Source organism: Petromyzon marinus, chromosome 75 (assembly GCF_048934315.1).
Source record: "Petromyzon marinus isolate PM22_M1 ecotype Great Lakes invasive population chromosome 75, UKy_Petmar_22M1.pri1.0, whole genome shotgun sequence".
Classification (NCBI taxonomy): domain Eukaryota; kingdom Metazoa; phylum Chordata; class Hyperoartia; order Petromyzontiformes; family Petromyzontidae; genus Petromyzon; species Petromyzon marinus.
Genome location: NC_133741.1, coordinates 2544109 through 2615978, shown reverse-complemented (window position 1 = coordinate 2615978; position 71870 = coordinate 2544109). Strand labels below are relative to the sequence as shown.

General features: G+C 44.7%; 2 protein-coding genes and 1 long non-coding RNA gene across 6 annotated transcripts; 2 read left to right on the top strand and 1 right to left on the bottom strand.

Moving 5' to 3' along the window:
• Positions 1 to 16781: 16781 nt before the first annotated feature.
• Positions 16782 to 39574, top strand: LOC116957507 (odorant receptor 131-2-like). Its single transcript, XM_032979706.2, has 3 exons — positions 16782 to 17189; positions 35005 to 35459; positions 38473 to 39574. The coding sequence occupies exons 2-3, from the start codon at positions 35028 to 35030 to the stop codon at positions 39004 to 39006; spliced, it is 966 nt and encodes a 321-aa protein (XP_032835597.2). The 5' UTR covers positions 16782 to 17189; positions 35005 to 35027; the 3' UTR covers positions 39007 to 39574.
• Positions 39575 to 40360: 786 nt separating this feature from the next.
• On the bottom strand, positions 40361 to 48158 carry LOC116957506 (uncharacterized). Its single transcript, XR_012930821.1, has 4 exons — positions 48029 to 48158; positions 42210 to 42365; positions 41244 to 41336; positions 40361 to 41132 (listed from the first exon to the last, which is right to left on the bottom strand). It is a non-coding gene; the product is annotated as an uncharacterized LOC116957506 (long non-coding RNA).
• An 11482-nt stretch (positions 48159 to 59640) lies between these two features.
• On the top strand, positions 59641 to 68975 carry LOC116957504 (uncharacterized). Of its 4 annotated transcripts, XM_032979699.2 has the most exons (4): positions 59681 to 59775; positions 62444 to 62552; positions 62909 to 63076; positions 66883 to 68975. In XM_032979699.2, exons 3-4 carry the CDS (start codon positions 62919 to 62921, stop codon positions 68222 to 68224), a joined length of 1500 nt encoding a protein of 499 aa, XP_032835590.2. In that variant the 5' UTR covers positions 59681 to 59775; positions 62444 to 62552; positions 62909 to 62918; the 3' UTR covers positions 68225 to 68975. The 4 variants fall into 4 exon arrangements, with proteins under 4 accessions (XP_032835589.2, XP_032835590.2, XP_032835592.2 ...); XM_032979698.2 differs by lacking the exon at positions 62444 to 62552 and having other exon boundaries at positions 59641 to 59775; XM_032979701.2 differs by lacking the exons at positions 59681 to 59775; positions 62444 to 62552 and adding an exon at positions 59829 to 60047.
• Positions 68976 to 71870: the final 2895 nt, after the last annotated feature.

Below are 71870 nucleotides of genomic sequence, written 5' to 3'. Positions count from 1 at the left end.
GCTTCACATAATGTTTTTTTAGGTTTGTTGAATTCTCATCTCTCATCTTTTTGTTGTATTTATCTCCGTGATTTGTTCTTGACGCCTGATGAAGATCGCTTGCATTGTGATCGAAACGTCGTGATTGTTTTTTGTTTTAATATAATTGTATTGTATTTCTTCATACGTGACTTTACCGAAAAAAACAATGAGTAATTTTATGCAGGCACGAAAGCTTTAATACTGCATTATCACACTTCTACGGGGAAGTTCCCATTGTAATTATGTGTAAGATGTGCCCTTTTTGAGCTTCCTTTTTGTATTTACAAGAGGTGGTAATTTTTTGAGCTGCCGTTTTGTATTTACAAGAGGTGGTACTTTTTTGAGCTGCCGTTTTGTACGTGTAAGATGTGCGTGTTTGAGCTGCCGCTCTCGCTCTGGCCCCTCCCCCTTCTTCAACCGTATTTCCTATTTAAGCTTATGTTCATCCCCCCCCCCTCTCTCTCTGCCTCCCTGTCCGTCTTTCCTCCCTCCTTACCTTTTGGTGGACTTGTATATGAATTTCTACTGACCGTGTACCTCGTATTTTTCATTATATCTATGCTGGTATGTGCAATTCAATGGTTGAACACGAAATTTAACACTCTTCTGAAATTCGTGGTCCGCCAGTAAGTGTCTAACTGTGTTATTGGCCTGACTGGATGTGCTTCACATAATGTTTTTTCAGGTTTGTTGAATTCTCTTCTCTCATCTTTTTGTTGTATTTACCTCCGTGATTTGTTCTTGACACCTGATGAAGATCGCTTGCGTTGTGATCGAAACGTCGTGATTGTTTTTTTGTTTTAATATAATTTTATTGTTTTTCTACATACGTGACTTTACCGAAAAAACAATGAGTGGTCTGTTATCAATCGGGACAATTCAATTAATTGTATGCAGTTATGCTAGTGTCAAGAGTCAACTCGGCTTCGTTGTTTAACTTCGTATTATCGGTCAGGATAATACAATGATTCTCGCTTTAGCATTTACCAAGTATGGATTAGAGTTTATGTTAGATCCCCAAGTTTATATCATTCTCGCTGTAACATTTACTCAGTTTGGATTAGTGTGTTTATGTTAGGTCCCTAAGTTCAGGTCTCAATTAGAGTATTTTAATGTAAGGTCGCCAAGTTCATATCTCAGTTAGAGTGTTTGTGTAAGGTCACCAAGTTCATATCTCATCACAGAACCAGATCTTATGCATAGATTTCAGGAAGGAATCACAAGACCAGTTCTGCATTAATCAATTTATTTCTAATTAAACCTTAACTCTAAAAGATACAACTCTCGTCTTGGAATCACAACACAGTATCAACACAGTCTCATCAATGACTGGGTTGTTTCACTTTGACCACAGCACCTGTGGTTAACTCCGCCGCGTGATGCGAGCTGTTGGTGAGAGAGAGTCGTTAAAACATCTAAACACAGCGAAACTTGATTCTCTATTATGAAATATTATATTGGAATTCACTCTGTTATGAGAGATTATACGGGAATTCACTCTATTATGAAAGATTATACTGGAATTCACTCTATTATGAAAGGCTATGCTGGAATTCACTATATTATGAAAGGTTATATTGAAATTCACTCAATTATGAGAGATTATGCTGGAATTCACTATATTATGAAATATTATACTGGAATTTACTCTATTATGAGGTTATACTAGAATTTGGACACAGTACCGCGCTTATGCATAGACCTATAAGCAACCCTTATCACGTTGTTAGCACATTACGTCGAGGAACAGTTGATTATTCTGTAGAGTACGCGAGTACGTGCGCGATCAGTAATGAGAAGTACTTAAAGATTATATGACGATATTAATACGAAAAAGTCGATCAAAAACAGTTATTATTCCCAAAGGCACAAATATCTCAACAGATCCATCGGGTAGATTATATGATCACCGGAATGGCTTAGGGTGAGGGGGTGCGGTGAGGTGTGCTCTCTCCCCTGATATCCTTATCTTGGACTAACGTTTAATTAATTGTGGACCAGATCGCCTGATAAGGAAGCCGGTTGGATACGCCATTCCCCCCCACGTGAGCATAGCTTCGTGCTGAAGGTGTCAAGGATTCATTCGTATTGATGGATCGGTTGGTACTCATGCGATTAGAAGTACAGCCCAAAACAAAATATTAAGGAAGAAATATTACGAATAGACTTATAAACGACGGAGTGTTCACTCGATATGCCGCAATGCTTTCACAGCCACTGATGGCCTATGACCTTGAGTATTGGCTTCTGGTTAAGGACCCGTGTATGTCTGAGTGATATGAATTGATTTGAATAATCAGTGTTTGGAGTTGAGTCTTTAGGTCAAGAGAATGCCTGAATTGTCGTGTAGTGGAGCAGTGTGCGTCATACGGATCAGTTGATTAGGCTCGGCCCACACTGGTTGACGTAGGCTGACCAGCTGACACGTTGTTGTAGTTGCGGTGGCGTACACAGCACGCTCGTAGCGTGCGCGGGAGGGGAGCCGGCTTTGCAGCTGGCCCATGTTGTTGTAGTTGCGATGGTGTACACAGCACGCTCGTAGCATGCGCGGGAGGGGAGTCGGCTTGGCACGGTTGCGCAATCGGCGCTGGCGATGCACGTTCGTAACTTCGTCGCTAAACAGCGACCCTCGCCACCCCGGCGGGCGGCAGAGACCTCCGCGTCAGCAGAGGCCGACCCACGCAGGGGCGAGTTGAGCTGTCAAGTGGGTCTTGCCCGCCTGCAGATGAGATGGGGAGCCGCTCTGGGGAGTTGAGCCCCAATGATGATGAGTCGAGCCGACCAGTGGTCGCAGCTCACTCCTGAGCCGACCCGCAGGTCAAACTCTTGCTGATGAGATGGCGAACTCAGCTGATGGGCTCAGCTGAGCTGAGCTCAGCCGAGTCGAACCGGACTCCGATGAGCCGGCCAAACTAAACTTTCAATGCGGCAGCGTCCTCTTTTATGCCAAAATCCTTCCTCTTGACTCCTCCCCACAAGGTGGGGCTTTTTTTGGATTTATCAGTGTGTCGTGGTCTGGAGCGTGTGTGCGTCTGTGTATCCTTGTGCATGTGTATCCTTGTGTGCGTCATTTACGATCTTGTTCTATTGATTCCTCTTTCGATAGACCATCAAAAAAACAGCCGGTCTTACAAATCGTCTCAAGGCGTCTTTGTATGTGTGGCACAACCTTGAGGGAGACGGGATTCTCCCCTGTGTGACCGACTCTCACCGCTTCCCAGACCCAGGCCCCCTCTTTTCATACCATCAAAAACAACAGGTGTTTCAAATCATCTCACAGGCGTCTTTGTCTGTGTTGCACAACCTGGAGGGAGGGGCGACGTTCCCTTATATGACCATTACCGACGCACGGAGAAATGGTTAAGTTTTTTTAAGTTAACATTTTCATCACAGACTTACAGTTATGATTCTGCACGTGACTCGAGGTCTGCTTGTTTGCTCTGTCAGTCTTCCCTCGTGGCGCTTTACTTTAGCTCCATGGAAAGTGCTCTCTTAAGCATATGTATACTGTCATCATGTACGGCATGGAGACAAAGGTGGCCGGGAGACACTCTTTTTCCCTGGCCCCCGGTCTCAAGTATCTGCAAGGCCATGCCAGCGGGACATAGCTCATGGCACCTTTAAATGAAACTCCCTGTCCCACTCTCTTGCTGTCTGTCTCAGTCTCTGTCCCATTATCGTGCAACTGCTAGCTTTAGCACAAACACCCAATGGGGTCTCTCCCGCCCTTGCTTCAAGGCTGCGCCTTTATTCAGACTACACCGCCATGCGTCTCAAGGCTCCTCATTAATTTTGTCATTCCGTCTGGCTGCGGTGGAGAAGTGTTACCTCTCGGTTCTCAGCCTTGTGAGTACAGGTGGCAGCAATAATGAGTCGGCTCTGATTCTTCCACTTTTATCTCTAGCGTGCCGAGGTCAGTTTCACACGCTGCATTCAGTGTTGCCTTTCTCTCACGCTACGATTTAGACAAAGGCGCCTCTGCTCCTCTTCCATTGCCCTTGATTCAAAACTGCCCTATTATTCGCCTATGTGCTAAGGTTAGGGAATTCGTTTTGACTTTAGTAAAATTCTGTGTTTGTCATACGCTTCGGGAAGGTTGTACAGAAACTTATTAAAGATTAATTAACATTCAGTATTGGATTAGCAAATGGGCAATAATTCATTGATGTAGTTTGTAACCTGGTCTTTAATTACAGAGAGCACGAGGATCCATAACTTTAGCCTACTCCTGTTGTTGAATTTCGAACTTTAACGCTAGAAGATGCAGAATAAATGGTTGAGCTTTTTGACTCACCTATATCTAGGCTAACGCGAACTCTCCGCGACCCTAGGCACCGCTTGCTCTCAGCTGTGTTTTTTTTTTAAACGGCTCATGCTGAGGTTGGAAGGTTGTCCTTGGAGCCCATTATTTATTCAATTTATTTATTTAATTATAAGGTGGAGTGTTGGTGTCAATGTTCTGTCTGCCTTATTATTTAATTTCAAAACAACGGCCCTCTCATGGCCTCCACGTGCGGTTTGTTTAGGTTAGCCCTACCTTGCACACAGATAGCCTGTGATAATTGCCTCGCAATTTCCCAACCCAATTATTGCCAAGGTCTGCTGCTGAGTTCGTTAGCACGCTCTTATCTCCGCTTTCACCCGCTATGGGAGGACAAAGCGTCTTTTTGTCTTACGTGTTGTTTTTCAGTTACTATGCTCTTATGTTTTTATTCATTAATTATTTCGAGAGAAAAAAGTATATATGTATAAGCGAATTTCTTGTTAATATTAATTTTGGAAAAAGGCGCATATCCAACATTCCGCCCTTTTAAAAGTGAATCGTGTTCAAATGGCCACGGGTTATTTAAAAAAAAGATATGCCTTTTTCCATCTTGAACCATCGACAGTCCTCAAGCTCGGAATTATTTCCTTACAATGCGCGCATACATGTCACAACTTAGCATGATTACATTTGAAATAAGAAAAGAAGAAAAATATTAAGGCAATACGTTACATCGGTTCTTATCAATTATTGTTAGACAGCGATTTTGTTTTTAGCTCCTGGGAAACGCTGGAAAGCGGTATCGAACACGGTGGCACACCGTTTTCCTCATGTTGCTTCTGTAGTGGGTTCCAGGACACGGAGACGGCAGAATAGAAGCAGCACTATTTATTTAAACCTTAACAAGGGTTACACTAGAAGGGGTAGCGGCCCCTCCACCCGTATAACTCAGGAACACACCCCAGGCTCTCTAGCCTAAGCTCTAGGCTCCCAGTTCCTCCTGGTAGGGCTCTAAGTGAGGCTATCAGATCCGGCCCTGGTTAGGCACAGATCTTGGCACCCCGCCGACCAGACCGGCCCTTAGAAGGACTCTGACTCTGGGGCTCTGGGGCCACACCACTGGCTTGCTGTGTCGGCCCTGAAAAGGGCAGCAGACACAGGAGTCCCAGGGTCTCACCTAGCTGGCCTTCTTTCTTCACTGGTTGCTTCAGCCTCGGGCCCCACACTCTGCCCCGAGCTCCCTGGCTCCCCGCACTTTATACCCACTGGAGCCTTAGCGGACGTTGTTGTAGCCACCAAGGTGTGGGTGAACCACACCTTCCCGTGCCATGTGTTTATTCCCCATAGCACCCCTACATCACCCCCTCCCGTGTAACCCGCAGCCGTCCCGGCTGCAACAATACTCGAACAATAAACACAACAAACCCCCACCCGTGCGTGCCTCATAAGAACGAACACCCCAATAAATAACCCAACCCACCTATACAAAATTACACTATATACACATATACATTGTACCCCCCCCCCCCCCCCCCCCCATCAACGCAGCAAGAAAACTTAACAGTGAACAACAAGAGTAACAAGAACCATTTTTACAACAAGCGGCGCATTTTGGCGCGAGTCCGATTTGCGGGTCCATCGTAGGGGGAGGGTCCGGTCGGCCCGGCAGTGGGCACCGGCTGTGCAGGTGCACCGTCTTCCGTCACCCCGGAAGGGCAAACTCCGTCCCCACCGGGTGGCGCAGGCGTGCTGGAAGCCGTCATTCTTGAGGCGCCTGAAGGTGGAACAGTTAGCGAAGCATCAAGGGCAGGTGACGAAGACGCCGTCCGGGAGTCAGCGGAGACATCACATGCTCGGCCTGTGTAATGTGGTGGAGGGACGCGCGGCGCCACAAACGGCTTCAGACGCGAGGGGTGTACGTACCAGCGGCGTTTCCCCCACTGGATACGAACGCACTGCGGCCGCATAACCTTCACAATAACCACAGGGCCCCTCCAAGGCCGCAACAATTTCGCCGAGGTCGCCAACGGCACCTGAGGGCAGTGCAGCCAGGCTTGATCGCCTGGCTTCCACGCATGTGTGCGTGATTGGCGCGATCGCAACCTCTCGTTGGCCTTCTGCCGAGAGGAAGAGTTTTGGGCCGCTGCCTCCCGCGCCTCGGTCAATCTCAGGATATTAAATTTAACATGGTCGGCCAATTTCGATTTTCTGCTGGTTTCCGAGACGCGGAGCTGATTCGCAATTGGTGGGTCAACGTCGCGACCGTACATCAAAAAGAACGGCGAGAAGCCGGTTGCCGCGTGAGGAGCCATTCTATAGGCGGCCAAAACCCCCGGAATGTGAAGGTCCCAATCGGTCTGGGAGTCACACACCTGGTGACACAACATAGATGTGAGCGTCCTATGCAGCCGCTCCACGATGCCATCGGTTTGTGGGTGATAGGGGGAAGTGCGAATCTTTTTCGTACCAAGAAGCGCACACACCTCGTGCAGAAGGATGCCAGAGAAGTTCTTCCCTTGGTCAGTCAGCAGCCGTTCGGGAGCACCCTTGTCGAGGACATAGCCCTGGACAAAGGCCTCGGCAACGGCTGCTGCTGACTGGTTAGCAAGAGGCCATGCCATAGGCCATCGGGTGAAATATTCCACGCCAACCAGCAGGTACTTGTTACCCCTAGGGGTCGCAGGGAAGGGCCCCAATATATCGAGTGCGACGAGTTCGTTAACCCGAGAGACCGTGATAGATTGTAGCGGTGGGCAGGCGCCTTTCGCTGGTGGTTTTCGTTGGGCGCACTGAGTGCATGCACCCAGGAGGTCATCCACATCCCTTGCCATACCCGGCCAGAAGAAATCCAGCTGGAGCACGGCAAGGGTCTTGTGGGTCCCCAGGTGCAAAAGCCGCTCGTGTGCGGCCCAAACGGCCTTACCCCGCAAAGCGGATGGCACCACAAGCCTGTGACGGCAGGCCCTCCCATCCCAATGCATTAGGAGCCCCTGGAGCAGCCCGTACGAATCAATCCCCGCGACCCCCCGCACGGAACCCCCTGCGCGACGACGCAACGCGAGGAGGGATGCGTCCTCCATCTGGAGGCGCCCCCATTCCGCAACGGACAACCCCAGCAAGGAGTCCGCACCTCCCTCCCCGACAGGACCCTCAGGCAAGGGGTCCTCAGTGGCAGCAGCGAGAACCGGGATATCTAAGGGGGGCTATCCTCTGGCGGCTTACAACGCCCCGATCCCCTGAGACAAGCGTAATCTGAGGCGGGCGGCAGGCGAGACAGCGCATCCGCATTAGTGTGCCGAGCACCCTTCCGATATGTGGTCGTGAAATCATAATCCTGAAGGATTTCGAGCCATCGGGACAATTGCCCCGAAGGCTGTGTCACCCGCAAGGCATATTGTAATGCCGCATGGTCCGTACGGACAGTGAAATGCCGACCGTACAGGTATGGGCGATACTGTTGCATAAAAAATACAATAGCCAAGAGTTCCCGACGCGTGACGCAGTATCTCTGTTCCGCCGGAGACAAAACCCTACTGCCATAAGCCACGACGCGTTCCACACCACAGATCACCTGTGAGAGCACACCCCCAATGCCCGTATTGCTGGCGTCTGTATCGAGCAGGAAGGGTTCCGAAAAATCGGGGTAGCTCAATGGAGGGGCCCGCACGAGAGCGTCGCGAAGGGAACAAAAAGCGACCTCCTCCTCCTGGCCCCAGTGAAATTTCACTCCCTTCGCCGTCAGAGCGTGTAAGGGCTTAGCAATGGTCGCGAAATCCGCGACGAACCGCCGGTAATAAGACGAAAATCCAATGAAGCTCCTGACCTCAGCCACCGAGGTGGGGGTTGGCCAGGAGTTGACACACTGCGTCTTTGCGGGATCGGTGGATATGCCCGAGCGGCTGACGATGTGCCCCAAATAGCGTACGGATTCCCGTAGCAGGTGGCACTTTTGCGGCTTAAATTTCAAATTCGCAGCACGCATTTTGAGGAACACGGCGCGCAAGCGCAAAAGGTGTTCGTCAAATGTCTTGCTGAACACGATGACATCATCCAGATAGATCAAACAGACGTTCCACTGTAAGCCAGCCAAAACCAGTTCCATAAGGCGCTGAAATGTCGCCGGAGCGGAGTGTAATCCCATAGGTAACCGGTTAAATTGGAATAGGCCGTGTGGTGTGCGAAACGCAGTCTTTGGCTTGGACTCATCATCCAATGGGAGTTGCCAGAATCCGGATAACAAGTCCAACGTAGAAAAAAAACGTGCGCCAGCCAGAGCATCCAGAGATTCGTCCATCCGGGGAAGTGGATACGCGTCGGCCACGGAGATCTTATTAAGGCGGCGAAAATCCACACAGAATCGCAAGGACCCATCGTGCTTTTTGACAAGCACTATGGGTGCTCCCCATGGACTGGTGGAAGGGGCTATAATGTCTGCAGCCAGCATGTCATCCACTGCCAATTTGACATGATCTTTTTCGGCCGGACTTAACCGAAAAGGATTCTGGCGTACCGGGGCATTGTCACCCGTGTCAATGTGGTGACGCAACAATTTCGTGCACCCAATGTCATATTTGTGTTTACTAAAAACATCGGAAAATTCCGTCAGAAGGGTGCGTAGGCCGGCACGCTGGGAGTCGGACAGATCACTCGTGCCCGAACATAGTGTGTCCATCCAACTATCGTCCCCCTCAGAATGCGGTTGAGCCAGAGGATCGGTCCCCACATTACCCATAACCGTGTCTACCACGGGGACCGGTGTCGCGTGCGCGAGCACAGTTCCCTGAGGAACGACGGCCGTCTGTACGCCAACGTTAAGGACGAGGATAAACGGGTCATCGCTCCCCTTAACGAGCGTTTGAGCGGTCACCAGTTCCAGCCCATTTTCCCCAGCCCTCGAGGGCCCTAACAGAATTCCCTGGTCCAGAACACCGGGCACGAAAGGCCGACGCAAGCGAAGGGGCACGAGAATTTGCGCCCCGGGAGGTACACGCACCGTCCGAGTGACGAACGCTTGTATCGACGCGCACGCTGCCCTTGAGGTGACAGGGGAAGGCAGGAATGTTACCCGTCGGCCCGAGGGAAGCTCGATGCAACCCTGATCAATTAGAATTTTAATCGGCATTTTGCCCAAAAAGTCCGTCCCCAACAAGCACGGAACCGCCAGCGAGGACGAGACTAATATTGGCCCGGAGAGTTTGATATCGCCAATGCAAATTTGTGCTCGAATTTGGCCTATGATACCCAGCGAACCCCCGTTCGCTGCGTAACACGGAACGGTGACTGGGAGCAAGGGGCGGCTTTGAACGGGAAGAATATTATAAATCAAGTCTGACACAATGGTCGCCGAAGCTCCCGTATCGACGAGGATACGCACCTCGACCCCGTCAATGCGACCCGCGACCACGGACGAGCCTGCCGACGCAGCAACAATGCGGTGGGCCAATTCCGTCCACTGCCCCGGCCCGAGCACCCTCTCGACCCCGCCGCCACCCAACAAACCAATGGGCGTACCCCGAGGCCCGTACACCGAAACGCGCGAGGTGGGGACAGGTGTGTGCACAGGCCGAGCATGTGGGGTGCCGCGACTTGCCGGGTTGCGATGCGGAGGCCTGTAGGCTGGAGCGCTGTCCGACCGTCCCGGCTGTCGTTGACGAGGCGCCCGGCATTCCGCAGCCACGTGGCCCTTGCGGCCACAGTTGTAGCACGTGATGAGCGCCTTGGGGTGCTCCTGGCGATCCGGTGTGGTCCGAGCCGGCCTCCCTCCGGATCTCCACTCCACCGGGCGACCCGCCGCGAAGACCTCCTCGGAGGGGGGGATGGTCGGCGTCCCAGCGCACACCGCAGCTGCGCCCTTGGGGACGAGAGGTGATCGACGCTGCGCTATCAGGTGCGCGTGGATGTGTCTTGCTGCCCGCAAGGAGCACATGTCCGCGTCGTCCTCTGCGACGATGGCGATCTGTAGCTCCTGGGCCAACGCCAGGAGCTTCTCCGTCACCATCGCGTCCACCCCTTCGCCGTCCATCCGCGGGAAAGCCGCTTTTGCGAGGGCCAGGAGAGCCGTGCGATACGCCAGTGGTGGCTCCTTCTGGCCCCTGCACCGCTCGTGGAAGAGTTTGCGGCAGTCCGACGATGGCCCGTAGACTATGGTGAGGACCTGGAGCGCCGACTGTAGCGTAGATCGCGTTGATCTGGGAGCTGTGATGAGCGTAGCAAGGGCGTCATCGTCCAGCATGGCCGGTAGCGCACTCAACGCCTCGTTGTCCGTCCAGCCGGCCATCTCTTGATGAGCGAGAAAGCGGCGTTGAAAGGCCCCCCAGTCGCCGCCGTCTGAAACGAACTCCTTCAACACCGGCAGGCGTTGTTGAAACGATGGCTTCGTCTCTGAGAGGTGCCGCGCGCCATTTCCGGCCTCTCCACCGGTGTTTGAGGGGCTGGGGACACCCATCGGCGGTCGCGCAGGTGATGACGATGCGCCCGCCGATTGGTCCTGACAGCGGGCGTCCGTTGGTGATGACGTCACCACCGCTGATTGGCCCACAGCGTCCACGTGGAGCTGCGACCCTCCAATCGCCGTGGCGGACACTGTCATGGCGGCAAATCCGAAATCTGGTGGCTGTGTTTCGGCGGGAATGGCCGTTGAACGGCGTTCGTCTCTCTGCCGCCTTTGCGCCCGCAGCCCCGCGCGGTTGATTTCCTCCAGCGTGGAAGCCGCGGCATACAGCAGCTCAGCCAGTCGAGAGTGAGCCGCCTGCAACCCGTCCTCCATCGGCGGCCACTTCTCCAGCGGTGGCTGCTGTTGGGGCGTCTGGGACATCCCAGGATCGTCGGCCGCGGCCTCTGGCGCAATCCCAGGCGAGCCGTCCTCCTCCTGGGGTTCCTGTGATCGGTTTGTACTCCTTGTGTCCATTTTAAGACCACTTCTGACACCAGTTGTAGTGGGTTCCAGGACACGGAGACGGCAGAATAGAAGCAGCACTATTTATTTACACCTTAACAAGGGTTACACTAGAAGGGGTAGCGGCCCCTCCACCCGTATAACTCAGGAACACACCCCAGGCTCTCTAGCCTAAGCTCTAGGCTCCCAGTTCCTCCTGGTAGGGCTCTAAGGGAGGCTATCAGATCCGGCCCTGGTTAGGCCGGATCTGATAGCCAGACCGGCCCTTAGAAGGACTCTGACTCTGGGGCTCTGGGGCCACACCACTGGCTTGCTGTGTCGGCCCTGAAAAGGGCAGCAGACACAGGAGTCCCAGGGTCTCACCTAGCTGGCCTTCTTTCTTCACTGGTTGCTTCAGCCTCGGGCCCCACACTCTGCCCCGAGCTCCCTGGCTCCCCGCACTTTATACCCACTGGAGCCTTAGCGGACGTTGTTGTAGCCACCAAGGTGTGGGTGAACCACACCTTCCCGTGCCATGTGTTTATTCCCCATAGCACCCCTACACTTCTTTGCAACATGTTTACCAAGTTCTTGGCAACCTTACTGCCACCTTTGGTCAAGAGTATATCATCATATCTCTCATGGCCAGGTATTTTAATGTAACCTGTGACCTTTCCATGCCACATCACACCATCATCATCCGGGTTCATCGTCGTTATGGCTTTCGCCAAATGTGAACGGTTTACTGGTTCGTGTCGGTCAATTTTTTTATCCCTCTCTTTCCATCTGGAATTATGTGGCGTGAAATTATGCTGTGCGTAACCAGGATCAGTAAACACCACGAGCTTCCGTGCTCGATTGTCGGGGACGTTTGCATTCACCGCAGCCCTGTGTACATCGGTTGACTCTGGGAGTCGATTTGCTTCTGGGCCACGATTCGGTTCCATGCCTCTGAGTACTCTGTATTTCAACAAAATTCCCGATCCGTCATGGATCTTCATCTCCTCCATGTCAACACTCTGATCTCCATCCCTCCTTAGTGTGCCAGAGCAGGATTTCCACTCAAAGACTTATGCTTGTAAGTCTCTACAGCACTTTTCTCTGCAACACTCGCAGTACCCTCACGCAATTTCGCGACACAAGGGGTGGCATTTCCATTTACCAGACAATCAGGTTTTACTTCCCCTCCCTGCGGTTGGTTATCATCTCCTGTCGGATCATACTTCAATGCAATTATGTTTTCCGGTTCGATAGGTGTGTCAATTACGGGTGCAACACCTGCGTTCTCCACCACATTATCAGAACTGGTGCCCGACGCATTTAATTTTTCCCAATCATCACTCTCCTGATTTTCCTGTTCACCAGCAGTTTGCTTAATTTCTTTAACGGGGCTGTGATTTTTCCTCAGCTCAGTGGACACCTCTCTTTTACTGAAAGCTTCCTCTCAATCCCTGTGAGCGATTCATCACGTGCCTGTGTTACCTTTTGTGTCACAGCCAAGCTCACCCCTGTCTCCCTATTTCTCATGCCCCTTCTCTCTCCTGGTAAAGCTGGTGGTGGGATCGGTCGGAAGTGGACAGATTGTGTTTGACCTTTCATGTGTTGTGGCATTGGGGCCCGGCATAATTCTGCTCTCGGTCGCCACATGCCGCGATTTTCGTAAATATGTGTCTTTGCACAGTATGATCGCTCCCAGCCTGTGGGCCATTGCCTCGCGGGATGGTTACCCTGTCCTCTGTGGGTGTAATTATATTGGTCGGTCGTGGGTGCTTGCCGTGGAATTGGGAATCGGCGTGATTCTGCTCCTGGCTGCCACACGTGGCGATTTTCGTAAATATGTGTCTTTGCTTCACCCGAGGGGAATATACTCCTGGCCTTGGGTTCTCCTTCACCAGTCCCCTGTTCGCCTGTGTGGCCACTAGTGGGCGGTATATACTACATGAGGGGACAGTCCTTGGGATCTACTGGTCGTAGGTCGGCTTCCTCAAGGTCCTTTCCCAGTATGTTGGTCAGTAGTTGAGTGGTCTGTATTTCTGCTGGACGCTTGGTTTCGTTCTTGATTGCCTGTGACAGGTCGTTGGGTTCTTGTGTTATCGTTTGAATTCCCGTAGAGTCTTTTCCGGCTTCTTCATTTTCTGGATCTTTATGCTGCTCCGGCATTGACTGTGCCCATATTTGTCGGGATTCAAGGTTCATAATGGGTTTAAGGTGATTCAGTAGTTCGATCCCAATGATCAGCTCTTTTCCTGGGTTCTGTACGACATACAGTGGATGGCTCATGTTGATTTTGTTGAACGTGAGCTTCATCATGACCTTGCCCAATGGTCGCATCTGGGTCCCTTCGCATCCTGAGTAGGTAAGCCTACTTGGCATCATCTGTAGTGTTTCATTCTTCCTCTGGAGGGCAGTCTGGAGTTCATCAAATAGGTCTCTGGATATCATGGATATTTCTGCTCCAGTATCACAAAGGCCCTGGCTGGTCAGGGTGTCTTGCAGTATTACTTCCACGTGGACTCGTCCGACCAGTCCTACGGGAATTAATTTCCCCAGATGGTACCCTTTACCCTCTGGTACCACTTCGGTGACTGCTTTGGGGTTTCTTGAGTTTCTTATGTTCACTTGGGCTATCTTTGCGTTGGGTGTGTCCTCTTCCTGTGTGTGTTCTGTTGGTATTCTTGCCTTTGCTGTTTGCATGGGAGTCTTCATACTCTCTTGGTGTTCTCTTTCCATCCAACTGTGGTGGGCGTATCGACTCCTGTTGGCTGACTGTGGTCTATACCCTATTGCTAGTGGAGGCGGCAGTGGGAGACGATATGGTGATTGGCTCGGTGGGCGTTGGCCTCCGCGGGGTAGGTATGACCCGTCACTTGCTCTCCCTCCTCCATAGTTCCAAGATCCGCCCTCTTCTGTATTCCAGGGCTGTGGCGGCCGTGGGTGCCAGGTTCCTCTGGCCTCGCTTTTCTCCCCACGTGGAACGTTATTCAACATGCTGCTGATGGGTGTTGATTCTAGTGGATTTGGCGCCCTCTCCTAGGGGGTTTCATGTCCGTCCCGTGTGGTGTTATTATTATTTCTTGGTAATTCGCTTCCCTCCAGATCGAGGCGTTCTTTATCTTTGGTGACGATGTGTGTTTTGGCTATGCTAGTGGTTTTCCGTTCGTTCACCCAGGCCGTGTGGGCTTTGCTTTCGATCTGGCATAGAGAGGCAGTCTCGGGGTCCAGTATCATTCCTACTATTCTCATTATTTCAGGTCTTAGTGATTGGAAGAACATAACTTTTAATATTTTCCGTTCTTCCTGGGCGTTGTCCACGTCACCTGCATAATATGCTCTCTTGAAGCGTAGGAGATAATCTCGTGGGTCTTCGTCTACACGCTGAGTCATCAATTTTGTCACGTTCAATCCTTCGGATCGTGTGGAGTAGTCCCCAAATCTCTTAATTACTGCTCGGCTCAATTGTTTTAAATCACTCTTGACCCTATTTGGCAGGGATGTTACCCATGGTCTGGCGGATTCATGTAGGCTCCTTGATAATAAACATGTCTTTTTTGCTGATTTACTCAGACCCCGGATCATTGCTTCTGCTTCTACCATTGCGATGTGAGTGTGTATATCCCTGTTCTTGTTGTGTGGATCGAAATAGGGAATTCTCACGAGCGCTTTCTCCATTAGTTTGAGGGTTTTAATATTGAAAGTGTGTTGATCGTCGTCGGTGGCGTCTGTTCCTGAGGAGTGCTCACTCGAGCTGTCCCTGCCTTCGCTATCACTACTGTCATGTTTCCTGTGTCTGTGTCGTGATCTCCCTCTGTCCGAGGATTCGTATCTGTCCCATGGCTTGTGTCCCTTGTTTCTCTTATGTGGGTCTTGTGATCCATGCTTGTGGGTTGGTGGGCGTGATCTCCTTGAGCTGTGTCTATGTGGTGAGTATTTTGTCCTTGACCTTCATGCCGTCTACTACGTGTGTGGTGCCTGCTAGGTAATGTTAAGGTTAGGGAATTTCTGCTAAGGTTAGGGAATTCGTTTTGACTTTAGTAAAATTCTGTGTTTGTCATACGCTTCGGTCAGGTTGTACAGAAACTTATTAAAGATGAATTGACATTCAGTATTGGATTAGCAAATGGGCAATAATTCATTGATGTAGCTCGTAACCTGGTCTCTAATTAGAGAGAGCGTGAGGATCCATAATTTTAGCCTACTGTTGTTGAATATCGAACTTTAACGCTAGAAGATGCAGAATAAATGGTTGAGCTTTTTGACTCACCTATATCTAGGCTATCGCGAACTCTCCGCGACCCTAGGCACCGCTGGCTCTCAGCTGTGTGTGTGTTTTTTTTTTAAACGGCCCGTGCTGAGGTTGGAAGGTTGTCCTTGGAGCCTATTATTTATTAAATTTAGTTATTTAATTATAAGGTGGAGTGTTAGTGTCAATGTTCTGTCTGCCTCATTATTTAATTTCAAAACAACGGCCCTCTCATGGCCTCCACGTGCGGTTTGTTTAGGTTAGCCCTACCTTGCACACAGATAGCCTGTGATAATTGCCTCGCAATTTCCCCAATCCAATTATTGCCAAGGTCTGCTGCCGAGTTCGTTAGCACGCTCTTATCGCCGCTTTCACCCGCTACGGGAGGACAAGGCGTCTTTTTGGCTTACGTGTTGTTTTTCAGTTACTATGCTCTTATGTTTTTATTCATTAATTATTTCGAGAGAAAAAAAGTATATATGTATAAGCGAATTTCTTGTTAATATTAATTTTGGAAAAAGGCGCATATCCAACAGGGGAGAGCTATGATTCATACATTGCCCACATTTGTGTTTTGTTGAATTAACTTGTTTTCAGCCTGCTATATTTTTCTATCGTGATTAATGTCTTGGTAGCTTTAAGATTTTACACGTAGGATTTTGTGATAAACTATCAGCGAAATGTCGGACTTCGCAGTTGTTAAATGTTATAAATTCCTCTCCAACACCGGTGATACTGCTGAAGCAGCAATGAATGGGCATGCTTGTTCATAACTTACCAACTTTATTAATATGTTGTGTAGGGTGTAAGAGGGTGCCTGGCATATTTTATTTATGCTATCTGACCCAAACGTCAATTAGGAATTCAACCAGTTCCACTGCTGGATTATTTTTTTTCCGCCTGAGGACGACTGCTTGTGTTGCAATCGAAACGTCGTGATTTATTTTATTTTATACCTACGTGACCTTACCGAAAGAACCAAAGAAGAGGGATTCAACATCACGACGTTTCGGAGGCAACACAAGCTTCCGTCAGGTGCTAGTTACACCTGATGACGGAGGCTTATGTTGCCTCCGAAACGTCGTGATTTTATTAACTTTATTTTATTTTTATTTTTACCTAAGTGACTTTACCGAAAGAACCAAAGAGTATGGATCATTACAGTCACGAAAACTTCAAATCTAGAAAGAATTCAACATTTGATTTCATGCGATATTATTATTCCGTGTGCATACCTCTCATTTGCCGTCGTTTATGAACACGTTTCAGATTTTTGCACGCCTTCAATTATTTGAGCATTTTACATTTTATTTGTTATTGTTAGTGTGTTTAAACCACATCTCATAGAAAGCAATAGGCACTGAGAGAAAAAAAGTGTATTACCGAGGACAAACGCATGTTGGGTCGTATAGAAGATTTCATGGCAATGCATTTGTTTTTATCTTCCTTGCATATCAAATTAAACGAGAGCACACAGAGCACACTATGCAGTTAGTATGCAAACGTGGCAATGTTAAATTCCCAAAAGTTACCCAATTCACACGTTTATAATTACAGTCTCCACAAATACACATCCCATCTAAGGGCCGGCGACACCTCGAGAATGATCTCGAGAGACGAGCGCTGACACACCATGCCACAGCAATGGTCACGACATTAGAAACAATCACACAACAAGCGTATTTTTAACCTCCCAAGGTGCACACCTCAAAGAAGAACGCACGGTATAAAAGCAAACGCGACAGCGGATAAACTTCACTCCATCGCCCCTCAAAAGGTGAACTCTGCAGGTAATGCAAGTGTGGCTCTGGATCGCGTCTTTGTGTGCACATTTTTAGCAGGCACAATGTGACTGTGCGTGTGGAGTATTTGCCACGCTGGCTTTAATTGTTGACCACTAAACAGCACGAGGAGTTGGAGGGGGTGGCTTAGTTGAGTCCTGGTGAGCTTAAGTTCTATCCTGAACGCAACTGACATCATTGTGATGTACTGTATGAATTGTCTATGACTAACGTGCACTGTTCCAGTGTGGTGATTTATGTTACAAAGATCCACTCCACCGACACGGCATAGGGAGGTCTTCATTTGTACTAAGTGTTTCATAAAGGGCTCTAATAATGATTACTATTATTTAGCACTTGGAACCACTGCCAAACAAATGTGTGTCATTACGTAACCAATAGCTCGTCAAAAACTGACTAAATTTGTAGATCTTTTTAGTCAGTTTTTGAACGTATAAATAATCATGAAAAGTTTCGGGAAATATAATTTCTAATATGTCATTGAAAATTTTATTTTAAGTTTAATAATCGTGTTTATTCTTATATACTACACCATCAAAAGTGGTTGTGTGTTCCTAGTCATTTGGCGTTTGGGCTTCTGGGTCATTGCTCAATAACCATGACAAATAATATTACGTGAGGTATAAGAGAGTAAGGAGGGAGAGAGAGAGAGATGGTTATAGACGAGGCGAGAAACGGGTGAGCAAAAATAAAGTAGCAAACAAGACTGTTCCAAACCGACAGTCTCTCTTAAAACTAAACAAAACTTTTGTTTATTTTACCAGGTAAAGCCCACTTAGCTATGTAGCTCTTTTTCAGACGCGACTAAACCACAAACCATAGCTTAACGAAGCGCCTTATGAGGTGGAAATGTATAGCAGCCAAATCTAGGAAAGAGAGTATGTTGTTCACTTCCGTTACCATGGTGAACTGGATGGCCGGGTTTTGTGCATTGAGATGATTTAGAAATTAATTAAGTGTATCTTTACCATGTGGCTAGACAACCAAAGTGTCATCAACATATTTAAACCAAAAAGATGGTGTTAATGTACCTGAGGCAAGTGCTCTTGTTTCAAAGTTTTTCATGCACAAATTTGTTATAGCCTGAGAAAAGGAGAGCCCATTGCTGCTCTTTTCTTTTGTTTAAGGAAATCACCTCTCCATAAAAAGTAAATGTTATTTAAACAATGGTCAGCTAGTTTTAGAATATGTTTTGGTAAACCTGTATTTTTACTAGTGTATCAAGTAATTTAAGCGACTCATTAACTGGAACCTTAGTGAATAGAGAAATCACATCAAAACTCACCAGAATATCATTAGGGTTAAGTTTAAAATCACAAGATGGTCTGAATTTCTTATGAATGAAGATGTCCTACCGATGTAGGGTTGTATTTGTTTAGTTATATATTTTGCTAATTTAAATGTGGCAGAGCCAATTGTACTTACTATGGCTCGTAATGGGATGACAATTTTAGGAATCTTTGGTAGCCAATACAGTCTAGGTGGTTTTGAGGCCTTTGGCTTAATTTGGTATTGCTCAGTCTTAGGGATTAAGGAATTTGCAATGATTGCAGTCGTCTTCCGTTCTAAAGTATTCGTTGGATCTCGTTTAATTTTAATGTAGCTACTTTCCTCTAGTAAATCTTTAATTTTATTATCATAATCTGCTCGTGACATCACTACAGTAGTGTGGCCTCTATCAGCTGCCAGAATTTGAATATCTTTATTTAATCGGAGCTCTCTTAAGGCTTTTGGCTTCGTCAGAGCTAATGTTTAATTTTGGTACTTTGCTATTCTCAATTATTTTGGCAACCTCGTGTCTAGTCTTCTCTGCCTCATTATGTGGAAGGTGTCTGATGGTTGATTCTACCTCAGCAATTATCTCATCGGCTGCTAGACCACCCAGATTTTATGGCCTTCCAAAAATCCACAAAGTAGGTACCCCGCTCCGTCCTATCGTCTCCACGATTAACTCACCCACCTACAAACTGGCCCGATTTCTGTCTGAGATTCGGCTTCCTTTCACTGGCAAGTCCACCTCAGCTGTACTTAACTCAGCTCACTTCGTTTCTCTAATCAAGGACATCTCACTGTCTCCGGATAATTTGCTTGTCAGTTTCGATGTAGTCTCTCTGTTCACCAATGTCCTGTACTTGACACCATGACAATCATTGAAGACTTTTTCCAACAAGGCCTGAATCCAGATGTACCAACTTTGGTAAGGCACTGTCTTACCAAAACATACTGCACCTGGAATGGTACATTATACAGACAAAATGGGGATACCCCAATGGGTTCTCCCATATCGCCAGTGGTAGCGAATGTTTTCATGGAAAAATTTGAGACAGATGCCATCCAGACATCCACCCTACGTCCTTCCTTGTGGAAGAGATACGTAGGTGACACGTTTGTCATCTGGCCACATGGCCTGTCAGCACTGAACCAATTTCTAAACCACAAATTCCATACACCCGTCTATCAAATTCACCATGGAAGTGGAAAAAAATGGCAAGCTACACTTCCTGGATGTTTTGATCGAGAAGAGACTTGATGGCTCGTTGGGACATTCGGTCTACAGGAAAGCCACCCACACGGATGCCTATCTAAAGCTTGACTCCCACCACCATCCAGCCCAGAAGAATTCCCTGATCAAAACACTACACCACCTTCGACCAGCACCACCTAGCCACTGAGTTGGAGCACGTACACCAAGCCGTCAGGATTAACGGATACTCGGATCGTACAATCAGCAAAGCTGTCTCCCCAGCCATGCGGAGACAACCTTCTGAGCATCCAATCAAAACCATCACTTTGCCGTACATAGCAGGGGTTACCAAAATATTTCCAAAATCTTAAACAAACACAAGATCCAGGTTCGTATCAATACAATACACAAAATCCATGATTTAATCCAATCTGTAAAAGATGTGATTCCTGACATGCAATACCCTGGTATCTACAAATTGAGCTGTGGTTGCAGCAGCAGTTACATTGGGGAAACGAAACGACATGTCTCGGACCGCGTCCGTGAGCACAATGCAGATCTGAAACACGGTAGGACCAATACCTCTGCCATTGCCGATCATTGTTTTAATGCAGTGGGCTCATACGAAATATATTTTTCCAAGACGGAGGTACTCTGCAAACCTACCGGCTACCTTCAGAGATTTGTTCATGAAGCCATCCAAATATATAAACACAGATGCAACTTCAACCGAGAGGATGGGTACAAACTGAGCAATCATTGGAAGGATGTCATTAACCAGGTAAAGTCTTAACGGACTGTGATGTTTCCATCCAACCTGCCTATGACAGCTGTTATTTATACTCTCTGTGTGTCTCTCTCTCTGTGCCTCTCTATTAGATCTCTCATTCGCACATGTCTGTTGCATTACACTCATGCCTTTGGATTGCACTCTCATGCTCACATGTCTTTTGGCTTGCACTCTCATACTCACAGGCCCTTTGGATTACACCCGTTGGGTTGCACTCCCTCGTCGAGGAGGCCGCTCTTCTTCTCCTTCTTTTCTACAGTTACATGCTAATTTCTCACATTAATATCATGCTAATCTCTCACATTAACATAGCCACTTCCGTGCCATCGTCGATGAGGCCGCTCTCCTATCTTACAGTTACATGCTAATTTCTCACATCAACATCACTAGCCCCGGCCACTTCTTTATGACCCTTGAGGTACACCTTAAAACAGTCTGCCTCCGCAGCAGACCATGCTTTCCCACTTGATGATGGATGCTTGTGTTGCGCCCGAAACGTCGTGATTTATTTAATTTTATACCTATGTAACTTTACCGAAAGAACCAAAGAGTATTTATTCCTGCAGTCACGAAAGCTTCAAATCAAAACTAATTACTAATCTACAACTGATTACTAATCATAACAATTAACTGATTCATAATCTATTATATAATTACAATAACCCCCCCTCCGCCACCCCTGATTTCTGCACATGATTGGGTATAGTGATTGGGTTCAGTTATTAAAAATTACACATTACAACTAATTACTAATCTACAACTGATTACTAATAACAATTAACTAATTATTAATCTTATATAATGACAATACCCCCTCCGCCTCTGATCTCTGCATCTGATTTGGTTAAATGATGACGTCACCATGCTGCTCTATTTAAGACCGGGAGCAGGTGGAGGGCTTCACTATTCTGGCAAATTGCCCGATGATGCTGCATGTAATTACCAGCGTACTAAAAATGTAAATGTTGTGGATTCACTCTTCAACACACCGATGAGCTAAGTAGTGAACTATTTGTCTTTTCTAGATTTAAAGCTTTCGTGACTGCAAGGATCCATACTCTTTGGTTCTATAGGGTAAAGTCACGTAGGTAAAAAATAAAATGACAAAAATCACGACGTTTCGGCCACAACACAAGCGGCCTTCATCAGGTGAAGGGACGAGACTATCTGGAGGACAGCGCTGGAGTGAAAAAAGCCACGCTCAGATCACGACCTTTAAGCTGTGTGAGAAGAAACAAAGCGCCTTGACAAAAGAATTAGCATATAATTTAGCATTGAAATGGCTGAGTGATTAGCTTGTGACTGGTCACAGAAATGGCTATGTTAAAGTTAAAGCATACACATCCGCAAAGGCACCCCTTGACAAAGGAATTAGCATTTAATTTAGCATTGAAATAGCTAAGTTAAAGTATACACATCTGCAGAGGCACCCCTTGACAAAGGAATTAGCATAGAATTTAGCATTAAAATAGCTGAGTGATTAGCTTGTAAATGGTCACAGAAATAGCTATGTTAAAGTCAGAGCATATACATTCACCGAGGCACCTAGTACAAATCAAACAGGAGAATTTAGCTAAACACAACCACGCTCAGACCGCAGACCTTTAAGCTGTGTGCGAGCAAACAAGGTGTCCTGACAAAGAAATTAGCATGAAAATTAGCATTTGATTGGCCGATTTTAGAAAAGAGGTGGTGTACATGCCAGTGTACTTGCCGTTTGGCGTGGGGGGGGGAGTTTACCTATTGATGGTGTGAAAAGGGAATTTATAAGAGCTGCGAAAGTATGGGGTACCACTACTTGAAAAATATACTGTACCTATGAAATTAGTTTAATGTTTAGTTCGATTTAGAAGATCTTTCCAATGGTTGCTTAATTTGAAACCATCTTCTCGGTTGAAATTGTGTCTGTGTTTGTAGATCTGAATTGCCTCGTGAACAAATCTCTGATAAAAACCCGTGGGTTTGCAAAGAACCTTGGTATCGGAGAAAATTATATCGTGATCACCCACAGCGTTGTAACAGTGATCTGCCACGGCAGAAGAATTCATTTTGCCGTGTTTCAAATCTGATTTGTGCTCACGAATTCGGTCAGAGATATGTCGCTTTGTCTCCCCGATATAGCAATCACCGCAGGTATAACTCAATTTGTAAACCCCGGGGTACTGTAAGTCAGGAATGACATCCTTCACGGATGGGATCAGATCACGAATTTTGTGTACTGTATTGAACCGGACCTGGATCTTGTTTAGAATTTTGGAAATCTTTTTAGTAACGCCTGCTATATATGGTAGTGTGATGGTTTTGACCGGAGTATCAAGTGGTTGTTTCTGTATGGAGGGAGAAACAGCTTGGCGGATGGTACGGTCAGAGTAACCATTCCTTTTGAGGGCCAGGTGTACATGTTTTAATTCACTGGTCAGGTGGTGTTGGTCCGATATGCAATGAGCCCTATGGTATAAAGTTTTGATGAGATAATTATTTTGGGCTGGATGGTGGTGGGAATCAGGTTTCAAGTAGGAATCTGTGTGGGTGGGTTTCCTGTAGACAGAATGCCCCAATGAGCCATCAGGTCTCCTCTCAAACAGAACATCTAAGAATGGTAGCTTGCCATCTTTCTCCACTTCCATGGTGAATTTGATGGCGGGATGTCTGGAATAGATGTGGTGTAGGAAAAGGTTCAGAGCAGGGAGACCATGTGGCCAAATGACGAAAGTGTCATCCACATATCTCTTCCACAGGGAAGGTCTGAGGGTGGAAGTCTGGATGGTGTCTGATTAAAATTTATCCATGAAAATATTGGCTATCACTGGTGACAAGGGGGATCCCATGTGGGTACCCTCATTTTGTTTGTAGAAGGAGCCATTCCAAGTAAAGTAGGTATTGTTGAGGCAGTGCCTAACCAGTGCAGGTGTGTCGGGGTCTAGTCCATGTTGGACCAAATTTTCAATTATTTCAATGGTATCAGGTACTGGGACCTTGGTGAACAAAGAGACCACATCGAAGCTGACAAGGATATCGTCAGGTGACAGTACAACGTCTTTGACCATAGAGACCAATTGGGCTGAGTTAAGTACTGCTGAGGCGGTCTTGCCAGTGAAAGGCAGCAAGGTATCTGACAGAAAACGGGCTAGTCTATAGGTAGGGGAGTTGATCGTGGATACGATGAGTCGTAGTGGGGTGCCTTCTTTATGAATCTTGGGAAGACCATAGAATCTAGGGGGTCTTGCAGCAGAAGGTTTTAGGGAGGGACATTTAGTTGGGTCGATTAGGGAGGTCGAACTTGTGATGATCTTGTTGGTTTTTATAGCTTGGCTATTGGTAGGGTGATTTTTTATTTTTTAGTAACTTCCATCGTTGAGCAGATTCTGGATTTTGTTGTTGTATGAATCTTTATCCATAATAACAGTAGCGTTGCCTTTATCGGCTGAGAGGATGACTATATCACTTTTGTTTTTTAATTCGCGAGTTCAGAGCGTTCATTTTTGCTGATGTTACTAATGGGTTTCTTAGCATTCTTAAGAATAGTGGCTATTTCAGCTCTCGCAACGTCTGCTTGGATGTGTCCTACGCCTTTGAGGGCTACATTGACCTGAGAGATGATATCATCTACTGGTATGTGTTTTGGGGTGACAGCAAAATTTAGTCCCCTAGCCAGTACTGTTTTCAGATTGTCCGAAATCGGAGTGCTACTCTGATTAATGACGATTTTGTTAACATCTAGTTTTGTTATATGTGGAACTGGGTTCTTCTTTGATAGGTGGTTGAATTTAGAAATCAGGTTAGCTTTACATTTGACTGACAGTGACTCAGCAGAAGAAGCAGTCATGTTGTCTACGTGATTCCAATCAGAAGGTGACATTTTTTGTGTTAACATTAAATGAGCTTGTAGGAGAGTTCTGTCTAAAGTATCGAATTCAAATCGGAGTAGCCTTATCCTCTCTGAGATTAAAGATAGGCTGGCCTTAAGCAGAATCTGTTTAGAATTCGGAGAAGATATAGCAGCAGAAGTGAGTGTGAAAACGATGGGTATTACCTTGTGATCGCGGCATCTTTTGAGGAAGGTCAGCGTCTCGATGAGCTGTGACTTCTTGTCCCATTGTCTGTTAAAAGCTCTAACAGATAGGTGAAAGCCCTCCCCATAGAGGTTATCAATTCTAGATTTAAAGCTTTCGTGACTGCAAGGATCCATAATCTTTGGTTCTATTGGGTAAAGTCACGTAGGTAAAAAATAAAATAACAAAAATCACGACGTTTCGGCCACAACACAAGCGGCCTTCATCAGGTGAAGGGACGAGACTGTCTGGAGGACAGCGCTGGAGTGAAAAAAGCCACGCTCAGATCACGACCTTTAAGCTGTGTGAGAAGAAACAAAGCGCCTTGACAAAGGAATTAGCATATAATTTAGCATAAAAATGGCTGAGTGATTAGCTTGTGACTGGTCACAGAAATGGCTATGTTAAAGTTAAAGCATACACATCCGCAAAGGCACCCCTTGACAAAGGAATTAGCATAGAATTTAGCATTGAAATAGCTAAGTTAAAGTATACACATCCGCAGAGGCACCCCTTGACAAAGGAATTAGCATAGAATTTAGCATTGAAATAGCTGAGTGATTAGCTTGTAAATGGTCACAGAAATAGCTATGTTAAAGTCAGAGCATATACATTCACCGAGGCACCTAGTACAAATCAAACAGGAGAATTTAGCGAAACACAACCACGCTCAGACCGCGGACCTTTAAGCTGTGTGCGAGCAAACAAGGTGTCCTGACACAGAAATTAGCATAAAAATTAGCATTTGATTGGCCGATTTTAGAAAAGAGGTGGTGTACGTGCCAGTGGACTTGCCGTTTGGCGCGGGGGGGGGGGGAGTTTACCTATTGATGGTGTGAAAAGGGAATTTATAAGAGCTGCGATCGTTTGGGGTACCACTACTTGAAAAATATACTGTACCATTGAAATTAGTTTAATGTTTAGTTCGATTTAGAACATCTTTCCAATGGTTGCTTAATTTGAAACCATCTTCTCGGTTGAAATTGTGTCTGTGTTTGTAGATCTGAATTGCCTCGTGAACAAATCTCTGATAAAAACCCGTGGGTTTGCAAAGAACCTTGGTATCGGAGAAAATTATATCGTGATCACCCACAGCGTTGTAACAGTGATCTACCACGGCAGAAGAATTCGTTTTGCCGTGTTTCAAATCTGATTTGTGCTCGCGAATTCGGTCAGAGACATGTCGCTTTGTCTCCCCGATATAGCAATCACCGCAGGTACAACTCAATTTGTAAACCCCGGGGTACTGTAAGTCAGGAATGACATCCTTCACGGATGGGATCAGATCACGAATTTTGTGTACTGTATTGAACCGGACCTGGATCTTGTGTTTGTTTAGAATTTTGGAAATCTTTTTAGTAACGCCTGCTATATATGGTAGTGTGATGGTTTTGACCGGAGTATCAAGTGGTTGTTTCTGTATGGAGGGAGAAACAGCTTGGCGGATGGTACGGTCAGAGTAACCATTCCTTTTGAGGGCCAGGTGTACATGTTTTAATTCACTGGTCAGGTGGTGTTCGTCCGAAATGCAATGAGCCCTGTGGTATATAAAAATATGCATGGCTTTTTTCACTCCAGCGCTGTCCTCCAGACAGTCTCGTCCCTTCACCTGATGAAGGCTGCTTGTGTTGTGGCCGAAACGTCGTGATTTTTGTTATTTTATTTTTTACCTACGTGACTTTACCCAATAGAACCAAAGAGTATTTGTCTTTTGTCAACGTGACACATTTTTTTCTGATTGGCCGTGTCGGGTGGTGAAGGGTTATGACCCATTTATAAATAACGCGATCTGACCCAAAAACTGCAACTTTTCCTGGCTTTGTTAGTGGCCAGGGCATTACTGACTTCCTTTCTTGGTGAATGGTTGACATAATAACGAAGGAGGGAGGCAGAGGGCAAGCGTATTCTTTACGGAATTGTTGACCTCTATTTTGTGCGGCATAGTGAATTGCAATTTGTTGGTCGGTATTGATGGCGGCTGTGTCCGTTGCACTAGGTTTCAATTGGAAATCCGAGCCACTCCATGGCGGGGGCTTTGACAGCATGGGGTCGTTTTTCCGCTGCCTGATTTCCGAGTCGAGCCAGACCAAAACTAAGCATGGCCATGGGCGAGATTGTTCATTGTCATTCATACTTTTCACCCTCATCAGTGCTCTTGGAATGGAGGACATTGGAGGGCGATGCAGCAAAACATCTTGTTGTAATACTAACAGGCGGTCCCCGACTTATGTGTGGTTCGACTTACGTCGATCTGCACTTAAGGCAGGTTGCCAATTGTCACATCCGTTTTGTTACTCACGGTGGTCAGAACCACACTTACGTCGTGACGTTGACTCAGGCGCGGGTTCTGCGCACAAACAAACATACGGTGCTTGGCTCTAGTGCTAAACCTCTGTGCATTGAGTGATATTTAAGCATTTTTCATTCATGTATTTTATCCAAAAATAGGTAAGACCTTTCTAAAAAGTATTATTGTACTTTACATATAATTGGTAGTTTATTCAATATGCTATTTCTATTCATATCTAGGAGAAAAAAAAGTTTCATGTCGGACCCTTGGTCAGGAACGTAAACCCCCTATAATTGCATTTCTTCTTTGAGAAAATCGATCTCAACTTACGTTGTTTCGACTTACGGCACGTTTTCTTGGGACGTAACCTCACACAGGTCCTAGAACTGACCGCCTATACTTATATGCTCCCACTTCTAATACTTACTGATCAGCGTGGTGAAATATTGTCAAATTATCCACCACAACGTGCACAGTGTGAGGAGGTGTTCATCCAGCAGTATATTGACAAATGACTTTAGATGCATATATCCTGTTCTGTAGTAATCATTGAGCATTGTTGTGATAATCTACTTTACAAAATATGACATTAAACAAAACGCCTCCTTTAAAATATTTGTAAATCCACGTAAACAAAAAGGTCTATTTTACCCATCTCATCATCCACACGAACTTCTGGGAGTGCGCATTTCCACAGAATAGGTTTAATACAAGGAAACATTGACCGGTTTTCGACATTCCAGGTCTCATTGGCAATCGGGCTCGCTTAAACTAATGCTGGTCAACTGCCCGTAGTTTAATGGCAAGAAAAATGTATCCACAACGACGCTAATTGCTTGTTGTGCATCACGTGTTGTATGCCTTCATATAGAACTGGAACCCATTTTCAACTAATGTACTCCAAAAAGGCCATGTGGCCAATAGGGATGTGTAAACATACTTTTTTGTTTGTATTTGGAGAGACACCTTTGTGAAAGAGGAATTATGTCTGTTTATTTATTTTGCACGTGTACATAGCTGTTGGCAATGATGGCATGGTACAACGTTTACGCATGGGTGAATAGTGTATGTCCTGTCTTCCAGACACCTTGCTTTAAAGTTACTTCTATCTGAATCATGTCTTCCCCAGTAATACACTATTTTTGTAAACCTGAGTTAGTGTAAAAACGACTTCAGTATAACGATGTGATGCTATTAGTGACTGCCCCAACCAGGTGGGGACCCCGGACAGAGGCGAAAGGGATGGGAGTGGAGAGCTAACCAACATACTAAGGAAAGATCAGGGATAGTTGGAGGAAGGGGGGGGGGAACAGGTCTAGTAAAGGAACATTATACAAATCAACGAATACACACGCAGCTTATGGACCTGAGTATCGGCCTCCCTTTCCTCCTTGGTCCATCTCCTCTTGTTCGCCGAGCGGTCCACCCCTCTTTTAACCCATCTCCACACCCCGCCATCTTCATCCATCACACTTACAGTGAGGGAAAAAAGTATTTGATCCCCTGCTGATTTTGTACGTTTGCCCACTGACAAAGAAATGATCAGTCTATAATTTTAATGGTAGGTTCATTTGAACAGTGAGAGACAGAAGAACAACAAACAAATCCAGAAAAACGCATGCCAAAAATGTTATAAATTGATTTGCATTTTAATGAGGGAAATAAGTATTTGACTCCTCTGCAAAACATGACTTAGTACTTGGTGGCAAAACCCTTGTTGGCAATCACAGAGGTCAGATGTTTCTTGTAGTTGGCCACCAGGTTTGCACACATCTCAGGAGGGATTTTGTCCCACTCCTCTTTGCAGATCTTCTCCAAGTCGTTAAGGTTTCGAGGCTGACGTTTGGCAACTCGAACCTTCAGCTCCTTCCACAGATTTTCTATGGGATTAAGGTCTGGAGACTGGCGAGGCCACTCCAGGACCTCAATGTGCTTCTTCTTGAGCCACTCCTTTGTTACCTTGGCCGTGTGTTTTGGGTCATTGTCATGCTGTAATACCCATCCACGACCCATTTTCAATGCCCTGGCTGAGGGAAGGAGGTTCTCACCCAAGATTTGACGGTACATGGCCCCGTCCATATTCCCTTTGATGCGGTGAAGTTGTCCTGTCCCCTTAGCAGAAAAAACACCCCCAAAGCATAATGTTTCCACCTCCATGTTTGACGGTGGGGATGGTGTTCTTGGGGTCATAGGCAGCATTCCTCCTCCTCCAAACACGGCGAGTTGAGTTGATGCCAAAGTGCTCCATTTTGGTCTCATCTGCCCACAACACTTTCACCCAGTTGTCCTCTGAATCATTCAGATCTTCATTGGCAATCTTCAGACGGGCATGTATATGTGCTTTCTTGAGCAGGGGGACCTTCCGGGCGCTGCAGGATTTCAGTCCTTCACGGCGTAGTGTGTTACCAATTGTTTTCTTGGTGACTATGGTCCCAGCTGCCTTGAGATTATTGACAAGATCCTCCCGTGTAGTTCTGGGCTGATTCCTCACCGTTCTTATGATCATTGCAACTCCACGAGGTCAGATCTTGCATGGAGCCCCAGGCCGAGGGAGATTGACTGTTCTTTTGTGTTTCTGCCATTTGCGAATAATCGCACCAACTGTTGTCACCTTCTCACCAAGCTGCTCGGCAATGGTCTTGTGGCCCATTCCAGCCTTGTGTAGGTCTACAATCTTGTCCCTGACATCCTTGGAGAGCTCTATGGTCTTGGCCATGGTGGAGAGTTTGGAATCTGATTGATTGATTGCTTCTGTGAACAGGTGTCTTTTATATAGATAACAAGCTGAGATTAGGAGCACTCCCTTTAAGAGTGTGCTCCTGATCTCAGCTCGTTACCTGTATAAAAGACACCTGGGAGCCAGAAATCTTTCTGATTGAGAGGGGGTCAAATACTTATTTCCCTCATTAAAATGCAAATCAATTTATAACATTTTGACATGCGTTTTTCTGGATTTTGTTGTTGTTATTCTGTCTCTCACTTTTCAAATAAACCTACCATTTTAATGATAAACTGATCATTTATTTGTCAGTGGGCAAACGTACAAAATCAGCAGGGGATCAAATACTTTTTTCCCTCACTGTATTTAAGACTTCGCAGGAAGGGAGACCACCTGGTCTTGAATTACTATTCCCAAAAAGGTTGTGGCTTAAATGCTCAATAGCTGCCTGGGCTAACAGTGCATTCTGCCATTGTTTCCAATATGCGGGTTCGTGGTTCTTCCAGTCGGCCAGAACTCTCTTAATTGCTACAATATAAAATGTTTGGAATAGTGCATGTAGGCATCTGAATAGAGTGTCCAGTTTCAGGCCCCACACAGTTGTTTCAATTGATTGGGAGAGAGATTAGTGCCAAAGATTTCGTAAAAAAGTGACTGTGGTGATCTCCTGGTAGAGTTTTGCGACATTTGGGCATGGCCAAAAGGAGTGTAAGTAGAATTTGTCCAGTACCAGGGGGGCATCTGGAGCAATCTGGGGAAACCACCATGAATTTATCTCTCCTTTCATGTCAATGAAGTGCATTTAAATAGGCCCTGGGGATATGGGAGGGGACCATCCTTAGGTGATATAACAATTTAGAGAGGATCATATATTTAAAAATATATACTTTTTATTCGATTGTGTTGCTGTACCCATGTGTAGTGAATCCAACTGAGTCACAGACGTTGTTCCTTTTAGAGGCAACACATTTATTTGTAACACGTAACACAAAGGGGTAACTGCCGCTTCACCAGATACAGCCTAGTGCGGTGGCCACCCAGCTAACTACCATATACAGAGGAGTTACTGCTAGGAAGGGTCGGGCCCTCACTCGGGTCCGCGACCACATGTTGATGCCTAGTAGGACGTAGAGTTTCCAGCTTGAAACGTAGAGCTACCAGCTTGTAGAATGCAGCGACTCCGGTCCCTCTCAGGGACCCGCCTTATATCCTCCCACGGGTCGGGGCCGCTCCACCCCTGGCCCTGCCTGCCTTCTGGAACCTTCTAGCTCCCCCTCGATCCCTCTCGATAGCTCTCCCCGGACACGTGATCACCCCCTAGTCCCCCCACCTGGGGGCCTCTCTGTGGACACTCTAGATCGCGTGTCTGCAGGGTCAACCAGAGTGCCATGGCCCGAGGCAAACCTGTACTTGGGCTGACACTCTCCCACTCTCCCTCGTGTGAGACCGCACTGCACGCTATGCATTGTGCCTGCACTATCCCAGCACTCACCAAGCCCCGCTAGTGCTGGTACTACACCCCCCACATGGTGTACGCGATGCCAATGCATCGCATGCCACGGCCCTTCCAGGCCGGCACCATACAGTGACATCCCCGATGTCACTACACATGAACAAAAGTCCCGCAGCAGAACGTTGGGTGACAACAAAAAACAACCACACGCGAATATCCGTCATGCCCATGGACCCGACGCGTCCTAATTGATGGCGGGGGGGGGGGGGGGGGGGAATTATCGTTTTAACAAAATGTACTCTAAATTTTGATTTAAAGCTTTCGTGACTGCAGTAATTCATATTCTTAGTTTTTTCGGTAAAGTCACGTTGAAGAGAAACAACAAAATAATAAAATATATATAAAACAATTAAAAATTCTCACGACGTTTCGACCATAACTCAAACGGTCATCTTCAGGTGTGTTGGTTTGCATAAATTTATTTTTAAACGGCGCATTTATTTATTTATTTATTAAAAAAACGTTAGCGCCACGCGCAGCGATTTCACAGTTTACCCAGGACTAGTCCATCTATATTCTGAAAAGAGGAGGGGGGAGACGAAATTTTTTATAATGTATGCTGTCTGAAAGCCGCTGTAAGCGTGAACAATCAATTAAGAACTGAAATGGTTTATCAAATCTTTCCAATGATTGCTAAGATAGAATCCATCTTCTCGGTTGAAATTGTCTCTGTGCTTGTATATGTGGATAGCCTCATGAACGAATCTCTCATGGAAGCCAGATGGCTTACAAAGAACCTCTGTCTTGGAAAAGTCAATGGCATGTGAGCCTACTGAATTAGAACAATGATCTGCTACGGCCGAGGTGTTGGTCCTACCGTGTTTAAGGTCTGCTTTGTGTTCACGAATGCGGTCCGAGACATGTCGTTTGGTTTCTCCAATGTAACTACTACCACAGAGGCAACTTAGTTTGTAGACACCAGGGTATTGTATGTCCGGAATCACATCTTTTACAAACGGAACCAGATCACGGATTTTATGTAATGTGTTGAAACGGACCTGGATCTTGTGTTTATTCAAGATTTTGGAGATCTTTTTTGTGATCCCAGCAATGTAGGGTAAAGTGATGGTTTTGAAAGGCTCCTCAAGAGGGTTCTTCTTCATGGTTTGAGTGATAGCTTTGCGGATTGTATAGTCGGAGTAACCATTAGCCCTAAGAGCTTGGTGTACGTGCTTGAGTTCACTGCTTATGTGTTCCTGGTCGGATATGCATTGGGCTCTATGATACAGAGTCTTGATGAGAGAATTCTTCTGTCATGGATGGTGGTGGGAATCCGGTTTCAGATAAGCATCCGTATGGGTAGCTTTCCTGTAGACAGAGTGGCTCATTGAACCATCAGGTCTCTTTTTAATTAGGACATCCAAAAAAGGTATCTTGCCATCTATTTCGACTTCCATGGTAAATCTGATGGCTGGGTGTATGGAATTGATGTGGTTGAAGAATTGGTCTAGAGCAGGCCGGCCATGTGGCCAGATGACAAAAGTGTCATCCACGTACCTCTTCCATAAGGTTGGGCGCAGAGTGGTAGTCTGGATGGCGTCAGTCTCAAATTTCTCCATGAAAATGTTAGCTATAACTGGAGAAAGGGGGGAGCCCATTGGGGTGCCCTCAGTTTGTTTGTAGAAAGTTCCATTACAAGTGAAGTATGTATTGGTTAAACAGTGTCTCACCAGGGGGGGTACCTCAGTGTTTAGTCCTTGATGAACCAAGTCTTCAATGATTGCAATGGTGTCAGGTACAGGAACCTTGGTGAATAAGGAAACTACATCAAAACTGACAAGCAGGTCGTCTGGGGACAGGGAAATACCCTTGATTGTCGATACCAGGTGAGTAGAATTTTGTACCGCAGAGGTGGTCTTTCCAGTGAAAGGACGCAGGATTTCAGACAAAAAACGAGCTAGTTTGTAGGTGGGGGAGCTGATAGTAGAGACTATGGGACGAAGAGGTGTATCTACTTTATGTATTTTTGGTAAGCCGTATAATCTTGGTGGCCTGGCAGCAGAAGGTTTCAACGAAAACTGTTTAGATTGATCAATTAATGCGGTTGAATCAGAAATTATTTTGTTGGTTTGTGTGACGAGGCTGTTGGTGGGATCTCTTTTTATTTTTGTATAACTACCATCGTCGAGTAATTCTTTAATTTTGTTGTTGTATTCTATTTTATCCATGATGACAGTAGCATTGCCTTTGTCAGCTGAGAGGACTACAATATCATTCCTCTTTTTAAATTTATATAATTCAAAACGCTCATCTTTGCTGAGGTTGCTAGCTGGCATCTTAGCGTTTTTGAGGGTTGCAGCGATTTCAGATCTTGCTACGTCTGCAGCGATGTGACCCAGGCCCCTGAGAGCAACGTCTACTTGGGCAATTATATCATTAACTGGTATGTGTTTAGGTGTGACTGCAAACTTTAGACCTTTAGCTAAAACGGATTTCAGACCATCGGAAATAGAACTGTTACTGCGATTAATTACGACTTTATTAACGTCTAACTTTTTGGTGTGTGGGTCCGGTCTTTTGTTGAAGAGGAGGTTAAATTTGGAGATCAGGTTTTCCTTACATTTGGTCGACATAGTAGAAGCTGAAGAGGCAGTCATATTGTCTACATGTTCCCAATCCGATGTGGACATTATTGCCGTCAATGATAAGTGTGATTTGTAGAGTGTCTTGTCTAACTGATCTAGTTCTGTGCGTATAAGTCTGATTTTTTCTGAGATAAGAGCTAAGCTAGTTTTGAAAAGAATTCGTTTCGCATTAGAAGAAGTTACAGCAGCAGAGGTCAGTGTAAATGCGATTGGTATTACCCCAGAGTCGCGGCATCTCTTCAGGAAGGTGAGAGACTCGATCAGCTGAGCTTTCTTATCCCGGAGTTTGTTGAAGGATCTTAAAGTTATGTGAAAACTAGACTATACAATCCGCAAAGCTATCACTCAAACCATGAAGAAGAACCCTCTTGAGGAGCCTTTCAAAACCATCACTTTACCCTACATTGCTGGGATCACAAAAAAGATCTCCAAAATCTTGAATAAACACAAGATCCAGGTCCGTTTCAACACATTACATAAAATCCGTGATCTGGTTCCGTTTGTAAAAGATGTGATTCCGGACATACAATACCCTGGTGTCTACAAACTAAGTTGCCTCTGTGGTAGTAGTTACATTGGAGAAACCAAACGCCATGTCTCGGACCGCATTCGTGAACACAAAGCAGACCTTAAACACGGTAGGACCAACACCTCGGCTGTAGCAGATCATTGTTCTAATTCAGTAGGCTCACATGCCATTGACTTTTCCAAGACAGAGGTTCTTTGTAAGCCATCTGGCTTCCATGAGAGATTCGTTCATGAGGCTATCCACATATACAAGCACAGAGACAATTTCAACCGAGAAGATGGATTCTATCTTAGCAATCATTGGAAAGATTTGATAAACCATTTCAGTTCTTAATTGATTGTTCACGCTTACAGTGGCTTTCAGACAGCATACATTATAAAAAAAATTCGTCTCCCCCCTCCTCTTTTCAGAATATAGATGGACTAGTCCTGGGTAAACTGTGAAATCGCTGCGCGTGGCGCTAACGTTTTTTTATAAATAAATAAATGCGCCGTTTAAAAATAAATGTATGCAAATCAACACACCTGAAGATGACCGTTTGAGTTATGGTCGAAACGTCGTGAGAATTTTTTTATTGTTTTATATATATTTTATTATTTTGTTGTTTCTCTTCAACGTGAGTTTACCGAAAAAACTAAGAATAAAAATGTACTCTCTTAAAAAAATTTAGTGGGAGCTAAAGAGACTTTTCAAACGTAAAAATGCATTTTCCCCTTACAGCTACCCGTCGGGTTCCATATTCCTAGTTAACTACATCACAGACAAACAAATTCCGATTGGAAAGTATTACAGAGCTTATATATGTATTATTTGTATAACACGTTTCTCCCTCCCCCGAACCACGTGTGTTTACTGTTACAGAGCTGAATAAAGAAATCAAAATCATGGCAAGTCTACCAGTGAATGACTCTTTGAAAAACGAGACCGCTCTACTGCCAGAGCAAATCTGGAGCACCACTAACCACATAGTGTACGCTATCTTACTCATCACGTGGTTGCCATCCTTTGTGATGCTTGTGCTCATGGTGTGCCTCTTCGACCGGGTGACGACGTTCACCGAGAGCACCAAGTACATCCTCTTCATGAACCTGATGACCAGCGACACGCTCTACGTGCTCCTATCGGGTGTGTTGATGATAATAAGATTGGAGCGGGTCTCGCTGATTCGCGTGCTCTGCTGTATTTTAATCAATCTAAGTACGACGTTTCAAATCAACAGCACCCTCACAATCACGGCCATGGCTCTGGAGCGCTACTTGGCCATTTGTCAGCCACTGCGATACAACCAACTGGCCCACCGGCAGTCCGGCCTGCAGGTATGTGGTTGGAAGTGATGATGATGTTCACCATGATAGCACGCAGTATCTCTGACATACCTGGCTAATGTGGGTGCGTGGTACCCCCGGTATTCCATTTTTATTAAGAAAAACGTTCCAGAAATACCTCGGTTAACGAATAATCTGGGAACGAAGTTTTTGATCACGAAGATACGCCATGGAACGTATGTACTTCATTAACCGAGGTATTAGTGTATACCAATGCAAATCAATGTATGACATTGTATTACAACATAAATTAGGAACATATAAAGCAACTTCAAAGGTATTATAAGAGCCCACGTAGTCTATAGCTTTGGTGACGATTCTACAAAGAATTTAGACGTTTCAAATAATAAATTAGCGTTGCTTTGCGATGTGCAGTTTTCAAATCTTCAACTTTATACGTTGGACATTATTATCCATTTTTTAAATTGGATATGTACACCATGTTGGGGAAAAATAAAGATCCATCTGAGTGTAAATGAAATAGTATTTGAGGGAGGAGTTTTTGTATTACTGTATGGATTAGAGAGTTTTACACTACCAAAGTATGTCGAAACTAACTTATTGAACACTGAGTATAGTTGTCCGAGATAGACTAAACAAGTAACGTAATAGTTATTTATAATTTGTTTACTTTGGGTTAGATCATTTCACCACAACTCTCCACAAACTGACAGAGCCGATCAAATATAGTCAGGTGAGCAAATATTCCCACTGATTTAATTGGCTTTTGTCAGCTGTATACATGTTGAACTTCTTTCGCACCGTACATAGCCAACCGTTGCTAATCGAAGGTGCGGGGGAAGGAAAACAAACCAACCAAAAAAAAGCAATTCTAAAGACATTAGTTTTACATTTCGATTTAAAAGTGCATAGCTGCAGTGGCTTCCTAATATCGGAAGAAAGAGCATTCCAGACAGCCGCAGAAGTGCACTTGAAGCGCGCATTGCAGTGACCATCTTTGTCCAATTGTTATCCAAACCAGCTGTAAGGATGACCGATGGTGTATGCTTCTTGATGAGACTTTTCAACCTAATGAAATGAGCTCACGTGATGGCTTGATTTGATTGAATCACAGGTGGTGGAGGGTTATAGTTAAAACACATAACATTATACATACACAATCTGACCAGAAATAAACTAATGAATCGTAATATTGCTTTTACTTTTTGTTTATTTCGGTAAAGTCACGTAAAAAGAAAATAAATTAAATATTAGAATACGACGTTTCGATTGCAACACAAGCAATCATCAGTTTTCGTGACTGCAGGGATTCATATTCTTGGTTCTTTCGGTAAAGTCACGTAGAAGGGAAATAATAAAATATAAAACAATAAACTTCTCACGACGTTTCGACTGCAACACAAGCAACCATCATCAGGTGTGAAAACCACAGCAAGAAAATTTGAAAAAAGTGGCTTCAAATTTTATTGTTGTGGTTTTCACACCTGATGATGATTGCTTGTGTTGCAGTCGAAACGTCGTGAGAATTTTATTGTTTTATATTTTTATTATTTTATTGTTTCCCTTCTACGTGACTTTACCGAAAGAACCAAGAATATAAACCTAGTAAACTTAGAAATATAATGCAATACAACACAGAGAGCCGGCTAACATAACAGTCAACACCCTACCTGGTTGATTACGTTCTTCCAAAGAGTGCTAAATTTTAGATAGAGACAAAACACAGACACGGAGACACATGGACAGACACATAAGCAGAGAGAGACAACACAGAGACAGAGAGAGAAAATAAACTTAATAAAACAAACGTAGTAAAATTTGGGAAAGTAATGCAATGCAACACAGAGAGTTGGTCAACACACAATTAACGCATAGCCTGGTTGAATACGTTCTTCCAAAGATTGCTAAATTAGAAGTTAAGTGTGAAATTTGAGAGAGAGACAAGACATAGACACGGAGACACAAACACAGACACAAGCAGAGAGAGACAACACAGAGACACAGAGGGAGAGAAAACAAACTGCAGGAAATACTAGAGAGACAACACAGAGACACACAGACAGTGAGAAAACACACTTAATAAAAATAAACTTAGTAACATTTGGAAATGTAATGCAATGCAACACAGAGAGTCGGTCAACACGCAATTAACGCATAGCCTGGTTTATTACGTTCTTCCAAAGATTGCTAAATTAAAAGTTAAGTGTGGAATTTGAGAGAGATACAAGACACAGACACGGAGACACAAAGACAGACACATAAGCAGAGAGAGACAATACAGAGACACAATAGAGAGAGAGAGAAAACTAACTTAAATCCTCCCCGTAGAAGTGGTTTTAAACTTGACTTGGAGCTATCGTGACTGCAGGAATTACTTTTTGGTTATTTTGGTAAAGTCACGTAGAAAGAAAATAAATTAAATAATAGAACACGACGCTTCAATTGCAACATATGCAATCATGATGATTGTACGGACCTGATGATGATTGCTTATGTTGCAATAGAAACGTCGTATTCTATTATTTTATTTATTTTATTTCTACGTGACTTTAGGTATTGAGCATTGACGAGGTGTGGTGACATCAACGGATTTGGCCCTGATAAGGATGCTGTGGTGACCTCAATACATCTGTGCACGTTATTTTGAGGACAAACTGTAATGCAATATATCAAAGAAAGTCACATTACGTCTCAGGACCCTTTTTATGAGCATTTCTAGTCATCGAAAAAAGATGGTCACTGCTTCACGCACTTTCAGATGGGCTTCTGCGGCCATCTTCCTTTCGAGGTTAGGAAGCCACTGGAGCTATTCTCTTTAAAATCAAGATTAAAAATTAATTTCTTTAGAACTACGTTTTCTGTTTAGTTTATTGTCCTTCCCTCACACCACTGATGAACGTGGTTAGCTACGCACGGTGCCAAAGAAGTTCAACATACAATACCATTTGCAAGTATATGTTAAACTGGTTTCAACTGGTGCGTGTTCTCTGGTTTTCAGTTCCGTCAATTCCCTCACTCAAACTCCTGTGAATGTGTTTTACAGGTCGTGGCTGGCGTTTGCATACTGTCTCTGTCAGCGCCAACCATCCGCTTCTTATTGTGTGTTGCAAGCGGCCCGCTCTTCATGACCGAACACCAACTTATATGTGAAATTAACCAGTTGGATGCAGACATGCCTTATGGAGAGGTAGCAGTCGTTATCCGTGACGTGTTTATGTACATGGTATTTGCATTTGCCGTGCTGTCTGTAGCAATATCCTATGCCATGACGGCTCGGGCCGCTAAGAAGGCCTCAGAGAAACACAGCAGCTTCTCTAAGGCCAGAAAGACCATAGTGCTGCATGGAATTCAGCTGGGACTTTGCCTCCTGCCAGTGGCCTTGCCTATGTTCTACAAGTCGGCAGAGTTGTTGCACCTTAACGCTGGGGCCACACTCATAGTCAGGGTTGCATTCTGCCTGGTGCTGCACGTGATCCCCCGCTTCATGAGCCCCTTTCTGTACGGCAGCAGGGACGAGGAGATCGTGAAACACGTTCGGAAATTATTGGGCATTCATTCAAAGCGAGTGATGCCATAAGTGGTCATGCTTACTTAAGGAAAAGGGATCAGCATTTATGAGGCTCTTAAATGCCATAGCGCTCTATTAGATTTAATTACATTTATAAACATTAATTAATGGAGCTATCCAAACATCTCAATATAGGGCGATGGTGCTGGAGAAAAATGGTTAGCCCTGGTTATCGCTTGCCTGTGGTTTCCTGTACTTCTCAATCTAATGAAAGCTGTGTGCATTACAATATTTGTGAATTCATAGTTATCTTAATCGACCCAATGCTCTGTGGCAGTTGAGCTAAACTTCTCGCGTTGGGAGCCATCTCTCCACAGCACAAGGTGTAGGCAAGCACCCTCAAGAATATGGGCATTGGTCGGCCAGTCGGAGAACTTGGTTGACTTTTTGTAGCTTTTCCCAATTACGTCGAAAGTTATATTCTAAGCAATTTAAAATTACTTGACTAATTTGAAGGATGGGTTTCTTAATATCATTTTTCTTATTTTTAAAATATTTGTATTTCTTTATTTGATTTGATGGTAGACAAATAAAAACATACCACCCAGCATTACAGATTGGAAGCATCCTTATTTACTGAACTCATTGTTGGGATTGTACAGGGTTTGGCCATTACAATTAAATTATTTTTAAATCAGACCAGAACTTAAACAATAATAAAGGTAACATGAGCATTGTTCTAAGAACCGACTCCATTGACATTTCTGCTGGTGTACAACTATGTGGAAGAAACAAAAAGACAAACTGGTGTTGATGGTGGTGCTAGGGGAACTTCATTGCAGTCAGGGGAGTTGCAGAACTTGTACTTTTACAATAAACACCAACGCACAAACAACGACACTCAACGCATCAAATGTAAAACATAGAAGATGCACGTGTTGCCACGACTACTGTATCACGTCCAAAAGTGTGAGCTGTTTTATGTTGACAATAATGAAAATCTATTGATGACAATTGTATTTAAAATTTTCAATCAGCTGTCCCCCCTGGACACATCCAAGTATGCGGCTCGCGATTTAATAAATAGTGGTCATGATCCTCAACAACTTGCACAGGGCAGAGAAACCGTTATACACGAGAACATTGAGAAAAGGCAGACAAGTTATATTTATAATGATTTGTATACTCAAAAAAATGATATGTTGGACTAACTTAACTTTTTAATGTCAACAGGATGCACACAACTGGGTTATGTTGCATTTAAGTAACATTTATTTCGGTAAACGTAAGTGAATTACTTAAGGTAAATGCAATGTTGTTTAGTTGAATCAACTTAACAGTCTTGGTTTTGTTTTAAACAATACAGTTTATTAACTACGATTATCCTAAAATTAATACTTTTAAATTCATCCAAAATAAATAATCCATTTTCATTCTGTTCCAGTTTTTTATTGAATCCATTCAATAACAATTCTGAAAACTTTCACAAAAAAAATTACAAGAATAACTTGCACAAAATCTGTAATCTAAAAAAAACTAACTTTACTTTTCAAAATCAAAGGCATCTACTTTCCACATTTTCCAAAAAGAATAACTTGTACAAAATCTGTAATCTCAAAAGACTAACTTTACTTTTAAAAATGAAAAGAATCTGCTTATTACAAGAAAATAAAAATAAATAAAAGCATAGTCTTTAAATTAAAGGATTAATAAAATATTCACATACAAATGTTATACTTGAAAAATAATAGCAGTCTTCTTTTGTTTCCTTTTAATTGCACAAGAACAAAAATAAAAATAAACAGTATTATGTACATAAATATATGTACTGCAACAGCCAAACAACAGTGCAACATTATGACCTCAAGTTACAGCGTTTACGAAAGGATTTTATTTTTCAGGACCTGGACCTTGTTTGACAGCTTGTTTGCATCTAGCTCCATAAAAATATTTTTAAATACTTCAAAAGTGTACCTCAGGTCTTGTGGGTAAGCCAAGTTTAAAGCGTAAATTAGACCAAGCATCACAGAACAAGCATTTACCACATTGTTCAGGTCTTCAAGTATTTGGACGCCTTCAATGATAATGCCAACATCTTCGTAAGGGTCTGTAGCATCTGCCACTTCATGTACGACGACATAAATGCCGAGGGTGGTGTTGCGCATTGAAGTTTGGGCTTCATCATGTTCAACGTCCTAAAAAAAGTAAAATAGAAATAGAAACAATTAATAACAGATCAGGGGTGAAAGTGGGAGTTGGTTTTAAAGAAACATACAAAAGGTTTCAAACAAAAGTAAACAACTTACCAAGTACTCCTTCACAAGGTTTGAGGGGTCTTCGTTCATGTAAACAGTAAGGGCTTTCAAGATGCATTCACGGTTTTTTTCGATGGTGTCATTCTGAAAAAAAATTGAAATAAGCATTAGTTAGCACTTTGATTTTTAGACTTGTTATTGTACCATTATAAGTAGCATTATACAGATTATCCCACTGTGTTGTTTTCATTCAAGTCAAGTTTGTCATTCTTGTGATTACATGAAGAAACATAAAAACTGAGAAAGATTAAATCCAGAAGAACTGCGTCAACATCTCCAAGACACCTGAATAAACCTTCCTGCAAAGCTACCTGAAAAACTGTGAGCAAGTGTACCTGGACAAAAGCTTTTTTAAGCGCAAAGGCTGGTCACACCGAGTATTGATTTTATGTAGTTAATAGAAGTTAAGTAAATAAAATCTATTTATGGCATTGTGTTTTAAAGCAGTACAAAAAGTACTGTGGCTTCGCAGGAAGGTTTCTTCAGGTGTTTTGGAGATGTTGACGCAGTTCTTCTGGATTTAATCTTTCTCAGTTTTTCTGTTTCTTCATGTAATCACAGACAGACTTGATGATGATGAGATCGAATCTGTGTGGATCATACTGGCTATTGTCAGACTCCTTGTGCATATAAAAATGTCACTGGATTATTACAATTAATGGCAAAAGTAATGTTTGGAAATGTAAAACGATATTTCGTACTGACACACTGCAGTAAAAGATTTAAATAACTGGCTTAAAACCATTTATTTTTTGTGTGAAAATATTAACATGCCTAAGACTTTTGCAGAGTACTGTATATACCAGACTTTAAAGGGAAACTTAACCCAAAAATTAACCCCCTCGATAACATGAGGCTATAAATAATGACTGAATTTCCATCTTTGGGTTAAATATTCTTACAATATAATATTAATTATTGTCAGATTTAAAATTATGATGAATTTAGAGAACATACCCGATCCATAACTGACAGGATGTTTGTCATCTTCTGTGTTGCTGTTCCTCCTTTCTTTCTGAAGATTCTGAGGAGCTGGGTTGAGAAATGATCCAGCTGACCCATAAATTTGGACACCAAAGGGATAGTTGTAATCCTACTGAATTCTGCAGATACCTAATACAATTTTGAAAGGACAAATCATGTTGGCTGCTGATAAACATGTTTAAAAAACATTAAACATTTTTTTTTTACCAGCACTTACAGATGACATACAAAATTACAAATGAACATTTTCATATTTTAGAATTATAAAAACCATCCAAGTATTTAATCATAACTGACATTACATCAAAGACTTACCTCTCTCTCAGTAAAGAGTGCTGGCCATCTGTTCCTAAACTCAACGATGAACGGCAAATCTTCTACCACCTCATGCCTCCGGAGCGCAAATGTTCTCTCCATCAGGACCTTGATAACCTGCTCATTGTTTCTTTTAGTCACCTCAGACAGTAGTGTCATCCTTTGCTTTTCAAGCGTATCCTTTGTTTCACCCAATGGGTAATCTGGACAGTAATTAACCTCCGCTTTTCTAGGTTTCTTCACTTTGTTGGGACTTCCCATGGATCTTTTTCGCTTGTGGGAGTTGATGTTTAACTCAGAACATCCTATGTTCCTCAATTTTGTTCTGTAGTTTGCCATCTTATATTTCAGACTTATTTTCCAGCCATAGCAGCCGCTCACAGAGCCTTTTTCTTTGAGGCATGGGTGCTTCTTTAGCAAAGGAGCAGCAACATCATCAAGATCTGCACTTGTAGGGTATGCCTTGTACTTTATTATTTCTGAAGCTAAAGCATCCAAAATATCAGACTTCAGTTTGGCATTGGGGCTCAGGACAGTACCATCAGTCTGATAAGCAAGTTGAGCCTTTTGCAGTTGAATCTCAGCATCAAAACTAAACTGTGGTATTGGGAAACGTTCAGGCCATGCCTGACTTCTGAGGACACAGATTCTGGAGTTCAAAGTCAAGATGACTGTGAGTATGAAATTATGTCTGTGTCACAGGATGATACTGAAAAGGTCTCATTTATTTCTGGCACAGATGAAGTAGTTGGGAAACTTATAGATGAAGGCAACTGAATGACCTTGAGTGTAGCTTTATCCTGTATGTCTGAAGTTGAAGTGAGGTTGACAAAATCATTAAAGTCCGGATCTTTGAATTGAAGTCGAAAAACTTCAAGTACTCGCAGTTGTGTTTGGATTTCTCTTTTAAGGTCATTCAACGAGTTTGGTATACCAGTTGGGAGATTTACCCTTTCACAATTATTTTCTCCCAAGATTACTAGAAGTTTAGCTGGGGTACCCATCCTGTCAAACTTTTCTGAAAGATAGAGGGGATGAATATATGAATATAATACCAGAAGACCAATCCAAACTATTGACATTAAATAGATGTTTACTATAAAATGAAATATACATAAAATATACAAGTCCACACAGGACTTCAGTGGCTGGTTATTACACCTCATCTAATAGTATGTGTCGTTTTAGGGTAATCATCCGGACACCACCAACCTTATAATCTGCAAGAGGGTATGGGTCTTTCAACTCATTGAGGGTAATTAAGCACATTTCAAGAGTTGGTACCAATTCAAACGCCCTGAAGTGCTCTCGATACCATGAACACATTTTTTTGGCAATGAAAGCAAGGTTGTCTTCGATTATACAAATTTGAGCAATTTCTGCAAATTCTGGAAGTCCACCAAGAGACCCATGGGTAATTATCATGCCATTTCGATACATAATGCCATCATAAGAAACATTCTGAGCAACATTGACAGTGGTGATGCCAGGATATCTAGAATTAAGGCAACATACGACATCCTCTTTCAAGACCTCAACCGTGATGGTAGAGACACATCTGTCCTGTAAGGTGGTCTTTTCAGGGCTGGATATCTGGAGGTTATATCCAACCATCAAATGGTGTTTTCTTGCCAAAGTTAGTGTTATGTTCTTGAAGCAATTTGTGTGCCTAACTACTTGTTTGAAGTAGCTATGCTTAGCTTCAAAACGCAATGTCCAAAGAATCACTAAAGGACCAAAGCAGCGAATCATTTCTGGATAGTGCTCCAAAAAGTGATGCTTTGGAAGCAGCTGTTTAAGTGGGAAAAGCTCCTGATACATCTGACGGTGTTCAGAGATCTTGCATTCCAAATATGCAATGGTCTCATCTGTATGAACTAAAGACACAACCAGTTCCACAATATCCTTCAAGTCTAAAATCAAAAGCCACACAGGTTCATCTGCAGGCACCAAATGCCCAATAAAAAATGGCAGCAGTCTTAACAGACACCAATTTTCATGCGCATTGCCACCAACTGATTTTCTCCTTGCAAATGTCTGTGGCACCAATTGAGGTCGATTTGTCTTATCACCCCACTTGTACGGAAAATTATGAATGAGTTCATTGAGCAGATCAAGAGACAAGATCTTATTTGAAATAAGTACAGAAAAGCACTCTGCTAGCTCAACTGGTACTATGCCTTCAAAAAGATCATGAGCCCAATCAGGAGGCTAGCCTGTTGTAACATTAAAGTAGCTAAGGCAGTCACTGAAAACACATGCTTTTTCACAGCCATGACATTCACACCTTTCTCCTTTGCAAGTTTCACATGTCCCTGGTGTTCTTCTGCAGTCCTTAGTGTAAATTCACCTGCCTTCACTTCATTGGTCTGAGAATCTGCACGAGAAGCTGTACAAAATCCACAACAGTACTCTCCTGAAAAGTTCTCAATGAAGCCAGCCATTGAATGTGCAGCAAGAATATCGGCCACAACAAATTGAACTGTTCCTTTAAGGAATGTTCCCAGCTGGTGGACAAAAACACCTTGCTGTTCCAAAGTTTGGAGATCTTGCAAAAGAGGTCGCAAGATTTTCTCAAATCCGTATGTTATCACGTCTTCTGTTTTGCACAAAACGGCAAGATAAATTGAAGACAAAGTTGACTGAAACATGTGTTGAGGAGTTCCCGACGACGACTCGGAGACGGCTTGAAGGTAAGGGCTTTCGCCAAAGGTTTATTAAGTGTATTACAATAGCACAAAGGGTGTGACAACTTCCCAGGGGTTAGGGGTCCTACACTAAGTCCTGGTCCAGCCCGGCTAGCTCTGGTCTCTCTCCCTCGAGTCGGATGGGGGCACTATCCAACCCCACCGACCGGGAAGAGCAGCACCTCCTACGGTTACCACTGGCTTCACTCCTGACTCTCGTCGATCCCTCTCTACCCCTGGTTCCCTCTCCACCCTTCTCACTCTACCCGTTCCCACAGCGACCCCGCTTTCGTCACGGGGTCCCCCTTAAATACTTGAGACATGACGTCATCGAGCCGCCCAGCGCGCATGACGCCACGTTCCGTGACGTCATCGCACTGGACGGCACACATGACGTCACGTTCCCATTTTACTCCTCTACACATGGATGGCACATTACCCAAAATCCAGTAGATTGCACATATCTTGTGCTTCTTGATGTCCCGGGAGGGTTGCAAATTTCCAAGTCATCGACATATAAGCACACAGATATCCTCAACTCATCTGAGAAGAAATTATTTGCTTTAAAAAACAGACCATACTGAATTGACCTGTACTGATGGACATCTCTTCTTAACAGTTGAGAACTGTGACTTTCGACCACTTTGTCTAGTAGGTCATTCTGACCAAGTAGATTCTGTAAAGACTCAAGTATTGGAACATATTGAAAAGTTCTGTTTCCCTTGGCCTCAAGAACATACTACACGGAGTCTACAACTTTAAAATTTTCCCTGTAATATTCTTTACGCTTAAATGCAGAGGCTAGTGGACCACCATGCATTATTGCAGTGAGTAAAGGATTTGTTGTACTTAAAGATGTAACAAGGTCTTTGACTAGAAACTCATCATTGTCAATCCTGTGCTTTTGTAAGGTGTCTACAATAATTCTGTATGACAAAGGAAAAGAAGCATCACTCAGTAAATAATGCAAGTCCCCCAACAACTCATCGACAGCTGTGCCTGGGACATGATAGTGATTCTCCAGCTTCAACAGCAAAGAAGCAAATTTAAGCTCTACCAACTTTGGCACGTTCTCTGGAACCTCCCCTGTATCAATACAACTGGAATTCTCCTCTAACGTAGATGTATTGATTTCTTCGTTTGAAAGAGTGTCATCAGATATTCCTCTTACCTCTTGTGTTTTCACTATTCCTTCCTTAAAATTAGTCAACGAACACTGACAATGTTTTCGCCTCTTATGTGATTTGAATGTGCTATACACATTTGATTTAAACGAGCAGTCCTTAAACATACAACTTACTGTCTCATGACTGCGCAAATGCTTATTTATGTGCAGAAAGTAATCATTTACTGAAGGAAAGTCAGTAACACCACAAACATGACAATTTACCTTTGTACTTTCGCTAGAATTTTGCTTTTGAGGTTGCTGCTGACTACCATGTGATCTGCATAAGTGGGACCGCAGTGCATTCCAGGTTTTAAAAGTGCATGGACAGTAAGAATATGCGCATGGATATGCGTGTCTGCGGCCATATTGTCCATGTACCAACCTGAAGTGTTTTAAAAGTTTTGATCTAGATATGTGAGACGAGCCACAATCTCTGCACAGTCACATGTAGGACTCTAGAACCCCAAAACTGGGAGAAAAAAAGATGTAAGTCACCAAAGAATAATAATATAAACAACACTGTAACATATTCTTAGTTTTTTCGGTAAAGTCACGTTGAAGAGAAACAACAAAATAACAAAATATATATAAAACAATAAAAAATTCTCACGACGTTTCGACCATAACTCAAACGGTCATCATCAATTTTTTATTGTTTTATATATATTTTGTTATTTTGTTGTTTCTCTTCAACGTGACTTTACCGAAAAAACTAAGAATATGAATTACTGCAGTCACGAAAGCTTTAAATCAAAACACTGTAACACTTTATAATAACGTTCAGTTATAAGTGACTTATAAGTTATTAGTTAATGATAAACTAATAATTTACAAAACATGTCTATATTCATAAATGATTAGTAAGTCAGGTGCTAACATTTTCTGAATATTTTGTTAAATTAGTTATAAGTCACTTATAAGGTTATTAGTTAATGATGAACTAATCATTTACAAAACATGACTATACATTCATAAATGACTAATAAGTGATATGCGAATTTTTCATTGTTTTGTTAATTCAGATATGTCATTTATAAATTATTAGTTAATAGGTTCATAAATTATTAATAAGTGGTATGCTATACAGTAAAAATCTGTATATATCCTTGATAAATAGTTTACACTTTAGATTAGGCCTAACCGCCAAGCTTGCATTACTTGTTAGCTAACATCAATGCCATCTTATTCATGTGTCAAATGTGTTTATAGCTGTTATTTGGGTCTTCCAAAGTTTGAGTGTTAACATTTGACATTAAATAAAAATGCTCAACACCATTATTTGAGACAGTTATTAAAACTGATAACATTACTCAAATGTGAAAAAGTGCTTTGCTTTATACGGTAACATCACACACAACAATCCGTTAACACATAAGTGGAGAAACTCTTATTAACTAGCAATTTAATAAGTAATTTGTGTCTTTGTGTGGGGAAATTCACATCAAAGTTTAACAAGTATATATATTACATAAGATCGAAACACACGAATGTAACGTTATAGGCCTAACTAACAAAAATGCGAAAAACACACGAGGAATGCGGCAACTTCATTAAAATACCATAAAAAACATCTACTGACAGCCTCTAGCCTATATAATTGCATAAAACGTAAAATACCTCACCTCTGTGTCCACAAAGACAAAACGTTGAATGTGAAATGTTGCACTTGACTGCACAAAATGGCGATGAGGGACTTTGAGTGAGCTGAAGGATCAAAGTTGATCGTTGGATGTGCTTTCCATCTGCGCATGCGCAGATATCGCTCCACCTGCTGACCAAAGTGCGGTACTGCAGAAGCAACACAACTGCATTTCATTCATTTAACACAAGTGTTACTGTGTAAATGGGAAAGATCACTTTTTCTAATTTTGTCAACACAACTGTTTTAATTTTAATGCACAAACGTTAGAGCATTATTTAATTTAAACATAATTACATTATTTGGACCAACAACTACCAATTATCATTTTTTTGAGTGTAGACATCATTACAATTATAACGTGTGAAGGCATTTATGTATAAGAATAATACAGTACAAGAAAATCCCTGCCTGATGTGCCGTGGTCAGCACCAAATACAAAGTCAAATATCGTCAAGTTTGCAGCACAGCACGCTAATCACTGCCACTGCTCCCAACACACCTTCCATACACAACAAGACGTGAACGTGCAGATACAGATATTGTGCCATACCAAGGCGCTGTAGGTCGCTTTACCTGCCACCACGCTCACGGGCCGACAGGGGGCAGCCGAGAGAGAGAACGAGGTGTGTAGCGGTTGACCAAAGGTAACCGCCCCTGGGTGGTCCGTGACCGGAGGTTGACACCCCAGACCCCCAAGGGCTGGGGGCTGGGGGGGATAGGGGCCACCGGCCGATTTTAAGACCCTTTAATATTTAAGACCCTTTAATACCTTTCCAGAACCTCCCAGACATTTCTGGAAGGTTCTGGACAGGGGGTGATGAGGGGAGGTGTAAGCCTGACCTGGGGATAAAAGCCGTCCCTCTGAACGGGTCCGGCAGCGTTCGCCAACTCAAGCCTGAAGACGTCCGAAGACCTGCAGACTGGACCAGCACCCTGGGACCCTCAACCGAGGCTTTTGTCAGAGCCGGATTGTAGCGGACCGGTGGTGGGACCCGTACCCTGGCTGGGTCGGGTCGGTCTAGCCTCCCTTAGCGGCCGTGGCAAGGGACCCATGTGTGTATAGCGTAGCTGGGGTGTGTAGGACACACTAGAAGGGAGGCTGTACCTCCCTTAGGCTATCGGGTTGAAGGGAATGTACCCTTTCGTGTTACAGTCGCTGTCAGTTGTCTGTTGGTTATAAACGCGTTGACTCCAGAAGCCGTCTCCGTGTAGTTAGTTAGACACGCAACACCTATGCATACAATAACAGCTGCCATTCGCCACTAAGTGGCCATTACATCACTCACTCCGCCCTTCCAATGAGCACGGTTGACCACGTACTGTTTGAAAATAAGTTCAACGTACATACATGCTCCAGTGTGAGGGATGGATTGGGCTTTTATCTTTAAAAGGCGATTTTGAGGGGACCAAGTCTGAAAACAGATTGATGCAGGTTTTCATTCTTATATACCCAGACATCGTTCGTGGTGCTTTAAGTTGGTGTTCCAACCCTATTTATATGGCCTACACTTCACAGTATGAACCGACCACGCAGCGCGGTGACACAACTTCGGTTGCATCTGCAGTTAGGGCAGATGCTTAGTGGGTAGAGGACTTGCAGGAATTTACCACGATAGTGGTGCATCGGGTGGGTGCAGGCCATAGCAAAACTGATGCGCTGTCACAGCTGCCGAATCGAGATATGCACGAACCTCAGGGTCAATGCCTCTCTCATGAGATGGATGAGGACTGTCACTGTCCTCCACAGTGTCAGCTATACAGGCGAGTGAAAGAAATTGTCCAAGTCGGCCCACCCCCAGCAGTAGGATTTAGGGATGCATCACATTTTGAAGTAAGTCCTCCAACAAGGGGAAATTTGGCCAGGACATAGACCCACCTATGTAGAGCGGCAGAGTATGTTGGTCGTGCCAGAAGTTGCTTGCTGCAGCTTAGCCACGATTGAGAATAATAATTTACATTTGTAAAAGTGGCATACTTGATACTGCTGATCCCAATGCTCCACCGTGTATGGAAAGCAGGAAATAAACAGAACCAGAGAAAATGGCCATAACTATGGGTTAAAGGCGAGTTTAGAGAGGTGAGTTTTCAAGACAGACTTAAATATATCAACGATTATGATTATCTTATTAGCAAAAGCAAAGCCATCCAAACATTGGGAGCTGGACTGGCAAAAGCCAAATCACCCCAGAAAATTAGGATTGACCTCAGAGTCCTAGGAAGAAGGTGATCTGAAGATCTCGGAGACCTCACTGGGGTGTACAGATGGATGGGTTCCTGCAAATATTGCGGGGCTAACCCGTTGATTGCCTTGTAGGAGAGCATACCAAGGGACGCATCACACGTTGGCTCCATTGAGGCCTGAGCGAGGGCGTGTGCCACGATGTGAAGTAGTAGGCGGTGGCGAACCCACTCTGTGTGATGAGGAAACAGCCACCGGAGCCATGGTGGGTACTGCTGGAGTAAGTTTCTTTGTCCTGCGTTAACATAATGGTGGCATGTCTATGGGACCTTCAGTATCAAGATGATAATACATGTGTTAAGCATTTTCAAACAAATAGAAAATTGTAGCAATGGACATCTTGGGTCCATTGCTACAACCAGGGAAATATGTCCCTGTTGGTGTCGAAGGCTGACTAGGAGGCAGAGACCATCGCTGAAGCTTTCTTGCAGGCTTATATGGTGGTGACTCTGGAGAAGCTTCTGACTGATGAAGTTGATTGGGACAAATGCATCGCCGATGTAATATACGCATACAAGATGCCACCATATTGGTGACAGGGAAAATTTGTTTAATGTTTGAGGGAGGCATGGTTTGCCTGTGAATATAGAAATGCACCAGATTATCCCAGGGGTGTACAAATACCAACGGTCATTAGATACAAGTACTCAAGTACCTGCCACAAATGAAAACATCATGAGTGTCGGGCCAGTAACTCGCAAAAATTGTGGATAGTGTCTGGTTACATTGTCCTGTGGTGAAACGCTGCTGTGACAGTAGGTAACCAACTCTGGCATCACTACACAATTACCTCCACCATGGTGAACTATTGTGCAGGCCGGTCTGCCTGAAAATGCAAATTAGTGCAAATAAACCCATGGACCAGGTTTTTAAGGGCTGAAGCAATTGTATTTCTTTGCTTATGCCCTCCGCTGTCACGTTTGCTTTTATACCGTGCGTTCCTCTTTGAGGTGTGCACCTTGGGAGGTTCAAAATATGCTTGTTGTGTGATTGTTTCTAATGTCGTGACCATTGCTGTGGCATGGTGTTTTAGCGCTCGTCTCTCGAGATCATTCTCGAGGTGTCGCCGGCCTTTCGATGGGATGTGTATTTGTGGAGACTGTAATTAAAAACGTGTGAATTGGGTAACTTTTGGGAATTTCAAATTGCCACGTTTGCATACTAACTTGCATAGTGTGCTCTGTGTGCTCTCGTTTAATTTGATATACAAGGAAGATAAAAACAAATGCATTGCCATGAAATCTTCTATACGACCCAACATGCGTTTGTCCTCGAAAATACACTATTTTTTTCAGTGCCTATTGCTTTCTATGAGATGTGGTTTAGAAACATTAACATTAGCAAATAAAATGTAAATATTGACTTAAAGCTTTCGTGACTGCAGGAATTCATATTCTTTTGGTCTTTCGGTAAAGCCACGTAAAGTCAAGATTTAACTGCCTCTGTGGGGAGGGTTTCCACACAACTATTGGATTTTTCACCTGATGGCGATTGCTTGTGTTGCGATCGAAACATCGTGATATTAGTATTATTTTTCTATCTATGTGGCTTTACAGAAAGACCCAAAGAATATGAATTCCTGCAGTCACGGTTTAGCATGGTGGTCCGATCTATGGCTCACAGCAACTTGCAGAGCCCCACAGTAGTTTCAGACCAGGCCAGTTCTGCACAAATGCCATTTTCTGTCCATCTGCTACAGCACAGATGTACACATTTTCATCAAGAACTAGATCTCTGCATTTTTGCTGTAATTAAGGCCTACAAGAATTACGCTTTGGGTTGTTCTTTGTTTTCGATGTGCCTACTCCTCTGCTCACATTCGTGAGGGGTTTCTATGATTTTAAGCAGGCCCTGCCAATACTGTGTGACCAGGAGTCTGACGCATTTCCTGTTTAACTTGGCGTGTGGCAGGAATTCCCTCTGGCCTCATACATTACATTACATAGCATGTTTATTACGTTGTTTAAGAAGCTTACAATGGCCCTACAAAACATCGATTTGGCGCTACAGTTACATTGGGAGGCTAATCAATGCCTGGTTATAGTTAAGGGAGCATTCTCTGCCGGTCAACCATGTAGTGTATGCTGATGACCTGGTAATGGATAATCAATGAGATGGAGTTATGAACTCTTGTTCTGTACCTGGAGATTTCCCATCACGAGGTGGGGCCTTGCATATGTTTCATAACAATAAAACACCTGCCTGAGCAGTGGCGTCACTAGGAGGGTGCGGGGGGTGCGGACCGCACCGGGTGACACCATCAGAGGGGTGACACCAAAATTACTGTCTATACAATTTTTGTGCAGTGTTTCAACATAATTTTTTTAATATAAAAAATATCCCCGTAGTTAGTTATAACAAAATTAGTTTTCGTAAGCCCAGCTTACATGTACTGTATTAATATACCTACAAGGCTAAAACTCTGCTAATTTACTTTTTGAACCTTCGACCACTCCGGTCAGAGCTATCATTATTACCCAATGACAATGACACTTCGAATCACGTGGTTTCGTCTGCACGCTCTACAAGCACGCGCTGTTGTTTTCGTTGCGGCTGGTGTTTTAGCTACAATATTGTGGCAATTAGTATTTATTAACCTATATCAACATCTTTTTGAGAATGAAGTAGTAATTAAAGAAAATATTGTAATTCAAAGGTGTAAAATAAAATTTTGCTAGTTGTTTATGTCACTACTATTGCCATTACATTCAGTGATATACGGGAATCACGATTTACCCGTAACATTACTACAAAAAACATTACTAAGGATTCTGTATGGTCTGGTACGGGTGGTGGTCCATGGGGGGTGACACCATGAGTTACGCACTGGTTGACACCAACCCTAGTGGCGCCACTGTGCCTGAGTATTTCATGTCATCTTACACTCCACCTGCTCAACTCTACAGGAGTAATCAGTAAGTTCTAAAGGTAGTGGAGGAGCTCCCATACCTGGGCAATGTGTTCCCGACCAGCTTTGGTTTGGCAGTCAAAGTCTCACTTCAAATTAATCGGGGCAAGAAGAACGAAAGCGAGACTGGGCACAAGCAGGTGGAGGGAGAATGAAAATTGAATATTGAGATCAGAGGGAGTTTGAATGGACGTATAAAGACCATGCGAGAAGAGAGGTAGGTGAAGGCAAGGCATGCAAAGCTTTGAATACTTGGGTGAGGAATTTAAAAAGACAGCGGTGATAAAAAAGGGAGCCAGTGAAGTTTTTGAAGGAGAGCAATGAGATGTGTAGAAATCTTGCGTACAGTGCGTGCAGCTGCGTTTTGGATGTGTTAAAGAGGGATAAAGGCATAAGCAGGGAGACCAACCAGGAGTAAGTTGCAGTAATCACGACGAGTGAAGACAAGAGAGTTGACGAGGCAGCAGTCGGAGTGATTACGGGCAGATTTTCCTTATGTTGTACAGATCGTATTGGCATGTGCGAGTGGCATTGGCAATGTGGAAAGTGAGGAAAAGAGTGGAATCAAAGGTAACACTGAGAGGGTGGAAGAGTTTGGGAAGAGGCTTGGGAGGGGGGGGGGGATAAATAGTGGGTGCAGGAGGGGGCAAGCAAGAGGATGGAATGAAAAGCACTGATGTTTTGGAATGATTTTAGGGAAAGGGTCATGCAGGCTTGTATGGCTGTCAGACAGGACGCGATGTGAAGGCCAAGATCGGGGGTGAACAGTTTGGAGAAGAAAATTTGAGTGTCATCGGCAAAAGACGTGATAGGAAATATCAAAGGAAGGAATAATAGATTATACGGGATATGTGTATATGGAGAACATAAGGGGACCAAGTACTGAGCCCTGGGGGACACCAACCGTGATGGGGGAGAGGAGCAGTTGTTGAAAAAGACAGTTGATGAATTGGAAGTTAGGTTGGAACGAATCCAAGAAAGAAAGGTGTCAGAGATGCTGAGATTGTAGAGATTGGGTAGAAGGATGGAGTGGGCAAGGCTTTTGAAGGCAGAAGACAAATCGAGAGAGATAAGGAAAGATAGACCAGAGTGACAGGATTTGGCCAGGTGGTTGTGGATGTGAAGGTTTCAGTGGAGTGGAGAGGGCAGAAATCAGACTAGTGGAGGGGGTACAGCGAGTGGAAGGAAGTGTAGGATGAGAGGCAGGAGTGCACTAAGTGTCCAAGGATTTTGGAAAAACAAGGAAGCAAGGATATAGGGTGAAAGTGTGTAGGGACAGAAGGATCTAGAGAAGGTTTTTTGAGAAGCTGTACGATGGCGGTTTTGTTAGGGTTGGCAAAGAATCCAGAAGAGAGGGAAGAGTTAAAGAAAGCCAAGAGAAATGGGATAATAGTAGGGTGAATGGATGGAAGGGAAGGCAGAAAGGGATCGAGGGATGAAATGGTGGGGTGGGTTTTCGAGATGATGGTCGACAGCTCCAGAAGGGAAACAGGGGAGAAAACATTAAAGTAAAAAGTAGTAGTGTGAAGCGGGAAGGGGTCAGTAGGTGCAGGGATGTCAGGTGGTTGTGCAGTGAGCAAGGAGGAGCAGATGTGGTCAATCTTGGTCATGAAGTAGTTAGAGTGGACCACAGGAGAGGGGATGGAAGAGGAAGTGGCAGGTGCGGTAGAATATGGGTGGAGCAAAGAGTTAAGGGTATTGAAGAGCAGAGCCGGGAGTGGAGATAGGGACGAAATGAGGGAAATAAAGTTTGATTGACGAGCAGCCTCTAGGGCCGAAGTGTAATTTGATAGTAGGGAAATATATGCGAAACGTGAATCATCAGTTGGTGAGGTCCTCCAGATGTGCTCTGATTTGTGCACGAGCTGGTACTATGACTTTCGCATGAGCTGGTGCTGTGACTTGAGCATCGGAGACAACCAGTCACGTGCGGTCAGGGGAGGCAAGGGAGGCAGAGCCTCACCTGTCATACTCCAATGAAAATAGCTGTTATGAAAAGTACAAAAATAATAATAAAATAAATATTACATTTTTTTTCCACTGACCTGTGTTATAAATGTCATTTCTGTATGACTCCATTCATTTTTATAGTTAAAATCGCCAAATTTGCGGAGCTCCACTGCAAATACAGGGAGAGACGAGAGGTGAGGCAGTGACGAGCCCAGCCTCTCCTCTGATTACGCAACCCCTTAGCAAATGGATGGAGCGTGGGCAATAAGCGCGTGCCCATTACTATCTCTCTGTATGTCACCAATGTAATGTTTGTAGACCCCTTCATTACATGTCCTCGTCTTCCATAGTCCAGATAACTTATTTCACGTATATGTATAAAGATATTTAGGCTCGCTGGTCTCGTCATAAAACTGCAATGAAAAAGCACCAGGAGAGGCAGCTATCACATCTGCCTCACTGAGGGGGCGTGTCAGACACGCTCCCCTCAGACACGTGTCAGACACGCCCCGCTCAGTGTGTAAATCTGGCTCTAATACTAGCCAGTGCCTTTCCAGCCATTGACCTCACCGTACATCACTGGAGACAATAAAAGGACTAGGGGCGTATTACCGAGGGTGGAAGGGTAGTAGAGGTGCAAGCACGTTGAAAGAGGAAGAAAGAACTGAATTTAGGACAGCAGAAGCAGTGTCGGGGTACAGGGAGGAGAATCAGAGATGGGGGGAAGAGATGAGGAAACCAAGGAAAGAAGTGCGCAGTAGTCAAGGGAGTGCAGGTTGCGGTGGAGGCATGGAGGTATGGGGGGAGGTAGGGAAGGTGCAGTGATCGGACAGAGAGCAAGGGTCAACTAAAGGATTGGAGGCTGAGTAACTGGGAATGAAGATGAGATCGAGTGTGCTACCAGAGAAATGAGTGGGGGGAGAGGGATATGTATAAGTGTGGGCTGTGGTAACCCTTCTACCTGGCACTTCTTCCAAGCGCCACGGTGGAAACATGAAAATCAGCTCGTGCTGGAGGCCCCAGGGTACAGTCAATGTAAATCCGAACTGAAATGTTCAGATTTCCGTTGCAGAAGAGAGGCTGCCATACCTCTGTTGATATATGCACCGGTACTGCCTGCACCTCTGTGGAATATGAGGTCCGGTGGACCGGTTCTGGCTCCAGCCTTTATGATAGGCGGACAGTTCGTTACTTGGGCCAGAAGACTGCTAATTAAAAGGGTGTGGCACGTCTTTTCAACAAAATATTGAAGAGGTTGTGGGAGCATGGCAGTGAGGTGTGGGAAGCCGTAAATTCCAGGAAGCTGTGGGCTCACCTCCCCATCAACAAGATGCGAGGAATGGTGGTTGTCGTTGCTTGCGCCCACACCAAAATAAACATCAGTCGAGGGATACAGACAAGGCCCGATGAGTCGGACGCTTTCTATAACCTCCTCTCCCAGGAGCTAACTAAAGTGGCCCCTCAGGATAGAGTCACCCTTTTGTGTGACTTTAATGACCGAGTGGGTCATGATGCAGACACCTGTATTGGAGTGATTGGAAGTCATGGACCAGATCAGCCCAATAATTTATTAACAGTAGGAGGCTGTTAGATTTACGCGCCATGCATGGTTTTCTAATCTCCAACATGACATTCCGGCATCCACACATCATGGATTCACGCCGGGTCTAAGCAAGAACATTTGCTGGAATATATAGTGACAGACCAGTGGATGCGGGTCCATGTCCTTAACACCAGGACCTGCCATGGAGCTGATCTGTTCACTGACCATCAATTTGCCATCTGTATGACGCCTACCATTCTTCCACTCCGGTGGTGAGTATCTATCTAGGACCCCATTCAAAACAACAGTAGCCTGGTCTCAGCAAGCTGAGAAAAGTTGCAAGCAGGAATTTCAAAATAGCTTGCAGCTGGGGTTAGCATATCCCACCCTCCTCCGAATGAGGGGAAATAGGTGAGGTTCAGGACTGTGGCTCATGCAGCTGAAATGGCTGCATTGGGTATGCAGTCCAGAACTCACCAGAGATCCTAGCTGAAGGAGGAGGTTCTCTGGCTGGTTGAGAGAAAAGGAGAGGCTCACTCTTGTTGTTTTACAAAATCAAACATTCTGAATCAGTTGAACGGGAAAATAACTCCGAATCAATGAGCGGCATTATCTTTTCATCGGCCGCGTAACGGTGTGTGGAAGCTACCTGGTCTGTCGTTCCATACGAACAGTCGGGTCTTTTCAGCCACAGACTTGCCCTTTTTACATACTTGTGAAACTTGGACTACTCTAATAGAACATCTGCGCTGGTTAGAAACATTCAGGCTGGCCTACCTATGAACTATCCTGAGTTTATCCTAGATGGATTGTGTGAGGAGCTCACAAATCCTTGAAAAATCTGGAAAAATACCCAGCATTGAGCTTATGGCAGATGAGCGCTAGGGTTGGGCAGTGGGACCCTGATGGAGGAAATGCCATCAAAAGCGGATGAGCTAATTCAATTAATTAGCCCAATGGCATTCACAAACTTAAGTCAGAGGGTAGATGGGGCTTTTCAACCATGGAAGGGACTATGAAAACAAATCTGTAGCAAACCCACCACCAAGCATCATAGGTTAATTCCATGCCGCTGGATACTGGTGAGCAAGCAGAGAGTGTGCGAGGACAATGCACAAGTCCCGAACCACTTTAAAAAATACACTGTGCATGCATCTCTAGCATATGTTGTGACAATATCTTTCCACCATCCTTAAACTAAGTTCGTGTAATCTTGATTTGAAGCTGTCGTGACTGCAGGAATCCATACTCTTTGGTTCTTTCGGTAAAGTTACGTAGGTAGAAAAATAATAGATTATGACGTTTCGACCGCAACATAAGCAATCGTCATCAGGTGGGACAACAACCGCAAGAAACAACTGCTGAAGTAGACGAGAGATCTGCTGTGGCACGAGGTTATATAGGCCTCGGCAGTAAAGGGGGAGAGAGAAGGGGGGGGGGAAGGAGGCGGGGCAGAAAGTGGACCCCGTAGCAGCACTGGAGAGATTGGCTGCAGGGGGGAGGGAGAAAGGGGGGGGGGGGGGGGGGGTGGGAGGAGGCAGGGCAGAAAGTGGACCACGCGGCAGCACCGGAGTAGAGATCGGAGAGAGATGCACAGAGAGAGAGAAAGACACACAGAGAGTCGGAAATAACAGCTGATATAGGCAGGTAGGATGGAAACATCACAGTCAGTTAAGACTTTACCTGGTTAATAACGTCCTTCCAATGATTGCTCACTTTGTACCCATCTTCTCGGTTGAAGTTGTGTCTGTGTTTATATATCTGGATGGCTTGATGAACAAATCTCTGATTATAGCTGGTGGGTTTGCAGAGTACCTTCGTTTTGGGAAAGTCAATATCATGCGAGGTCACAGCGTTGTAACAATGGTCAGCTATGGCAGAGGTATTAGTTCTGCCATGTTTCAGATCTGACTTGTGTTCGCAAACACGGTCCAAGACATGTCGTTTCGTTTCCCCAATGTAACTGCTGCCGCAATCACAACTCAGTTTGTAGACACCCGGGTATTGCATATCAGGAATCACATCCTTTACAGATGAGATCAAATCACGGATTTTGTGTACTGTGTTGAAACGAACCTGGATCTTATATTTGTTTAAGATTTTGGAAATATTTTTGGTAACCCCTGCTATGTATGACAAAGTGATGGTATTGGTTAGATCCTCAGATCGTTGTCTACCCATGGCTGGGAAGACAGCTTTGCGGATTGTACGGTCAGAATATCCGTTCATCCTGAGGGCTTGGAGTACGTGCTCCAGCTCACTGGCTAGGTGATGCTGGTCGGAGATGCAACGGGCCCTATGGTGTAGTGTTTTGATGAGGGAATTCTTCTGGGCTGGATGGTGGTGGGAGTCTGGCTTTAGATAGGCATCCGTGTGGGTGGCTTTCCTGTAGACAGAGTGTCCCAACCAGTGTACAGATCTCTTCTCGATCAAAACATCAAGGAATGGTAGCTTGCCATCATTTTCCCCTTCCATGGTGAGTTTGATAGATGGGTGTATAGAATTGATGTGGTTGAGAAATTGGTTCAGTGCTGGCAGGCTATGTGGCGAGATGACGAACGTGTCATCTTTGTATCTCTTCCACAAGAAGGACGTAGGGTGGATGTCTGGATGGCATCTGCCTCAAATTTCTATATGAAAACATTCGCTACCACTGGCGATAAGGTAGAACCCATAGGAGTACTTTCATTTTGTTTGTAAAATGTACCATTCCAGGTGAAGTATGTGTTGGTAAGGCAGTTCCTTACCAAAGTTGGTACATCTGGATTCAGTCCTTGATGGACCAAGTCTTCAATGAGTGCAATGGTGTCAGATACAGGTACATTGGTGAACAGAGAGACTACATCTTAGCGTTTTTGAGGATAACATGAATTCTGTCTGGAGTTAATTATGTCCGGTTTAGCGACCACGCCCAATCACTCCATATATGGGCACGCTTCATTAACATAATTCAATCATACACCCATGCGCTCACCAAGGGGGCGGTGCGTGTATTAGTGACGTCATGTCATCTCCCCGCCGCGCGCTTCCGTGTGACGTCACGAGATCCCAGGAGCTGCTTCTGTGCGCACAATTCTAGGATCGGAGGTGAGAAGTTCACATCGTGATGTTGGTGGTTGTTGTTGTTCACCCAGGTACAGCCTCGCTTCTTCTCTCCCTCTCTCTCTCGTAGCGATAGCAATTGAGTAGCGGCAAGTATGGAATCGATGTCCAGGTTGGAACGTTACTACGTGGGGCCGAGCCACTCAGGCCTTGCCTCCTGCCCTTGCCTCACTGACTTTGCTTTGATTCTCTTAAGTTTAATTTGTCTTCACCTGGCTGACTACTTCACCTCTCAGAGTCTCCATACTCTCGTTCAGGTTTGTTTTGCTTTCGGGGGGCGGGGGGGAGGCGATGCTTCTGCGCGTATTCCCGATTGAGTAATCTGCAGGCCGCTTGTCAACACTGGAATATTCGGACGATACCAGTCCAGACGTTTAATTTTAGTTCGGAATGAGACGTCAAAGCATTACACAATTACACTCGCCCACCAACACGCTCACCCACACGCTCCCACTCATACAGTACGAGAGAGAGAGGGAAGAAGCAAGGCTGTACCTGGGACAATAACAACCAACATCACAATGAACTTCTCACCTCGGATCCTAGTGAGTAGCGCGCAAACCGAAGCAGGAGGATTTCTCTATAATATGTTTTTTTTGGGTTAGATCACGTAAATATATAAATGTGTCGTTAAATCCGCCACCACCCAACAAAGCCAATTAGTAAGGTTTATTCACGTAAACAGAACATGCCAATGTGTTACTAGTACAGCACAGTGTTGGGGAGCCAAGCCACATTTGAGTACGATGTTTTGCCAGTAATTACAACTGGCTTCATCAGGCGACAGCCAGGTTTGTGGAGAAGTCCACCTGTTTTGTTCCTTACATAGAGGCGTAGTTGTGACGACAATACGTTTGTGCACTCTTCTTGTGCAAAGTGGGGGGATTAATGAATCAACGTGCATTATGCATTCACATTATGCGAGCTCATTGATCTTGTACTTCCTGTCTATTGTGTACACAAAAATAGTCCTACCAATAGTAATCCCTATTGAAGTATGGTGGCCTGTGTATGCATGCATTTAAACAATGTATTGATGATTCTCTTCCAAGCAGCACTAAGTCTGTAGCTATCCGAACGGTTACAATTTTGATTTATCTCAATTTCGATAGATTCTCTAATTCGTCCCGTGCCGAATGATCAGCACGAGACTAACAGAACAATAAATATTAAATACTCCCCAATACAACTGTCAGCAGTAGCAGAACACACGTGCCAACAAAGAGACTAAATTGATTTTGAAAATGTTGAAGTTCTATGCAAAACTTGTTACTACTGGCCAGACAAAGAGCAGATTAGTGGACAAATAGCCTCGTAAAAAATATAACACTTATGACTAATGCAGACTTGATGCATGTGGTAAAATATACCACAAGAACGTGTGGTATGCAGACCTGATAATGCCTTGCAAGAGGTGTCTGCAAATTTGACGTACGTATATTCTTGGTTCTTTCGGTAAAGTCACGTAGAAGGGAAACAAAATAATAAAAATATAAAACAAAATTCCCATGACGTTTCGACTGCAACACAAGCAATCATCATCAGGTGACTTTAACGAAAGAACCAAGAATATGAATCCCTGCAGTCACGAAAGCTTTAAATCAAAATTTGGACTGTACTTTATTTATATACTTTTTTTGTGAATTGCTTACCCTTAATCTATTTTGCATTCCTATCTTAGCCAATCATTTTTTTGTAAAAAAAGGTTGATTTTAACACCTGTGTTCTTGCCGGAAAGAGTAAAAGCCTTTTATTTTTTCATCAAAATATTTTCATCATAAATTTGGACCAGGACGCCAGTACACAATGGGCTACTCATGCAAATAACGTGAGAGGAACGTTTAGCATCCATTGTGAACAAATTATGTATGTTTGTGTGATTTACACGCCTCCAAGATTAATAATAAAATAATAATTTACTTTGTATGGTGCTGCATTTCATCCATGGATCACAATAATGCGCACTGTGTCACCCACTCAATCACCCACTTCTCGCTCACTTGCTCACCCACTCATTCACCCACTCTTTCACGAACTAATTTTCACCCACTCGCCCATTTGCTCACCAACTCCACCCACTTGCTCACCCACTCACTTAGAACCAGGGTAAATGGCCAAAATTATGCAGGGGTAAAGGCCAGTTTAAAGGGGTGAGTTTTCAAGACAGACTTAATTATATCTATCGACTCTGTCTTACTAATCAGGGTGACCGCTTCATTTGACCAGAATGGTGAACCTGGAATGCTGGATTGGTGACGTTTGCACGGCAGTGGGTCCAGCCTGCTTGAACAGTGCGTGGGCAAAAACTGCCCTGTCACTGAGAGAGGAGGCAGACTGACCAGTAGCTTCCACAGTCAGTGTGGGTGCCCTTGCCCTTTACACCCAAAGCTCACTTAGCGCTCCTCCAGATGCTTTGTTCCTGGAGAATTGAGCAGCAATCGATCAGCGCTCCATGGGGTCATCATAAACCCATTGTATACTCCATAGGATGCGTTCCTTACAATGTTATATCTTTAGTATGAATAATATGAGGGCTTCATTGGGGTATCGGTAATAGCGCTAATAATAATACAGATGCTAAACATTTAATAAAAATAATTATTTATAACATCACAATACTTATGAGTGCATTCTACTTTACTCATCCTACAAGGTAGTGGAGGGAGACAAGCTTGAAAGAGCTGCTGCGCTCCCAGTCCGGGTCATTCTCAGAGAAAGGCTTCAGGACCTCCCTCATCAGAGTGAAGCCCTCAATTTGTGTGGTGAGGTTTTTTTAGGTGGAGCCTGAGACTCTATCCTGCTCGTGTGAGTTCTCAACTGGCTAAACAAGTCAATGTTTTTAAAATATAATCATGACCACAAATCGTGATCATTGAATCGTGGGGGGTGGGGTCTGGTTGGCTTAGACCATGTGTCGTTCTCATTGGCCGAGCGAACAATGGGGCCGGGTACATTTGCTTGGCTTGTGCTGCTGCGTGTTCTCACTCGTGAGCACTTTGTAAACTTAAAAATTATAAACCAAAATATCTAAGACAGAGCGCTGTAATAAATCGGCACTAAGGGGTCGCACTAAGCGAGGTCTGCCTGTATATTGTGTGTAATATGTTTGTATCTGCAGAATCAATCACATGGAGAAGAGAGGCTCGGCAAAGGCTGGAAGTCAAAGGCACCAATGCATCCAGTGTCCATACAGCACAGATCATATGGGCAACTTGAAAAGACATCAGAGAAAACACACTGGCGAGAAGCCTTTCAAGTGCTCTGTGTGTGGAAAAGCATTTACACGGTCAGTATATATCCATATTAACCAAAAAACACATGGGTGAGAAGATCTTTAAAAATATACTTCACACAATACAATGATGTCATGCTGTAATGCAATGATGTAATACACACGTCATGTAACGTCCTTAACACCCTGCTTGAACGTGGATTCTCAAATTTCCAGGCCGCGGTTGGTAAATTAGTATACAAATAATAAACCTTGTATACCTGAAATCGTGGTTGGTAAGTCGACGTTTGGTGAGGGATTGCTGTATATACCTCCTTTTGAGGCCACAGTGTTGTTTACAAATACGTTGAGTTATATGTGAACTGTATGTGGGCCACTACCAAATGCAATCTCACCAAATAATCCATTGTGGCTGCTAGTGGCTAAACATCCCATTTAAAGAAAAATCACCTGGATTCACACCCAGCAAACACTGTCACCACGTCCTGCTGTAAACTTGGGAAGAGTCCTGAGACTGTAAGGCTTTCCTCGAAGTAGAGTAATCATGAGTCGGTGGGTCTCTGGGTGATGAGTCAATGAGTCTCTGTGTTAGTCTATGGCTCTGTGTGGCCAGTCTATGGATCTTGCTGTTAGTATAACATCAAGCCCTTATTCCAGACAGCCTGAATACTTGGATTGCGAACCTGGCCTCGCGCATTCGTTGGCGTGCAAACGCATGGATCACTGATGGCGACTGACATCCTTAGTGGAAGATGCATAGGGCTGTTTGCTACTTCATGTGGGAACAGCGATGTTGCTACAGCTCCTTTTCCCTACTGATCAGGATGAGAGGATGAGCTGGTATGCGCACAGAAGTTATTCAGTACATAGTCCCTGGTGCGTTGACCAGCATCGTCTGGAAGCCTCCGTCTGCCAATCCTACTTCAGTTCTCCCTCCTGTCTTGTTCTACAACTGCATGAAATACTTTTGACTGGACCTCGGCCACAGCTGCTTTCTTTTCGTGATATGCAGAATTTAAATCTACCTCCAACTCGACCTTTCTACGTGTGGCAATAGCAGCTGCCACGCATTCTTATTCAATATGGGCTCTTTTTAGCTTCATGGCTGCCTCCCTTACACGATAGGGGGTGCTCATGCGTGCAGCCTCTGCTTTAGTACGTGCCATGGTAGCATCTGCACCAGTCTTCAATATGTTTGATTTCAGTGATTTTCAAGATTTTGCAGTGTGCTTAGAGGAACCGACTCTCAGCCTCTTTTATTCCTGTCCATGAGGTTCTCAAGATCCTGGTTGATGTATTTTTGAAGGAATCGTTCTTGCAGGCTTTCCTCAATATTGGTTCTTGTTGAGAATGCAAAATAGTTCCCAAACGGCAGTAGGTAATTGCCATAGATGGACATCAACTGATTCATAGCTAGTTGGATTGACTCAAGTGCTTACAGAATTTATGTGGAACATATCTTCAATGCTTTCCCATGCTCGTTGAAATTTTTCACAATACTCATCTATGTCAGTTTCGTGTTTCTCCCAGGCCCAATGCATGACTGTAACTGCCTCATGAGGCCTCGCATAGTCGAGAGTCTGCTGTGGTTGAGCTGGAGCCTCACCACCGGTTGTTTCTTTAGGTGGGGTAATTTTCTTTGCAGGTCCAGGTTCTGCCATGGATCATGCTTGTAAGCCTTCTGCAGATGAACTTTGATTCACAGAGATAATTGTCTTGATATGTGCTAGCAGATGTCCTATCGTTCTTCAGGGAAAGATGCAGTAGCGGCTTGTGACATTTCCACGAGGTGGGACTGTTGTGAGTGACCTCGTCATGTTATTGGCCTTCCTGTGAAAGTGATATAACTGTCTTATCTACCAACGGTGGGCATTTATAAACACCATGAAACAAAAGAACAAAGCACTCAAATGCTGCCCCCATGACCCTCAAGTCCACACGACACACCCCTTTGATACTGCCCAAAGCCGTGACCTGCTATATTTGCACAATGCAACCTAGTGTTGTGACAGTAAATACAGCCATGGGCGCCTTTTTCACCGCTCTAAATGGGTTTCACGTGGCGTGGTGAAGGGATGTCTCTCATTTGGAGGCCATTCACGGCCACACCGAGTCCTCCCTGAGGTACAAATCAGACTGTCAACTTTACATGTTATCTTCATTAGGCAATTAACGTTGAAAGAATCATGATATTTCAAATATATATAAACAGAAACATTTTCTAGAAAAGTATTTTTATTACAAACTCGTGGTAAGTGCTTGGCGTTGCCCGGGCGAAAAAGGCAGACACACACATAGACTTACACACACATATCGACTCACACATACATAGACTCAACAACAACAACCGCCATTCGGCACTAAGTGACGGTGACGTCTCCACAACGCTTGTGCCAGGCTATGTGCACCTTGAGGCCACGTGAAGTGTCGAACGCCCGCTGGCAGGAGGTTACGGGGCAGACCCAAATGCCACAGGTCGACTGACTGAGATGACTGGCTGATGCACCACCTGTGCCCCCTACTGTGGCAACTTGCTGTGCTTTAGCCACCCAGCGCTCCGCTCATTGTGAGCGTCGCTTCTCCGCCCCGCATTGTTGTTGGAGGATGACTGCCTCCAAGTGGCTAGTAGCGTCGTTCACGAGCCTCCTCCACAGAGGCCGATCTTGAGACTACTGGTACCAGTCATCGTCAAGTCCACTCAGCTGCACATCCTCCTGCAGCACATCACGCCATCTCTTCTCTAGCCCATGCTGCGCGCGTTTAGCCCCCATGATCCAGCCGAACAAAAGCTGTTGAGGCATGCGGTGGCTGGGCATGCGGGCTACATTGGCCAACCAACGCAGCCTTGCCTGCCGGAGGAGCTCACGGATGGGACTTTGTCCACATCTTAAAAGGATTTGTGAGCTCATCACATAATCTAGTGTGGTTAGACCCAGGATGGATCGTAGGCAGGCCAGCCGAAATGTTTGTAACCGGTGAAGCTGTTCAATTATGGGGGTCCACGTTTTGCATGCGTAGAGAAGGGAGGGAATGACTGTAGCCGAGAAGACCTGAAGCTTGGTGCGGAGCAACAGAACAGGTAGCTTGCACAGAGCGTTATGCACCCGATGAAAAGACAATGCCACTGGACTGATTCGGAGTGAGACCTCTGCTGTTGAACCCGGAGGCGGTCATGAGCACACTAGCCAGGTATGGCAAACTCTCCACTCTCTCCACAACCGGCCCATTACCAATTGGGAGTTGTGGGGGTGGAGTGTCCGATGGTACAAAATACCCAGGCAGGTGCTTAGTTTTGGTGGGGCTGATGGCAAGGCCCCACCTCCTAGTGGCAAGCTCGAGGTTCAGCAGCAGCGTCTCCAACTCGTCCTCTGAGTGAGCAGCAATTACCAGATCACGGGCATACATAACATGGTTGAGCAATAGGGAGCCATCTCTTGACCGCACCCGGGCATCGATCAGCCTCTCATTGTATCTGTAGCAGATTGAAGGCTTCACGAACTACGTGGTAAAAATAGATGTAAAATAATGTGGGAGCCAGAGGACATCCCTGTCGCACCCGAAGGTGTAGAGGGAATGGCTCGGATTCCCGGCCTTGTAGTTTGACCCGGCCGGCAAAGAATATGAAATCCTGCAGTCACGAAAGCTGTAAGTGAAGATAAGTAATGTAAGAATATGAAGGTGAGATTAGAAAAAATTGGTGTATTTGAACGTGATGCTGGCCACCCACCCCCTCATTGCCCATGTCAGCCTTCATAGGTGCTCGCCAACAGCACTCTTTTATGGCTATACAGGGGATCCTTATCTTGTAATGTGTGCGTGTATATTGTGTATAATCTGTATGTGTATATCTATATCTACAGAATGAATCGCATGGAGAAGAGACCCTCAACACAGCCTGGTGATAAAACGCACCAGTGTTTATACAGCACGGATCGCATTGTACGTTTGAAGCAGCAACAAAGCATACGCAGGGCCGAGAAGCCCTTCAAGTGCATTGTATGTGGTAGGGCATTTGCAGAGGCAGGAACTCTTAAGAAACATAATAGAACACACACGGGCGAGAAGCCCTTCAAGTGTACTGTGTGTGGGAAGGCATTTGCTCGTTCAGAAACTCTTCATATTCATCAGAGAACACATACCGGTGAGAAGCCCTTCAAGTGCACCGTGTGTGGGACGGCATTTGCTCGTTCAGAAACTCTTCATATTCATCAAAGAACACACACGGGTGAGAAGCCCTTCAAGTGCACTGTGTGTGGGAAGACATTTGCTCATTCAAAAACTCTTCAAATTCATAAGAGAACACACACAGGTGAGAAGCCCTTCGAGTGCACTGTGTGTAGGAAGACATTTGCTCATTCAGACATTCTTCATGTTCATCAGCGAACACACACCGGTGAGAAGCCCTTCAAGTGTAGTGTATGTGGTAAGGCATTTGCCGAGTCAGCAAATCTTAAGAAACATAATAGAACACACACAGGTGAGAAGCCCTTCGAGTGCGCTGTGTGTAGCAAGACATTTGCTCGTTCAGAAACTCTTCATATTCATCAGAGAACACACACCGGTGAGAAGCCCTTCAAATGCACTGAGTGTGGGAAGGCATATGCTCATTCAGAAACTTTTCATATTCATCAGAGAACACACACCGGTGAGAAGCCCTTCAAGTGCACTGTGTGTAGGAAGGAATTTGCTCATTCAAAATCTCTTCATGTTCATCAGAGAACACACCAAGTTCATAAGTCCTACAAGTGCCTGGTGTGTGGGAAGGTATTGGCTCATTCAAAATCTCTTAAGAAACATAAGACGATACATTCAGGTGAGAATCCTTTCAAATGCTCTGTCTGTGGAAAGGCGTTTACATTATCAGGAAACCTAAAGAGGCATGAGAAGATACACAAGGAGAAAGTGAAATCGACTTGTGAAAGTCAACATGCTGCAATGTGCCTATCTCTCATGAAACGAGAATCAGAAGAAAATTCCAACTTGGCAACACAGCCAGGAGTGACGGTGAAATGTGAAGAAGTGAAATGTGAAAAAGTGGTGGTGAAATGTGAAGATCAAGATTCGACTCCAGCACCCAATCTACAAGTGGATGGGTGCAGCGTGAAGCAGGAGGAGCATCCTAATTCTGAAGGAGAGCGAGGCAATCCCCAGCAGTTTGTGGATGTGGAGGTGTGGGTGGAGTTTTTGAAAAAATCTGACTAGGAGGGGCCAGCACGTGTGAAATGGCACCTTGGAAGATGTGTCACCTGGAGTTTGAGACGATTTTCCATAGCATTCGCCTTATTCACAGGCTCCTGTCATTTAAAGAATGCATAGGGGTTTAGGTGTCTTCCAAGCAGAGATGGGCTTTCTGTCCATATGAAGTTATGGAGTGTCGAAGTTAAATAGTCGATATGCAGAACATTATCCTGCCTTATAAAACACGAATTAGGAATGTATTTTGATGGTTAGATATTCAATTAATACAGACGTACCTCGTAATTGCTCATTAGGGACCAGAGCACTGCAATAAACCTAAAATAGCAATAAAGCGAGTCACGTGCTTTCTTTTCACTTGCGAATGCATATAAAAGCCTTAAAACATGTTTAAACTACACTATATTCAACGCGCAATGCAGCTACAGTATGCCTAAATTAACGATGTACGTAAATAAATAGAAAAGTTTAAATTACGCCGACTGATTCGCTAAGTTCACATGCAAAAAGTGGGAGTTGCAATCTGATCAGCCAATCAGATTGTAAATGATGTATATACGTAATTATTCATCTAATCTTATTCTCTTGCTCAGTTGAGAATCTTGAGATGCCACATTTATCTTAAAATCCCACATAAAAAAAAACTTAATTATAGCGAAGCGCAATAAAGCGAAGCGCAATGAGGCGAGGTACGCCTGTAAGTATGAATTGTAACTGTTGGACATTACTATTAAAGTGGCTGTCAGGTGTGACCATTCTTTTCTGCATGCTGTCAATCTGTTTTTGATTGCTTTTTAAATACACTTTAATAAAAGAAAAGGTAAGCATTTTTGTAATATTTACATTTGGCTTTATACACTAAATATATATGTTCATAATATCAAAACAATTTAAAGTCAGGTTCTACTTTCTGCACTTGTTTTGTTTTTAATCCCTTTGGGTTTCATTTAGTTGGTCTTAGCCTGATGTAACTTTTTTAAATTGTATATGATGGTGACAACAGGGGTCTGCAAGTCTACTGTACATCCCACCCAATGGCTATTCACGCACTTTGCATAGTGTAGTTGTGGTTTATAGTGCAGTGTAGTGTCAAGTGTGCAGTGCATAGTGAAAAGTATGTGGTAAATTTCGTGATGTGGTGAAATGTGTGGTGGGTTCAAATGAGTCGCAGACATAGACTTTGGAGGCAGCGCATTTATTTAGTTCCAACACACGGGGTACACTTCTCCTTAACAGAATAACAACCTTGGGTGGTGACCACCCGGCTAACTACGCCAGTTACCACGTAACTGTTACTACGGATCCGGGACCAACAGCATCTGCCCGGGTCCACGTGCTGGAAGACTCATAGAATGGAGATTGTAGATGAAGGCTTCTTTTCCCAGGATTAACAACCTCTGTCCCTCTCGGGACCTGGCTTATATTCTCTGCGGCATGGCCGGCTCTGCCCTTGGCCACGTCCACCTTCCAGAACCATCGGGAAGGATCTGGGTCCCAATCACGTGACCCCCTAGCCCCCTCTTGGGGGCCCCTCTGTCATCTTAACCAATCGTGTGTCCTCCCGGGTCAACCAGAGTGCCATGGCCTTGCTCGACCTCGACCTTCCCCTTTGGTCAACACCCACACACCGTGCCCCTCTAGGGCTGGTACTGCACCCACAGCATGGTGACATCCAGTGATGTCACTACATCACCCCCCCCCCCCCTTCGTAAAACTCAGCCATCCCGGCTGTGAACTCCCCCTCAGAACATAGCCCCTGCACCAGAACACAGCCCCCTAGCGCGCCTCAACAAATAAATACCCCATCCCATATATACAATATCTACACTATATACAATGCCGAATGGGGGAAGGGAACAGAGGGACAGAACACAACAATAGGCAACAACACAATGGAAGAGAGAAAGAGAGGAACAAAACCACGCGGGTACACAAAACCTCGGGACCCCCCCCCCCCCCACCAGCACTAGCATCACCCACCCTCGAGGTGTAATAACACCCACAAGCACAATAAAGGCCAGGTTCAGCCAATGACCAATATGACATGACGAGTGCGACAACCAACCGACGGTATGGGAGTATGTGTGTGTGTGTGCGTCACGAAAACCGAACAGTCTTGGAATGAGTCATTGTAGCCGGGCCCCCAGACGAGGTAGGCGTAAGCTCCCGGGGGGTCCCGGGGGGAATTTGAAAATGTCCCGATGAGCCCGGCTCCTCATGAAGAGCAGTCGGCCCGGCAAACGGGCTTTTTATTCCCGAAGCTTTTGGAGATGACTCAGGTGGCGGCTTGGAAAAAGTTGAACGCGCGGAACCTGAGGGCGGGATCACAACTCCCCTGAGGACCAACCTCAGCGGGTGCGCGCCCCAGCTCGCCCGACACACCCGACACTCGGCTTCTTTGTTGCGGAGATGAGATGAATTCATGCGGCACAATGAAAGGTTTTAGGGGTGAAGGGTGGACAAACCAACTCCGCCGATTTCAGTGAATTTGAACACACCGAGGCCGAACGGCCCAAATCGCATCAACCGGCCCCCTCCAAGGTTTAAACAATTTCGGTGATGTACCCACCGGTTCTTGAGGACAGTGCAGCCAGGCTCTGTGACCTGGAGCCCACTTATATCCAGAAAAACGGAGACCCCTCAGCCACTCATTTGCCAACTAGCATGAATTATAATTTTCTCTGGAAGCCTCGCGCACTTCCAAAAGCCTCTGAATGGTAAGGCGCATGGGCTCCGAAATTTTAGATTTAGGCCCGTTTGGCTCGGTTCGTAATTGAACAAAAAAATGGCGAGTAGCCGGTGGACGTGTGAGGGGCCATTCTATAGGCAGCCAGGACCCTGGGGACATGCAAGTCCCAGTCGACCTGGGACTTGCTGATCTGATGGCTTAACACGGAGGTCAGAGTCATGTGAACCCTTTCCACCATCCCATCCATCTGGGGGTGGTAAGGCGACGTATATAATTTATTTGTTCCCAACAAATCACACACCTCCCGCAACAATTTAGAAGAAAATTTACCCTGATCGGTCAGAAGACACTCAGGGGTCCCCTTGTCCATCACATAGTTGTCGAGGAATGCCTCAGTGAAGCGGCCAGGCCATCGGCCACCGTGAAAAATATTCGACGCCCACAGTAAATACTTATTCCTGCGAGGGGTGGTAGGAAATGGACCGATGACATCAAGAGTGACCAGCTCATTTATGCGGGAGATGCAAATGAATTGCAAAGGTGGACAACAGGGTTTAGACGGGGTGTTACTGCAGAGCGCACTGTACACACATCTTCAACACATTGGCGACATCTTCCGCCATACAGGGCCAGAAAAAGTCGAGCTTAAGTGTAGCTAGCGTCTTATGCACACCCAGGTGCAGAAGTTGCTCGTGCACTGCCCAAATGATTTTACCCCGCAGGGCAGTGGGCACGACGATGTAATGGCACAACCCTCTGTCCCAATGCATCAGCAACCCACCTCTAAGAATAACAGAGGCTACTCCCCGTTGATCCCCAACGCCGTCTGCTCCCTTGACACGGTGTCGCAATTTACTCAGCCTGGAGGCGTCCACACTCCGGAAGGGCCAAGCCAATAGCGGCGTCACGCGCCTCAGGACCGTTGGCATCTTCAGGGGTGTCAACCTCAACCGACGCCGCAAG

Excerpts from the sequence above, each read along its gene's own strand:
- LOC116957507 (XM_032979706.2), top strand. The coding sequence starts at position 35,028 with ATGGCAAGTCTACCAGTGAATGACTCTTTGAAAAACGAGACCGCTCTA. Across the intron at positions 35,460-38,472 it reads ACCGGCAGTCCGGCCTGCAG|GTCGTGGCTGGCGTTTGCAT; the intron begins GTATGTGGTTGG and ends TGTGTTTTACAG.
- LOC116957504 (XM_032979698.2), top strand. The coding sequence starts at position 62,919 with ATGGAGAAGAGAGGCTCGGCAAAGGCTGGAAGTCAAAGGCACCAATGC. Across the intron at positions 63,077-66,882 it reads TGTGGAAAAGCATTTACACG|AATGAATCGCATGGAGAAGA; the intron begins GTCAGTATATAT and ends CTATATCTACAG.